At 47.5% G+C, this 65,410-nt stretch overlaps 2 protein-coding genes across 5 annotated transcripts; both read left to right on the top strand.

Moving 5' to 3' along the window:
- Positions 1–15,378: 15,378 nt before the first annotated feature.
- Positions 15,379–19,923, top strand: Aqp10 (aquaporin 10). The gene is made up of 6 exons (XM_090340892.1): positions 15,379–15,483; positions 17,034–17,160; positions 18,157–18,294; positions 18,399–18,517; positions 18,776–18,993; positions 19,687–19,923. Exons 1-6 carry the CDS (start codon positions 15,379–15,381, stop codon positions 19,862–19,864), a joined length of 885 nt encoding a protein of 294 aa, XP_090197018.1. The 3' UTR covers positions 19,865–19,923.
- Positions 19,924–20,736: 813 nt separating this feature from the next.
- On the top strand, positions 20,737–53,281 carry Atp8b2 (ATPase phospholipid transporting 8B2). 4 transcript variants are annotated; one of them, XM_090340890.1, is made up of 28 exons: positions 20,737–20,901; positions 23,074–23,141; positions 25,400–25,458; positions 25,755–25,868; positions 25,984–26,082; positions 26,367–26,428; positions 26,529–26,601; positions 27,097–27,167; positions 27,599–27,678; positions 30,173–30,331; positions 30,794–30,882; positions 33,901–34,097; positions 38,571–38,779; positions 40,122–40,165; positions 41,278–41,443; positions 41,563–41,751; positions 41,898–42,013; positions 43,754–43,918; positions 44,002–44,113; positions 44,254–44,359; positions 44,493–44,637; positions 45,177–45,360; positions 45,514–45,737; positions 46,577–46,660; positions 46,948–47,193; positions 47,338–47,476; positions 50,970–51,100; positions 51,322–53,281. In XM_090340890.1, the coding sequence occupies exons 2-28, from the start codon at positions 23,111–23,113 to the stop codon at positions 51,598–51,600; spliced, it is 3,573 nt and encodes a 1,190-aa protein (XP_090197016.1). In that variant the 5' UTR covers positions 20,737–20,901; positions 23,074–23,110; the 3' UTR covers positions 51,601–53,281. The 4 variants fall into 4 exon arrangements, with proteins under 4 accessions (XP_090197016.1, XP_090197017.1, XP_090197015.1 ...); XM_090340891.1 differs by lacking the exon at positions 20,737–20,901 and adding an exon at positions 21,845–21,978; XM_090340889.1 differs by lacking the exons at positions 20,737–20,901; positions 23,074–23,141 and adding an exon at positions 23,824–23,990 and having other exon boundaries at positions 45,517–45,737.
- Positions 53,282–65,410: the final 12,129 nt, after the last annotated feature.

The following is a 65,410-nucleotide window of genomic DNA, read 5'->3' as shown; positions in this document are numbered from 1 at the left end:
GTGCCAAGATTGTCCCATGTTCTGGGAATGACCCCCCCGCTTTGCTCAGGGCCCATGTACTAGGCATCCAAAACACATGTTCCCGGAATTAGCCAGGACTTGAACCCCAGGTGGCAACAGCCCAATGCTCGGTGGTTTGACACCTGAGCTCTGACCAATCTTGAAGCGACCAGTGGTTTGAAGTTACCAAATAGCCAATCAGGTGATTGTAACTATGGAATTCCCCTATAAAAGGTGTGTAAAATCTTTGTTTGGGGCCTCTTAGCGTTGCCGGCTACAGGTACGAGGAGGTCCGAGTTCGAACTCATAATAAACGACCCTTGCCTCTTTGCTTTGACCTCGGCATCTGGTGGTTCTTTCAGGGTCCTAGGAATTTGGGTACAACAGTAGAGTGCTTGCCTAGCATGCACGAAGACCTGAGTTTGATTCCTCAGTACCACATACATAGAAAAAAGCCGGAAGTGGTGCTGAGGCTCAAGTGGCAGAGCTCTAGCCTTGAGAAAGTCCAAGGACAGTGTTCAGTCCCTGAGCTCAAGCCCAAGACTGGCAAAATAATAATAATTATTATTATTAATTTTAAAAACTTACAATTTGTCGGGAGCGTTGGCTCATACCTGTGATCCTAGCTATTCAGGAGGCTGAGATCTGAGGATCAAGGTTCAAAACCAGCCCAGGCACTAAAGACTGAACCTCTTATCTCCAATTAATCACTAGAAAAGTGGAAGTGGGCTGTGGCTCAAAGGGTAGGGCAGTAGCCTTGAGCTGAAGAGCTCGCTCAGGAACAGCACCCAGGCCAAGTTCAAGCCCCATGACCCACAAAACAAAACAAAAACTTACAACTTTTCTACATGACTGATAGAAAGTTGTTCTGGTTGGTTTGATTGTTAAGCATGTACAGTGCATTTTGATCACCATTGCCCCCTACCGGCTGAAATGGTTTAATGCACTACTCAAACTTCAAACAGGAGAGGCAGTATTTGCCTTTTGGTTAGAGTTAGACATCTTATGAGCTAACGCTTGTTTCTTTGTTTTATTTTGGTGCTAGTCCTGGGGCTTGTCCCTAGGACACAGGACATTGTCCTTGGGCTTTCTCTCAGCTAGTGCTCTACCCTTGAGCCATTGCACCACTTCTGGTTTTTTCTGTGTATGTGGTACTGAGGAATCCAACCTAGGGCTTCGTGCATGCTATGCGAGCACTCTACCACTAAGTAGGCCATACTCCTGAGCTGCTTTTGCTCAAGGTTAGTTTCCTACTATTTAAGCCACATTGCCATTTCTAGCTTTTTTTGTTAGTTTAGTGGAGATAAAGAGTCTCACAGACTTTCCTTCCCCAGGCTAGCCTCAAACCATAATTTTCATATATAAGCATGCTGGGAAGGTAGGATTTATAGGCATGGGCCACTGTTCCTGGACAAGCTAGAGGTTTGTATTGTATTTTTCATTTTTTGCGCATCCTGGGCCCTGTCCCTAAGCTCCTTTTGCTTCAGGATTTTTCTGTGGTTAATTGGAGATAAGAGTCTCACAGACTTTCTGCCCCAGCTGGCTTCTAACAATGATACTCAGAACTGTGTCTGGAGTAGCTAGGATTACAGATGTGAGCACCTGGTACTAGAAGTTTTGAATGCAATTCCATTCTCAGATTACTGGTTGACCAGCATTGTGATGCAATTGCAGGGTGGCTCCTGGACGAAAAATAAAACTAGGAATAAAATACTGAACTGAGCCAGGTGCTGATAGCTCATGCCTGTAATCCTAGCTACTCAGGAGACTGAGATCTGAGAATTTCGGTTCAAAGCTATCCCAGGCACTAAAGAATGTGAGACTCTTAAACATTTTTTTGGGGGGGAGGGGGTCATGGTGTTTGAATTCTGGGCCTAGGTGCAGTCCCTGAGCTCTTCAGCTCAATGCTACCACCCTACCTAGGAGCCACAGCCCCACTTCCTTTTTTTAGAGATTAATTGGAGATAAGAGTTTTAATTGGAGATAAGAGTTTTCCAGAGAGTCACATCGATGGACTTAAAACTAGAGATTCTTATCTCTGTTTAATCTCAAGAAAATGAGAAGTGGGGCTGTGGCTCTAGGGATAGGGCAGTAGCCTTGAGCTGAAGAGCTCAGAGACAGTGCCCAGGCCAAGAGTTTAAGCTCCATGATGAAAAGAAGAAAGAAAGAAAGAAAGAAAGAAAGAAAGAAAGAAAGAAAGAAAGAAAGAAAGAAAGAAAGAAAGAAGCAATTCCTAGGGGCCGGGAGTATGGTCTGGTAGTGGTAGAGTGTTTGCCTAGCATGCATGAAAACCCAGTTTCGAGTCCTTGGTACCACATACACAGAAAAAGCCAGAAGTAGTGCGGTGGCTCAAATGGTAGAGTGCTAGAGCGTTAGCCTTGAGTAATGCCCAGGTACAGTGCTCAGGCCCTGAGTCCAAGTCCCAGAACTGGCAAAAAAAAAAAAAAGGAAAAAAGAAATTCCTAAAGCCTATTATCTAAATTGGGGCTGGGATGTGGCTCAGTCATAGGTGTTTGCCTGGCATGGCCAAAGCCTTTCGTTTGATTCCTAGCATTGCCAAAAACAAACAACCCACTACAAAATGAGTAGCCTTTCACTGAAAATTATGAGATATGCAAGGAAATGTAAAATTATGATTCCAGCTGAGCATAGTCAGTTAGCTCATTCCTATAATTTCAGCTACTTGAAAGGCTAAGGCAGGAGAATCAGACATTTAAAGCCAGCCTGGGTAACATAAGCCAGACTTTACCTCTATACAAAATAAAAGAGCAAACTGCTGCCCACAGATGGAAGCACATGGAGAAAGAAGGGAAGGAAAAGAGGAGACTGCAGGATTATATAGGGAAAGGCAGTAGGCAGGACCACAGTGTATGTGGAAGTGACCTCAGAGTCTTGTCTGAGGGCTGAGGGCAGTATGGCCAGGGTGGTCCGGGATGTGACCTCAGCAGATGAGGATGTGATCTCAGAGTCTGAGAGTCTAGGGTCCTTTGTTGACTCACAGTCAAGTGTCTATTGAGCTAAGGCAGATGAGGAAAGAGGAAGGGGGAGGGCTGTTTTCCAGGGCAGACCTAATACCCATCACACACAAGAAAGAAAGAAAGAAAAAAAGAGAGAGAACGGAAAGAAAGAGAAAGGAAGGAAGGAAGACAAGAAAGGAAGGGAAGGAAACGGAAAAGCAGCTCTGTGAGTGCTGCGTTTTAGCAGAAGCAGAGTATCTGGCTACAGAACATCAAGTATCCAAGCAGGCAGAACTTAACATGGTAAGCAGTGTTAGGAAACACAGCCACATAAAGAAAGAGCAACCAGGTACCAGTGGCTCACCAGTGGCCTGTACTCCTCACTACTCAGGACTCTGTGATCTGAGGATTGTGGCTCAAAGCCAGCCTGGTCACAAAAGGCTGTGAAACTCTAATCTCCAATTAACCAACAGAAAACTGGAGATGGCACTGTGACCCTACATGGTAGAGCGCTAGCCTTGAGCTGAAAAGCTTAGGGACAACACCCAGGCTCTGAATTCAAGCCCCACAACTGACAAAAGGTATTTAAATAAATAGAATAAAGAGAAGATGGCTGGGAATGTGGTTTAGTGGTAGAGTGCTTGCCTAGCATGCATAAAGGTCTGGGTTCAGTTCCTCGGTACCACATGAACACAGAAAGTCAGAAGAGGTGCTATGGCTCCAGAGGTAAAACACTATCCTTGAGCACTGAGAAGCTCAGGGACAGAGCCCAGGCCCTGAGTTCAAGCCCCAGGACTGGGCTAACTAACTAAATAAATAAATAGAAAGTTGAAGAATGATTCTATGATAGCGAAGAAGATTCAGCAGATACAAGGCAAAATGGGGGTAAAGGTGGAGGGATTTCAAATAAGGTGATGGGGGGATAAGGTCGCCGGTAGCTGGAGAGTTCCCAGAGTCTTGGGACTTGCCTAGAGAGTTTGTGGTTAAGTCCTAAAAGGGCCTGGTTCCAGGAACCTATTGTGCAAACCCACAGTGCAAATTAACCATTCAGCCCCTTGTGGTTAGCTTCCAGAACTCATCTAGGGTAGCAGAGGTAGGGGAGTGGGTTTTGACATTTAGATTAAGATTGCAGGCTGGAGAAGTTTAGGGAGATGGGGGGTGAGAAGGAGTAGGTGGGCCAAGCCTTAACAACATGGAGTTATAAGAACAAAGCAGATTCCTTTCAAGTAGTCAGGAAGGGTGGGCCCAAGAAGAAACAACAACAACAAAAAGCAAAACAAACACACAAAAAAATTAAATGTAACAATTTCTTGAATCTGTAGTGTTAGGAAATGGAGGAGAAAGGAAAAAGGAGACAGGCCAAACAGGATCTTTCACAAGTGAGGACTGTTTATTGAAGAACAATGAGAGGCAGCAACCTTCCTGTGTGACTGGACATTGTGTGAGGGGGTGGATTTGGGATTGGGTTTATGTGGATCTCAACTGAGAAGCTGAAAAGAAAAAAAAATAGGCCTTGGGGCTGGGAGTTTGGCCTAGTGATTAAAGTGCTTGCCTAGCATGCGCGAAGACCCGGGTTTGATTCCTTGGTACCACATACATACAAAAAAGCTGGAAGTGGTGCTGAGGCTCAAGTGGTAGAGCTCTAGCCTTGAGAAAGTCCAAGGACAGTGCTCAGGCCCTGAGCTCAAGCCCAGGACTGGCAAAAAAAAAATAGGCCTTGGTCTCTTGGGGGCACTGCCCTTAGATAGGCCCTGAATGGAATGCTCTGTCTGGGTAGGGAAGTTTCAGCTAAATCAAGGTTGGAATGACCACTTGCAGTCCAGCACATGAGGTCAGCACCTGGTGTTTTGCTTGACCTGGGGGAATAAGGCAGGAGTCAATCCTTCATGTAGGATTTTTTTCTCTTTTTTAGATATTTGTATCTATAAGGCCTCCAATGTATTTGCCACTTCTTGTTCTTTTGGTCTAATTAACATGATGCCATATATTTATGACCAGTATGATGTTCTTCAAAATGTCTGGGCTGGGCTTGGTGGCTCACAACTATAATTCTAGCTACTCAGGAGGCTGAGATCTGAGGATCAAGGTTCAAAGACAGCCTGGGCACAAAAGGACCTGAGACTCTTATCTCCAATTAACCTCTAAAAAAAAGGGAAATGGGGCTTGGCTCAAAGGTTGGGTGGTAGCCTTGAGCTAAAGAGCTCAGAGACAACACTCAGGCCCTGGAGAAGGGCGGGTAGCCTTGAGCTGAAGAGCTCAGATACAGTGCCCGGGCCCAGAATTCAAGCCGCATGACCCACATACACAAAAAAAATCTAGATAGAAAAAAATCTAGATAGGTCTAGGCATGGTGGTACATACCTACAAACTCAGCTGCTGTGGAGGGTAGTGTGACAAAACCTTTTTCTTTTTCTTCTCTCTCTCTCTCTCTCTCCCTTTTGGCCAGCCCTTGTGCTTGTATGCAAGGCCTGAGCATTGGCCTTGGGCTTGTTCTTCAAGGCTAGCGCTCTACCACTTGAGCCACAAAATTACATCTGGCTTTTTTTTTTTTGCCAGTCCTGGGCTTGAGCTCAGGGCCTGAACATTGTCCTTGGACTTTCTCAAGGCTAGAGCTCTACCACTTGAGCCTCAGCACCACTTCTGGCTTTTTTCTATGTATATGGTACCAAGGAATCGAACCTGGGTCTTCGTGCATGCTGGGCAAGCACTCAACCACTAGGCCAAACTCCCGGCCCTACATCTGGATTTTCTATGTAAGTGGTACAGAGGAATGGAATCCGGGTCTTCGTGCCTGCTAGGCAAGCACACTCTACAAGTAGGCCAAACTCACGGCCCCTCTTTTCTTTCTTTTCTTCTTGTTTTTGCCAGTCCTGGGGCTTGATCTGAGGGCTTGGGTGCTCTTCCTGAGCTGCTTTTGCTCAAGGCTAGCACTCTACTGCTTGAGCCACAGTACCACTTTTGGCTTTTCTGTTTATGTAGTACTGAGGAATCAAACCAGGGCCTCATGTATTCTAGGCAAGCATTCTGCCACTAAGTCATAAAGTCTGTTACTTAAAAGTTCCTGCTTTGGCCTGGAAAATGAAAGATAAGAAAGCATTTTTGAAATATAAGGTTTTGTCTTAACTGGTTTTTCCAAAATGCAGTTAAGACACACCTCAGAAGACATTCCTCAGACTGTTCAAGAAATAACCTAAAGTTGAGTGTGGTGGCTTATGCCTGTGATCCTAGCTACTCAAGTGGCTGAGATATGAAGATCTCGGTTCAAAGCCAGTATGGGCAATAAATGCTGTGAGACTCATCAACCTCTAGAAAATTGGAGGTGGGGCTGTGGCTCCAGGGGTAGGGCAGTAGCTTTGATCTGAAGAGATCAGGGAGAGCACCCCGGCCCAAAGTTCAAGCCCCACAACCTACAAAAAAGAGAGAGGGGCCGGGAGTTTGTCCTAGTGGTAGAGTGCTTGCCTGGCATGTACAAAGACCCAGGTTCAATTCCTCGGTACCACATACGTAGCAAAAAGCCAGAAGCGGGACTGTGGCTCAAGTGGTACAGCCCTAGCCTTGAGAAAAATCCAGGGACAGTGCTCAGGCCCTGAGCCCAAGCTCAGGACTGGCAAAAAAAAAAAAAGAGAGAGGGGAGGGGGAGAGAGAGAGAGAGAAAGAAATAGCCTAGAGGGTCCAGCAAGATACAGAGAAGCCACACTTTTAGGGTTGCTTTGGGATGATTCTGCAAATGGACTTGTCACAAAGACCTTCAGCTCTGTGTATACACTTAACACAGTTAGAAATGAGTCATGAGTCATGAATGAGTCATGCCGGGCACCAATGGCTCATACCTGTAATTCTAGCTACTTAAGAGGATCTGAGGATCACAGTTCAAAGCCAGCCTGGGCACAAAATTCCATGAGATTCTTCTCTCCAACTAACAACCAGAAAACTGGAAGTGACATAGTGGTTCAAAGTGGTAGAGTGCTGGCCTTGAGCTGAAAAGCTCAGGGACATTGCCAAGCCCAGAGTTCAAGTCCCATGGCTGACAAAAAAAGAAAAGACGGAAGGAAGGAAGGAAGGAAGGAAGGAAGGAAGGAAGGAAGGAAGGAAGGAAGGAAGGAAAGAAGGAAGGAAGGAAGGAAGGAAGGAGAAGAGAAGGAGGGAGGGAGGGAGGGAGGGAAGGAGGGAAAAATATGAGTCACGAGAGGAGGAGAGGAAAGGAAAATGTAGCAGAAACACAATACCATCAGATCAGTTCCAATAGAGCGCTGAAGTGAGACGGGAGCTGAAGGAGACAGGACATAGCATGAGGTATGGCATAATGGTGTTTGTGCTGCTCTGACCCTCAGGTCAGGTCCAGGACTTAGGTTCCCACAACTCTAGAGTCTCCCAAGTTCAAGGTTCAGGACTGACAGATCCAGTAACCTAGCATCAGTTCTGACTTCTGCCTCTAGGAATTCAGGCATGTCCACCACCTGGGTTGTGGACTTCCCTGGGGCTAAACAACCTAATACATTAACATATCCTCTCTGCATCTAAACTGCAAGGCACATCAGCAATTCAGAGGATGGCTTGTCTCACCTCTATCCTTGGAAGCTGGGTGGACAGCCCCCACCCCATGCTTAGGTGACAGGATGGCTGTGAAAACTAGGTGGCTTATTAGAACCTAGTCTTTTCCTTACTTCATAACTAGCCAGTCACAAGCAGATTGTGAATCTGAGTTCAACCTATCTGAACAGAAGGGCGGGCCCTCCTAGGTTGATGATAAATAGAAGAGCAACCTGTGTGCTTGCTTGGCAGATTTTTGGGTGATTGTGTATCCTTCTGCAGAAGTAAATTTTGTTTTGCTGAAACAATTGTTTATTTTCATGTCTATCATTGTGACTCCAGAGGTTCTTGGAGAGTATTTTTTTTTTTCCAGTCCTGGGGCTTGAACTCAGGGTCTGAGCCCTGTCCTTGGACTTTTTCTTGAAGGCTAGCACTCTACCACTTGAGCCACAGAACTACTTTTGACTTTTTTCTTTTTTTCTTTTTTGCCAGTCCTGGGCTTGAGTTCAGGGTCTGAGCACTGTCCTTGGACTTTCTCAAGGCTAGAGCTCTACCACTTGAGCCTCAGCACCACTTCCGGCTTTTTTGTATGTATGTGGTACCGAGGAATCGAACCCGGGTCTTAGTGCATGCTAGGCAAACACTTTAACCACTAGGCCAAACTCCAGGCCCCTTCTGACTTTTTTCTATGTATGTGGTCCTGAGGAATTGAACCTGGGTCTTCGAGCATGCTAGGCAATCACTCAACCACTAGGCCAAACTCCAGGCCCAGATTTTTTTTTTTTTTTTTTTTGCCAGTCCTGGGCCTTCAACTCAGGCCCTGAGCACTGTCCCCTGGGCTTTCTCAAGGCTAGAGCTCTACCACTTGAGCCACAGCACCACTTCCAACTTTTTTTTTTCCCCTATGTATATGGTACCAAGGAATTGAACCTGGGTCTTCGTGCATGCTAGGCAAACACTCTACCACTGGGACCAAACCCCCGGCCCTGGAGAGCATGTTTATAACAGTAAAGATAAGAGCATCTTGGTTTGAGGCCAATCTGGGTAAAAAAAAAAAAAAAAGCAAAAGCCAGAAGTGGTGCTGTGGCTCAAGGGGTAGGGTGGTATCCTTGAGCTGAAGAGCTCAGGGACAGTGCCCTGGCCCAGAATTTAAGCCCCATAACTAGAAAAAAAAAATAGCAAGACTATCTCAAAAAAAAAAAGCAACAAAATATCCAGTTACTTGGGAGGCTGAGATAGGAGGATTAGGGTCTAAGGCCAGTCTTGGCAGAAACCTAAGGGCCTATCCGAAACAAAAACAAACTAAAAGTGAAAGCGTTTATGGTATGGCTCATATGATAGAATAATTTGCGCAATAAGCCCAAAGCTCTAAGTGCAAAAAAAATGTCTAGTTTGTCAAAATCTACAAAATGACAGAAGGCTAGGGAGGTGAGTTAACATAATCTTGGGGCCAGCCTATAAATGTGCATTGCAACCTTTCCCTTGCAGATGCAGCTGCTTGGGAGTGTCCTTTCTCATCCAACTGGGATATAAAATAACATTCTCCAGATTAAGAGCTACACTTTATCAGTAAAAAGCTAGATTAAACTGTTTTACAGTAATCATTTGGAACACAAAAATTGGAATGTGAGGTTACTATTTGGTTAAATTCATAGTGGAACACTGTCCTTTGCCACAATCTAGCCTGTTGGTTTGTGTGTGTCTGTTGGTGTGTGTGTGCGCGCGCGCGTGCGCGCTCCAGTGCCAGTACTGGGGTTGAAGTCAGGGATGAACTTGATGGCTTGGCAACCTAAGATTACAGGCAGGAGCCACCGTGCCCAGCTCACTTCAGGCTTTTTGTAGGTTAACTGGAGATGAGACTCATGGACTTTCCTGCCTAAGATAGTTTCTAACCATGATCCTGTTGTACCCAAATTCCTAGAACCCCGAAAAGACCACCAGAGGCCACGGTCAAAGCTAAAAAGCAAGGGTCATTTATTATGAGTTTAAACTCAGACCTCCATGTACCCGTAGCCGGCAACGCTAAGAGGCCCTGAACAAAGCTTTTACACAGCTTTTATAGGGGAGTTCCATAGTTACAATCACCTGATTGGTTGTTTGGTAACTTCGAACCACTGGTCGCTTCAGGATTGGTCAGAGCTCAGGTGTCTAACCACTGAGCATTGGGCTGTTGCCACCTGGGTTCAAGTCCGGTCTAGTTCCGGGAACATGTGTTTTTGATTCCTAGTACATGGGCCCTGAGCAAGGGGGGGGGGTCGTTCCCAGGACATGGGACAATCTTGGCACAACATTCCCCTTTCCCATCATACTTTTAAAGCCAATCTTGGATCTATCTCTGCATAATCACACAAGGGTCCAGCTAAGGCAGAAAACAGGGTTGTCAACCAAGGGGAAAAATTCACTTTGCTCCCTTTCCTGTTTCAACACAATCAGGTAGGAATGCACAATGTGAGTATTTGCCCACACAGAGTCCCTGTCCAGACATTGCCCATACCCGTTGTTCCCACCTACACTAGGAACTATTATGGGTTTTGGCGGCGCAACTTAATTTTTGGTGGGCTGCTTTTGGTCCAATCGATCTTCCAAGTTGTATCGGCTGAGGGTTCTATGAGGTCTGGAAATGGTTCTACTGGCTTGGTGTGGGTGTAATGGATCCAAGAAGCTACTCCGTCTACCTTGAGGGCGGTGGGTGATGTCAAGGTGACATAAAAGGGTCCTTTCCATCATGGCTCCAGATTGCCAGTGGTGTTTCTTGTACAGGTCCCTCAGCTTGGGCCAGATTTCTTGGTGAGCCATTTGCAGGGCTTCGAGACAAATGCAGGTCCATTGTCCAAACCTATCATTACTGGAAAGCCATACCTGGGTAAGATATCCTCAAGTATCTTGGCCACTATCTGTGCAGTTCCCCATTTTGTGGGGAAGGCCTCGACCCATCCTGAGAAAATAGTGCTAAGTCAGTATTGACAGTGGCCCGCCTTGGGAGTTTGTCACCTTGGGTCCGCCTGGCAGGAAGTAAATCTGAGCCCCCAACTTGATTAATAAGTTTCTCAATAAGGGGTAGGGGCTTTCAGGGATGACCAAGAAGGGATGTGACACCTTACCAGCTCCCAGGTCCACTGCACTGTCCTTTGAGCTGTCCAGGGGTATTTCTTTATTCCTGTAGCCCCCTGCACCCATGATGTAGCTGTGGAGACTTTTCCTTGAGGCTCAGTAAGAACCGAATGCTGAGCTCCTGTGTCCACTAAACACTGGACAGGAGTCCCCTCCACCTGCAGAGTTACCCTAGGTTCGGGGAGGGGATCCGAGCCCTGTCTCTCCTAGTCCTCCGCGTCATGAGTGGGCCGCTGGTCCGACCTGTTACTTCAGTTTCCCGAGGCTGAGTTTACTCTGATCGGCACTCATATTTGTCTGTACTCAAAGTTGTCTTTTAAATTTAAGCTTGCATAATCTCATAATGCTGCCAGGACAGTGACAGACCTCAGCCACTTCTTCCCCAACATCTTGTTAGGTTGCTTTCACTAGCACTCTGCTGCCAAATTAGACCCCAGTCTCACAGGGACTCTGCTTTGCCAGGGCTAGCTCAAAAACTGCAGCTTTCAGATCAATGAGCCCTTTATAAGGCCACGTTACTCCAATTAGAAGCAACAAGGTGGTCATAAGGGCCAAAATTACATCTAAATAAGGACCTGCTGTTCTTTTCTGTGGGCCCGCTGGAAACTGTTACAAATTTACAAGGGCAAATTGAAATAGCAATTAAACAATTTTGTTAGTCCTGATTTTCCTTTTTCTTGAAACAAACATTTTCAAATTTTGTTCAGAAACCCATTTCTAATGTTACCGAGTGAAATGGCTCCTCCATCTGTTTTTCCACATAGCCTGAGTTCACCACATCCTCCATATGCTTTATAAGGGCTCAAGAAACTCCTTTGTCTCCAGGCCCCCTAGGGCTCAAGGTGTACTCCCTTTTCTTTTCTGCAGTTTAGATTACTGCCCAGCCAATAACAGTTTCTAAAATACATTCCATTTCAGTCCAGTAGCATAAAACTAAATCATAGGGAGATAAACCATTAAAACCCTTTTTCCCAATTTAATACATTTTAGGGGGCAGTTTAAGACTAATCACATCACCCACATTTTACCATCAGATTTCTATAGCCAAATTCCCTAATACCTCTGGGCTAAACAAGATACAATATTTACAATGTAAACAGCTCTACCCAATTGCGTTTAAAGTGCGCAAAATTAATATCAGCTGTACATTTTCTGGAAGTTTGTTTTTTGCCAATCTTACTCTTGCAGGTGAGAACCAAGTTCAAAACAAAACTTTTTACAAGGTAATTTAGTTTGTTACAACTGCAGCCATGTGGGAGCGGCCATACCAGGCCTGAGACCCAGAAATACCTCACAAAACAAGACAGAAGCAGAAACCCTTAAGTACTCCCAAATTTTGATGGCATGCCTGGCAGCAGTCATGAGGAAGACACGTGGGGCCCTGAAAACTCTCAGGGGGCGCCTCCCATGGAGACTTCCATTCTCTGGCAGCTGGCTAGCTAAGGCCATCCTACCTGCAAAAACTGCTATCAGGGGTGCAAGAGTTTTTCACTCCTGACAAGACTCAGTAACCCCTCAGTCCTGGGGGAACCAAGAATGATGCCTGTGTCTTGCCACCAATTGTCCCCAGATTGCACAGCTGAGTGGGATGAGCCATACCAGGCCTGAGACTTATTCCCCAGGAATGTCCAACTGGATAGTGGCAAAGACACAGAAAACAAGAACCCATTAGGACTGGTACAGATTTCAAGAATGACACAGGACCAGACAAATCATCTCAGGGGACCATAAAACGGGCTGAGAAGCAGAGACCTTTAAGTAAACCCCAAATTTTGTCTTTAAAATGTTGCAAGACCGGGGCCGGGAGTTTGGCCTAGTGGTTAAAGTGCTTGCCTAGCATGCATGAAGACCCGGGTTCGATTCCTCGGCACCACATGCATAGAAAAAAGCCAGAAATGGTGCTGAGGCTCAAGTGGAAGAGCTCTAGCCTTGAGAAAGTCCAAGGATAGTGCTCAGGCCCTGAGCTCAAGCCCAGGACTGGGGAAAAAAAAAAAATTAAAAAAAAAAAATGTTGCAAGACCAAGTCTAGGTTAACAGTAAGGAATTTGACCAGGGTGGCCAGATTGTCCGGGTAAGAAAATTTTCTCCCTAACCTTCCAAATTATGGGGATGCTGAAGGTGCCCTTTGGGGGCCACCCAACTTCAAGGGCTGGCCACCCTGTTTGGCAGAAGTCAATTCCCTTTCTTGGGTTCCACAATGAAGTCAGAGCCTCTGCCCTTGACATCCTTAAAATGTGCCATTAGGAGAGCAAGGGGGGTACTGAGCCTGTGCCCAAACTACAAGAGGCGCTGCTGCTGCCCGCCACACCCTCCCCCTCATGCTCCTGGTGGCAGCGGCCTCCCCGGGGGGAAGGTATGGGGGGGGGGTCTGAAAGGGTGAATAACTCCACTCAAGGGGCCCAGAGTCAGGTATGAGCGGAGTCTCTCCCTCTCGGTCCAGGATTGTTGCAATCTGAAAGTGGAACTGTTAACAGAACATGCAGACACAGACACTGACACAAACACAGATTGCGAGCGTGCTTCAGGCCAATCCCTGCCTGACCAGATGGCTATCATAAATACAGAAGATAGCCCCAGATAGGGTCTGGGGGGACGTCTCCCACCAGCCCCACAGACAGTCTTATAGTGCATCCACCAAGATTCTTTGTCGGCCCAGATACAGAACCTGCAGGCAACCCAGATTAACAGATTACACAGAGACATACAGACAGACAAAGCCGGCCTATTTACCGCGGTCTTTCCACGACCCGTTGACTAGGCATCTGGGTGGCTTGGGGGTTCCCGGCCAATGCACCAAATGTTGTACCCGAATTCCTAGAACCCCGAAAAGACCACCAGAGGCCATGGTCAAAGCTAAAAAGCAAGGGTCGTTTATTACGAGTTTAAACTCAGACCTCCATGTACCCATAGCCAGCAACGCTAAGAGGCCCTGAACAAAGATTTTACATAGCTTTTATAGGGGAATTCCATAGTTACAATCACCTGATTGGTTGTTTGGTAACTTCGAACCACTGGTCGCTTCAGGATTGGTCAGAGCTCAGGTGTCTAACCACTGAGCACTGGGCTGTTGTCACCTGGAGTTCAAGTCCAGGCTAGTTCCGGGAACATATGTTTTTGATTCCTAGTACATGGGCCCTGAGCAAGGTGGGGGGAGAGGGGGTCATTCCCAGAACATGGGACAATCTTGGCACAACAATCCTATGATCTCAGCCTCCTGAGTAGCTAGGATTACAGGCATGAGCCAAGTGTCTGGCTAAATATGGTGCTTTTTTTTTTAAGTTGTTACATTGTTTCCACATAAGCTAGGAGGGCAAAAGCTATAACAAGTATTACAGTATCCTCAGTGTTTAGAATTTGACTCACTTGAATGAATTGAAGACTTGAAAAAGAATCAAGAAATAGGATCTGGGCCAGGAGTTTAGCCTAGTGGTAGAGTGCTTGCCTAGCATGCATGAAGACCCGGGTTCAATTCCTCGGTACCACATATGTAGCAAAAAGCCAGAAGTGGTGCTGTGGCTCAAGTGGTAGAGCTCTCGCCTTGAGAAAATCCAAGGACAGTGCTCAGGCCCTGAGCTCAAAAACAGAAAAGAAATAGAATCTGTTTCTGTGTTATGCATAGTAAGAGTGGCAGGCAGCAGAGGACAGTCACGTAACATCCTCATCTCATGTCATGCAGGAGGCACCTGGCCTACTTGAAGCAAATGCAAGCATTCCACATGTAACTAGCTAGCTTGCTTTCCTCTCCTTCTCTCTCTCTTTCCTCACAGAAAGGCATCAATCACATCTCAGATGAGAAGTATTGTGGAGTCAGAAGTCCTGGATTTGAATTCACTTAGGGGAATTTTTTCTCTCTGTGTCACTCTCCCTACAGAATGTTTCTCTCTTTCTCTTTCTCCTTTTCTTTTCTTTTCTTTCTGTCATGGGGCTTGAATTTGGCCTGGGTGCTGTTCCTGAGCTTTTCAGCTCAAGGCTACCACCCTACCTTGGAGCCAAGCCCTACTTCCCATTTCTAGAGGTTAATTGGAGATAAGAGTCTCAGGTCCTTTTGTGCCCGGGCTGGCTTTGAACCTTGATCCTCAGATCTCAGCCTTCTGAGTAGCTAGGATTACAGGCGTGAGCCACCACGCCAGGAGGCTGAGATCTGACGATCCCAGTTCAAAGCCAGCCCGGGCATTAAAGCCCATGAAACTCTTATCTCCTCCTTTCTTTTGGCTAGTTCTGGGGACTGGGCCATGCCCGGGCACTGTCCCTGAACTTCTTTTGCTCAAGCCTAGCACTTCACCACTTGAGCCAGGATACCACTTCTGGCTTTTTTTCTGGTACTGAGGAATCAAACCCAGGGCTTCATGCATGATAGGCAGGCATTCTACCACTAAGCTACCTTCCCAACCCTCTTAGGGGAATTTCTAAGGTTCAGTATCTTCATTCCAGAGAGTGGGATTCATAGTAATACAGTTGTCTTAGGACAAGGAGAACCAACAGACATGAAGGAGGGCACTTCCCCTGCCTCCAAAACCATCGGTATAGGGGGAGGCTAGGGGAGGTGGGGATGAAGGACTGAAGACACAGGGCCTGGGCAAACTTCCTATGTTTGGGCTTCCACTAACATTGACAGCTATACTGTCTAGTCATCACATGTGCACAGATAGTAGCTGAGTTGTGGTAACTGGTTTTAAAGTCTCCTTTCTTATCTTCTCTTCTGGCAGATAGTAGTTATGTGGCAGCTGCTGCCAGTGCAAAGAAAAGAAGTAGTAAACAGTGGTGGTAGGGTATCCTTACCATGGCAGGTGCGCAGCCCCTGGCTCAAATTAAGGAACACCTTCGGATCCGCAACCTCTTGGTCCGACAATGCCTGGCAGAGTTCCTGGGAGTATTTGTATTGTTGGTAGGCCTGGGAACTGATGGGAAGAAAAGGGAGGTGGGCTTCCTTACTATCCTTTCTTCCTCTGGGAGCCCCCTCAGCCTCTTCTTTTTTCTTCCCTCTTGTCTCTCCTAACCTTATTTATTTATTCTGGTCCTGGGCTTGCACTCAGGGTCTGAGTGCTGTTCATGAGCTTCTTTTGCTTAAGGCTAGGGCCCTTGAGAAACAGATCCACTTCTGGCTTTTTATGCTAGTTTAGTAGCGGTAAGAAACTCACAGACTTGGGGCCAGGAGTTTGGCCTAGTGGTAGAGTGCTTGCCTAGCATGCATTAAGACCTGGGTTCGATTCCTTGGTACCATATACATAGAAAAAGCTAGAAGTGGTGCTGTAACTCAAATGGTAGAGCTCTAGCCTTGAGAAAGCCCAAGGACAGTACTCAGGCCTTGAGCTCAAGCCCAGGACTGGCAAAAAAAAGGAAGTCTCACATACTTTTCTTCTCAGGCTGGCTTGGAACAACAATCATCAGAGCTCCGTCTCTGAATAGCAAAAATTATAGGTGTGAGTCACCAGTACCTGGATCCTAATCCTTCTTTGTTCTGTTGCTTTCTCTTTTGGATTCCTGACTTTCTCTAGCTCCTACTTTTCTTCCCTTTCTTTCTTTCTCCTCCATTTTTCCCATTAAATTAAAAAAATCATTTTAATCTTTAAATAGTTGAACCAAAGGGTTTCGACTCATCATGCTGATCTAGGAGTATAATGTGTCTTGATCAGGGCCACCCCTTTTACTGTCCCTCTCTTTCCCACTTGTTTTTGTGCTGGTTCGGAGTCTCTAACTGTTCCTTTTTTTTTTTTTTTTGCCAATTCTGGGGCTTGAACTTAGAGCCTGGGAACTGTCCTTGAACTTTCTCAAGGCTAGTGCCCTAACACTTGAGCCACCGCACCTCTTTTTTTTTTTTTTTTTTTTTTTTGCCAGTCCTGGGCTTGGGCTCAGGGCTTAAGCACTGACCTTGGACTTTTTCAAGGCTAGAGCTCTACCACTTGAGCCTCAACACCGGCTTTTTTCGATGTATGTGGTACTGAGGAATAGAACCCGGTCTTTGTGCATGCCAGGCAAGCACTCTACCACTAGGCCAAACTCCCGGCCCACTTCTGACTTTTTCTGTGTATGCTATACAGAGGAATCAAACCCAGGGCTTCTTGTGTGCTAGGCAAGCACTTTGCCACTAGGCCACACTCTTGGCTTTGAATTTTCCCTTCTATGCTCTATCACTCCAACCACAGGTCCATTTCTGGCTTTTTTTTTTTTTTTTTTTTTTTGCAGGGGTGGGGGGAGGTTAATTGGAGAAAAGAGTTACACTTTCCTTCCTAGGCTGGCTTTGAACCATGATCCTCAGAACTCAGCCTCTTGAGTTCTACCATTACAGGTATGAGCCATCAGTGCCCAACTTTCCCTTTCTTTTTCCCCTTCCTGTTTTTCTCCTCTCCTTGTTGGTCTTGTGACTATTTCTGGAACCTTCTCTCTCTGTTGTTGGTGTCCTGTATTCTCAGTTCCTCATCTCCCCTTTTCCATTAGCTCCTCACTGAGGGTGCTGTAGCTCAGGCTGTCACCAGCAGAGAAACAAAGGGCAACTTCTTCACCATGTTTCTGGGTGGCTCTCTGTCCGTCACAATAGCTATCTACGTGGCTGGCAATGTCTCAGGTAAGGAGGGCAGGGTCTGGTCATTGAAAATGTACGATGTGCATGTGAATGGGACCTGGTGATAATGAAAAGTCACACCCTCTGGTGACTCATGGACATTATGTCCCTGAGCTTGTCTAGTACTCTGGACTGAGGTAGGCCTTTGGCCTCTCTATTCCTTCCCTGTCCAGTATCAGTCTATTTCCTTCATTACAATAAACATGAACTCACTTAGGCAGAAATTTATAACAGGTGTTAAGGTTACATGATATCCTTTTGTACCTCACACCTTGAAGCCTCTGGAGCTCCCTGGACTCTGTTCAGAACCTCCCCTGCTTTTACCTCAGATACACGCAGTTTCAGTAGGCCTGGCCAGAACCTTGAGATGCAGCATCCTCCAGGTCCAAATCTTGGCTTCATTGCAGGACTTTGCCAAGTCACTTAAACTTTTTGAGTCTTAATTCCTGCAGCATATGGAAGTAATACTGCCTCCCCACTCCCAAGGCTATGGTTTGAATTCAGGGTCTAGGCACTGTCCCTTAGCTTTTTCTCTCAAGGCTGACACTCTACCATTTAGGCCACAGCTCTGCTTCTGGCTTTTTGCTGGTTAACTGGAGATGAGTCTCACAGACTTGGGCTGTGAGTTTGGCCTAGTGGTAGAGTGTTTGCCTAGCATGTACAAAGACCCGTGTTCAATTCCTTGGTACCACATACATAGAAAAAGCTGGAAGTGATGCTATGGCTAGCCTTGAGAAATCCCAAGGACAGTGTTCAGGCCCTGAGTACAAGCCCCAGGACTGGCAAAAAAAAAAAAGCCTCACAGACTTTCTTGCCAGGCTGGCTTTAAAGCTTGATGCTCAGACCTCAGCCTTCTGAATAGCTAGGACTATAGGTATCCAGTAGTAATGCTGTTTTAAAATGCTGTAGGGTTGTATGTTGTATTGGTATTGTTTGGTGACAGTATTTGGCAGTGATATTTATAGATGCTGACTGGTTTTCTTTCCTTGATGCTTCAAGGAGCCCACCTGAATCCAGCCTTCTCCCTGGCCTTGTGCCTCGTGGGACGCTTCCCCTGGTCCAAGTTCCCAATTTACTGTGTTGTGCAGCTGCTGGCAGCTTTCTGTGCCTCAGGAGTCACCTATGTTCTCTACTATGGTAACAGAGGGTCTAGGGCTGGGGCCATCTATGTGTGGGCAGGGGTACCTGGGTATAGGTTTGGATGAGCAAAGATGGGAAACTTTAGGTGTTCTCTCCTGAAGATGCCCTACAGAATTATACAGGTGGGGATCTGACTGTGACTGGACCCACCGAGACAGCCTCCATCTTTGCCACCTACCCTGCACCCTATCTATCCCTGAACAATGGCTTCCTGGATCAGGTAGGTATGAGAAAAAGACTTGGAAAAGTCCTAACCTTTGCCTTTCCCTTTGGTACATTCTGGCCTACTGTGGAGGTTTGGTGTGAAAATTCAGAACTGGTTCTACACTGGCACTCCACCCCCAAACCAGCTGCCTATGTTAGATAGGACGTGTGATAATAAGGGGTGGTGGTGAGAAGTGTCTGGGTGAGGAAGGGCAGATGGAGGACTAGCTGGCAGCTAACAAGGACCCTTTTCTCATCTTCTATCTACTCTGAGGTTTTGGGCACTGGGATGCTGATTGTGGGGCTCTTAGCCATCCTGGACAGACGAAACAAGGGCGTGCCTGCTGGTCTGGAGCCTGTGGTGGTGGGGCTGCTGGTCCTGACCATTGGACTATCCATGGGTGTCAACTGTGGGTTTCCACTCAACCCTGCTCGGGATTTGGGTCCACGGCTCTTCACCTACTTGGCTGGATGGGGCCCTGAGGTCTTCAGGTGGGAGTCAGCCTTCTCTGGTTTGGTCCTGCACTTACTCCCTCTGATAAGGGCCATTTCACCAGCTCTCTTTTAGATAGTTCTCTCCACCTCTTAGGACAGTGTTCTCCAAACCTCACACTCTCCCTCCCCACCTTTTCACTGAAATAGTAAGATTTAAGGGTTGTGTTCTGAGCACATGAGTTTCTTCTTCTGGCAAAATCTGTACACTGAGATGATTCTTTATGGCCAGAGGACAGGGCAAGCTCTGCTGGGGTTCTCTCTGCTCCAACTGCTATGCATTGCTGTGAAAACATCTTGTCTGTCATTCCAGGGACTATTTGAAGGAGCTCCCAGTCCCTGGGAGGAGGGAAAGCTAAAACAGACAACTCTTGATGTCATCTCCTTTTTTTCTTTTTGGTGGGTCTGGGCCCGGGTCTGTCCCTGAGCTCTTCAGCTCAAGGTTACTGCCCTACCCCTGGACCTGGGCGTTGTCCCTGAGCTCTTCAGCTCAAGGCTATCACCCTACCCCTTGAGCCACAGCCCCATTTCCCCTTTTCTAGTGAGCAATTGGAGATAAGAGTCTCACAGTCTTTAGTGCCGAGGCTGGCTTTGAACCTTGATCTTCAGATGTCAGCCTCCTGAGTAGCTAGGATTACAGGTGTGAGCCACCTCTCACGGCCTTGATATCTCCTTTTTCTTCTTTCCTTACAGTGCTGGTAATGGCTGGTGGTGGGTGCCTGTAGTGGCTCCTCTGGTGGGGGTCACGCTTGGCACAGCCACGTACCAGCTGATGGTGGCTCTGCACCACCCTGAGGACTCAGAATCAGCTCCAGAAACGTCAGATTTGGAAACTCCTGCCTCAGCCAAGCCATTGGAGAGTAAACTGTGATTCTCACAGGCCCTGGCTTCACTCCAGGATGAGAAGGCAGCCACGCCAATGCTAGCTTACACACGCATTCCTTACCTTAATAATCTAGACCCAGAAAACAATCTCTGTTTGCACACTTCTTCCTAACCCGGGGAAGGACCACTGCTGGCACAGGTGGAGAAAGGGAGCTGCTGGCAGGATGGGATTGTTCCACCTTGACCCGCGGGACCTCTAGGGACGCAGGTGCTCAGAGCAGCCGCCAGGGGGCGCGCGCGCCGACCGTAGGCTTGCGAGGCCGTGGGAACTTGAGGGACGGAGGGAGGATGCTGGCCGCCGACTCCGAGGGCGGGAGGGGTGTCCCCGCCCAAGCTGGGCCCCCGAGGCCCGGCTCCCGCTCCGACGACCGGCCGGCCTCGGCCCTCGTAGGATCACTTCCCCTTGGACTCTGCCGCCCCCAGGTGGAAAAAAAAACCACCCCCCTCCCCCAAATCACCAAACCTGTCCCCACCCAGGGGGAGTGGAAGGAAGCAGAGAGGGGGGCGGCCGAGCGCCGCCCCTGCCGTCCCAGGAGGAGAAACTGAGGCAGCACAGCCACCCTGGGGCGGCGCCCCACTCGGGGTCGGAGCGGAGGGCCGCGGCCCGGCCGCGCAGGAGACGCCTCGCCCTCCCAGGAGATGCTCTGGGTGCGGAGAGGCCGGCCGGGCCCCCGCGCGTCCCCAGCCCCGCGTTCTCGCGCGCTCAGGGCTCCGGGCGGAAGCGCGGGGTGGGCCTCAGACCCCGACCCTCCCCCTGCCCCGCACAAAGATGGCGGCGCGCCCGCCCGCCGCCTCCCCAGAGCCCCTCCCGCCCCCCGCCTCCAGCCGCCGCCGCCGCCGTCACTTCCGCCCCGTGGTGGCCGAAACTGACACAAAGTAGCGGGCCGAGGCCCCCGGGGGGAGCGGGGCCGCAGCTGGGGGGGGCGGGAGCCCGCGGGGAGTCGAGCCCAGCGCCCCCCGCCCCAGCCCCCGGCATGGGCCGGACGGGGCGGCCGCGGCGGGCGCCGAGCGCCGAGCGCTGAGGTGAGGCGAGGCGGCGGGGGCCAGCGCGCTGGGGAGAGGCGGCCGCGGCGGGCCGAGGGGAGCGGGGCCGGGCGACTCCCCGCCGGATGGGAGGACGGGGTGCCGGCTGGGGCGCCCCACCCCGAGAGGTGTAAGGGTGAGGGGGATCCCCGGCCCCCGACTTGGGGTGCCCCGGAGAGCGGGGCTTTGTCTCGGGAAGGTGGTGGTAGCTTGGGGGGCGCAGAGCCGGGCAGGGTCCTGGCTGGGTCTCGTCCTGGGCGCCGGAAGGTGTCCTGGGGTGGCGTTGGGGGCCCGGGGCGCCCCGCCGGGCTTGCTCGGAGGGGAATCTCGGTGGAGCTGGGGCACTGCCTCCTTCCCAGGGCCGGCTAGTTTTATCCGAGATGGGGCTCTGTGGAGGGGGCTGGGGTGCGGTGGTGGGGCAGGGCGACGTGGCTGATGGGCCTGACCTGCTCAGAGAACCCAGGACGGAGCACCGGGTCCCGGCCGCCAGCTCTTCTCCCTGTCCCTGTTTTCACTCTCCCCAGGGTCTCTTAGGTAAAACAACTTTGCTGCTCAGTGTCCAGATGCCTGGCTCCCCCACGAACTCTTTCAATCTTTTGGATTGGCCCATGCTTCTTGGTACCTCTCCCCAGAGTGGGTCTAGCTAATGGATTTGCTGTATGCCCACCATGCATTTTCTCTTTCAATCTCTCCCTCCACACCCCACCCTCCCATGACTCATGCTCTAGACTGGGTGGAGACCCTGGCTGGGGCCCCTGGAGGAGGGCTTGGCATCTCTAAAATGTGCATGAGGTTTTTCCATACTGAGCCAGGCACCCTTGCCTGCCATAGCTGGGGAGCATCAGGGATGAAAAGGACTTATTACTCTGAGGACTTTAGGTCAGGGAAGGAGGCTGTGTTAGTGAATTGGTGTTGGTGACTGGGTCGTGGGCCCGGTCTCTGTAATTATATACCTTGAGCAGACAGGCAATTAGTATCTCTTGGGGCTAACAGGCTGGTGGGGTGAGCCCAGTAAGGCTGGAGAGAGGGGAACCAAGGAGGAGGTGGAGAAAGCCTTTCCACCCAAAGGAAGAAGAGGTGACCTACTGGCAGTTTCCTTTGGCCAGGCTGGGAAATAGGATACTCAGGCTTGCTTCCTAGGCCAGACTAATTAGCACTTCCCCTCCTTTTTATTTTTTTTTCTTTTTTAAAGAAAGAAGGGATATTGGGAAAGGAGGTAGAGAGAAGCAGAGCCCCCTTTGATGTGAGTGGTGTCTGATCCTATATCCAGTGCCATATTGACTTGCCTAGGCTTAATGTGGGAGAGAGAAGGGGTGCCTCCCAGGCAGAGTCAGGAAGACCCCTCTCTCCTGACTCACAAAGGGCGCCTGCCCAGATTGAGAGGAAGTGGTTTGGGGACTGCCTGTGCAGGAAGTGAAGGCCGGTACCATCTAATATGATGGGCTTCTCTGTGGAGGAGGTGATCATGGGAGCTCTAGGAAGGGGGAAGGGGAATTAGGAGCATTTTTAGACGGGTGGAGCCTGCCCACCCCATTTCCTGATGCCCTGCCAGGTGTTTCCTACATTATGTTTCCTCCACCCTGCCCGTGGGGTACTTCGCTTTCTAGTACATGCAGCAGCAGTCTTGGTCAGGAATAGCAGGAAGGCAGATGGGACAGTGGTTGTTTCTCCAATAGATACCTTGAGAGCTGTGTCCCTCTTGTCAATAGCAACTTTTTCTCTGCTGGACTTGATCTCTCTCTTTTTTTTTTGGTGGGGGGGTCAGTTGTGGGGCTTGAACTCTGGACCTGGGCCTTGTCCCTGAGCTCTTCAGCTCAAGGCTACCTACCCTACACCTTGAGCCACAGCACCTCTTCCACTTCCTGTTTTCTAGCGGTTAATTGGAGATATGAGTCTTACGGACTTTTTGTGCCCAGGCTGGCTTTGAACCTTGATCCTCAGATCTCAGCCTCCTGAATAGCTAGGATTACAGGTGTGACACACAGTGCCCGGCATCTTTTGAACTCTTAACTCCCCTCCCATGTTCTCTAAGGCAGGAGGGGAAAGAAAGCCCCTTTTCTTGGTAGGGTTCAGAGCCAGAGAAGAGAGTCTTCAGGAGGGAGTTGATGAGGAGATTGGAAGGGTTATCTACCCTTAGCCTTCTGACCACTGGCTTCTGTCGCCTTCTTGCAGGGTCTCCCATGGGATTGCTGGGACTTTGCTGGGTGAGATGGCACTGTGTGCAAAAAAGCGCCCCCCAGGTAAGAAGGGCCAGGACTGTGGGTCCTTGAGACTATGGAAAGTGGATGTCATTATGGGTTTGGGATTCAAGGGAAAAGGGGCAACAATAGGGGTCTGGTAAAAGTGTATGTACAAAACCCTTACACATCCTAGCTAGGAAACTGACTTTTTCCGCGGATTCCTTTAGTGGGTTTATCTTCAGAAATGGTGCTGCGCACCGGCGCCCCGCCGAGGCACACCTGTGATCTTGTTGGGGGCAGCCTTGCGTTTCTTAGCCCCTGCTCTCCCCTCATTTTCCCATCTTGGGACCTCCTAGTTTTCCTGCAGGTAGGGGTGGAGGTGGGAGATGAGAGTGGTTGTCCGGGACAACGCGGGCCATGAGCTCGCCCGCATAGGCCGGGGTGGGGAGCGGGAGAGGCGGGGCCCTAGTGCTGGCTTTCGCCTACGCGGCGCTGGCAGGCTGCTGCCCCTGCAGTGGGGGGAGCCGACGGAGGCGGAGCCCGGGGCGTGGGCACCGAGGCCTGGGCCACTCAGCGCACGCTGGCCCGGGAGGGGGGGGGCGCTCCGGAGCGTTGGCGGTGGCGCAGCTGAGCCGGGGACGAAGCGGTCCCGGCTCGCCGGGCGCTGTGAGGATGGCCTGGGCTGCGGGCAGTGCGCGCACTGGGTGTCCGGGGCACCCCTCCGAGCTGCCGCAGCTCTTGCACCTCCCCGGGGGGCCACCCTGTTGGCACTTCTGAAGCCAAGGACAGACAGTGCGCCTTCCCCAACTTAAACCGGGATCATGACGGTCCCCAAGGAGATGCCCGAGAAGTGGGCCCGGGCTGGGGCACCTCCGACTTGGAGCCGAAAGAAGCCCTCTTGGGGGACAGGTAATAGGAGGCAATGCCTGGTAGCTCTCCTGCACCGAGAATCTGCCCCCTTCTTCCCTGTAGTCCCCACATTCTCTTGTCCCCAGCCTCCCCCAATGTCCCCTCCCCCCTTTTCCAGACCCGAAGATCCTGCCTCTCTGCAGATGGAGTACCTACTTTTTTGTGTGTGCGTGTTCTGTAGTGATGTTGCTAAGTCTCAGCAGGAGGGGACCCCTCTGGGGGAAGCTTCTGGGAGTAGAGTGGCTCTGTTGTCTGGGGACTCCAGCTTAGAGTTTTGTTGCTGCAGTATGCTCTGCAGGCTCTGCTGGGATTTTAGGGGAAGAGGTTTGGAACCTCCCAGGCAGGTTTGAGGCTTTAGGTTTACTGCCTAACCAAGTTACTTGTTTTGTAGTCTGAAATCATATTGACCCCGGGAGATGAGATGGTAACTCTTCATGGGAACCTGCCATAGAATGGCAACTCTGCTTATTCTGAACTTGGTGCCTGCAGTCTGGAACCTGCAGAGGTTCAGGATAGGTAGAGCTAGCCAGGTGTTGCTAACCTAGTGATGATTAAGTGAGAGCATTTCAGTTGCTTCTCCTTCTCCCTTTCCCCCATGTCTGTACCAGTCTGCAAGTCCCATATCCCTGGCACCACCCCACCCCCACCTTCTACTTGAAGATAAGCTTTGCTGTAAGGTGATGTCATTGCTGGCCAGTCAGAAGCTGCTGCTGGCTACATGTGACAAGCAGAGACTCCTGTGGAGGGACTGCACGTGGGGCTGGGATGCTGCCGCAGAGCGGCTCCAGGGCACCATGACCCTGTCTTACCACTGACTCTACTCCTGCCCAGATTAGGGGGCATGCATTGGTTCCCAGGAGCAAGGGTGCTTTGTATCTTCAGCTACTATCCTGATAATGATGGATACATTGATAATAGTAGCAAAGGGTCTGGGAATTCCCATAACTGCTGTTGGCTACAGAGTGGTTGGAGAAGTCACTGAGTGTCCTGTGGAAGACCTTAACAGTTAGTAGTGGGGAAAAGAGAACATAGCCTTGTCAATGAATGTAACCTGCACAGTGGCATGTGTGTATGCTCGTGATCTCAGCACTCGAGGTTGAGGCAGGAGGCTAGCCGGGGCTATATGGTGAATTCCTGTCTTGTTAAAAAAAAAAAATGGAGAAAAGAACAAAGCATGTTTAGAGTTCTTTAGAGCCACCTGCACAGGCCATCAATGAGAGAAGGACTAGGGGGAAGAATTAATGACATCCAAGGTGACATCCAAGGTGTGGAGCTAATTCCAGGAAGCTGTATTCTGTGGAAAGAAGTAGGGGCCCTTAATGTAACTCATACAAAAGTTGGATAGTCCTAGCAAGGTGTGAATATTGGCTGGTTCTCTCCTCCTGACTACAGCATCATTTCTATTACAGAAGAAGAAAGGAGGGCACGGGCTAATGACCGAGAATATAATGAGAAATTCCAGTATGCGGTAAGTGACACTAGTGAACTGGTTTCCTCTTCCTGAATAGGAGAGGGGAAGCAGTACAGGAACTTCTGAGGCTGAGAGGGAAGGGTGTGTCTGGAGACAAAGGCAACTGCTATTGTGCTGATTTTCCAGGCCTTCCGCTGGTGAAGTGAAATGCCTCCATTTTCTCTCCTCCTCTGTCCCTGTTTCACACTTATGGTTGCTGGCTTTTGAGGCAAGGGTTTGGGAAGTAGAAAAATGGAGAGGGTAGCCTCGGTCTGGTTCTATTGTGGCTGATCACTTTTCTTCTGTGGCCACAGAGTAACTGCATCAAGACCTCCAAGTACAACATTGTCACCTTCCTGCCTGTCAACCTCTTTGAGCAGTTTCAGGAAGTTGCCAACACTTACTTCCTGTTCCTTCTCATTCTACAGGTGAGTGATCCATAGTGATCCTTTTGGGATTCATAAAGCCAAAAAAGAGGAAGGTTTCAGAGCAAAAGAAGACTGGCTGGAGCCTCTGAAGCATGTTTCTCTTTTCTCTTTTCAGTTGATCCCGCAGATCTCTTCCCTGTCCTGGTTCACCACCATTGTGCCTTTGGTTCTTGTCCTTACCATTACAGCTGTTAAAGATGCCACTGATGACTATGTAAGTTTTTATTCTCCTGCTGGTCCCCATTCACCCCCTTTCCTACCCTCTCCTGGGTCATAGGCCACCTTCGTGTAGCACAATTCCATGGAGACCTTGACCTTCCTTCTCTGATCCAGCTAGAAGTGTATCTGAGGTAGGAAGGAGGAGTCAAGGCAAGAGTTGTTGGTGAACAAATGTACAAGTATATGTAAGATTTACCCAGCATGCTCTGTGTTCCACTGATGCTCCATTCCTCTAAGAGCAAGAAAAGATACCTTACCTTTCTCATTCTTTTCCTTCAGTTCCGCCACAAGAGTGATAACCAGGTGAATAACCGTCAGTCTCAGGTGCTGATCAATGGAATGTGAGTACCAGTGGGAAATGAGGGCTCTAGGGAGGACGGAGACCTTCTGGGAACTTGTATAGCTACTGTCAGCCTCTTCACTGTCTTCTTATTGTCACAGACTCCAGCAAGAGCAGTGGATGAATGTCTGTGTTGGTGATATCATCAAGCTAGAAAATAACCAGTTTGTAGCGGTAAGGGACAAGGGCCTCTTGAGTCTGCTGGGTTTTTTCTTTTTTTGGTGGGTCATGGGGCTTGAACTCTGGGCTTGTGTGTTGTCCCTGAGCTCTTCAGCTCAAGGCTACTGCCCTACCCCTAATCCACAGCTCCACTTCCATTTTCTAGTGATTAATTGGAGGTAAGATTCTCGGGCTGGCTTTGATCCGTGATCCTCAGATCTCAGCCTCCTTCATAGCTAGGATTGTAGGCGTGAGCCACTGCGCCTGGCTTGCTGGGTTCTTTTGGGGTCTGAAATAATGAGTCCTTCCTGACTTCCTGTTGCCTCTTAAACACCTATACAAGGAGGTTTTCTTGGATGGAGAGTCTTATGTTATGTTAAAATTCCTGAGACCAACCTTCCATGTACTTGGAACTAAACAGTCTATGCTTACTGGAGGAATAGTCATTACAGAGTCCACTGAGGCTGGAGGTTTGGATATTTGTATTTCTCATTAGATTTTCTCTCTTAGGCGGATCTTCTCCTTCTTTCCAGTAGTGAGCCCCATGGGCTGTGTTACATAGAAACAGCAGAACTCGATGGGTAAGTGTCTGCCCTCTTTGCTTTCTGACAGTAAATGAAGTTTTTTGTTTTGTTTTGTTTTGTTTTTTAGAAAATTTAAGGGTAGGGGCCGGGAGTTTGGCCTAGTGGTTAAAGTGCTTGCCTAGCATGCATGAAAACCCGGGTTCGATTCCTTGGTACCACATACATAGAAAAAAGCTGGAAGTGGTGCTGAGGCTCAAGTGGTAGAGCTCTTGCCTTGAGAAAGTCCAAAGACAGTGCTCAGGTGCTGAGCTCAAGCCCAGGACTGGCAAAAAAGAAAAGGAAAATTTAAGGGTAAGAAAGGCTTTGGGTTCATGGGTTCATGGAAGTATTTGCTGGGTTAATAGTGGTGATCAGGTACCTCACCACCTCCCCAGATAGAATCTAGAGGACTGGCAAGGAGCCAGAACTCAGGAGATCTTTTCTTCCAGAGAGACCAACATGAAAGTACGCCAGGCAATTCCCATCACCTCAGAACTGGGAGATATCAGTAAGCTTGCCAAGTTTGATGGTGAGTAATCTTGGAGAAGCATGATTCAGGTAGAGGGAGGAGGTGGGTTGAGTTTTAGCATTCACATTGGACACTTGCCTTTTGACTTTTGATTGCTGTGATTATACAATTCTCTGCATTCTTTTGGGAGGGACATATTGGGAATGCCAGGGGGCTACCACTCACTTTTGAGCTGACAGTCATTCAACAGTCAGGAGCTTTGTGGCTGACAGCTCCCTGCTTGCTGGATATGTTGAGAGAAACTCAGCTTATTCTTTTTTGCTTGTTAGCAAAAAAGAATAATGATATGTTCTTTATAATAACACTATACAGAGTGTAGAAGAAAGATTAACAGTCCCCTCGGTGCTCTAATTCTACCCTCAGTATGTTAGCCACATTAAACAATTCACAGTATATTAAACAATTTACAGTATATTATTTTTCTTTTTTTTTTTTTTTTTTTTTTTGCCAGTCCTGGGCTTGAGCTCAGGGCCTGAGCACTGTCCTTGGATTTTCTCAAGGCTAGAGCTCTACCACTTGAGCCTCAGCACCACTTCCGGCTTTTTTCTATGTATGTGGTACCGAGGAATCAAACCCGGGTCTTCATGCATGCTAGGCAAGCACTTTAACCACTAGGCCAAACTCCCGGCCCCGATCTTTTCTTCTTTTTTTTTGGCCAGTCCTGGGGCTTGAACTCAGGGCCTGAGCACTGTCCTTGGCCTTCTCAAGGCTAGAACTCTACCACTTGAGCCACAATACCACTTCCAGCTTTTTCCTTTTTCTCTGTATGCAGTACTGAGCAATTGAATCCGGGTCTTAATGCATGCTAGGCAAGCACTCCACCACTAGGCCAAACTCCTGGACCCCAGCATATTCTTATGTCTGAACATAAGTAAATGTGACTCTGTTTGATCAGTGTCTCTCTAGCTTGTACCTCCCCCCGCACCCCTTTACCTATTAAATATGTCTTAAGTGCTGGGTGCAGTGGCTCTTACCTGTAATCCTAGCTACTCAGGAGGCTGAGATCTGAGGTTCACCATTCAAAGCCAGTTTGTGCACTAAAGTCTATGAGACTCTTATCTCCAAGTAATCACCAGAAAATGGTAGCTCAAGGGGTAGGATGGTAGCCTTGAACTGAAGAGCTCAGGGACAGCACCTAGGCCCAGAGTACAAGTCGCATGACCGACCAAAAAAAAAAAGTGTTCTTTTTTTTTTTCTGGTGCCAGTCCTGGAGCTTGATCTATGGGCTTGGAGGCACTGTATCTGAGCTTTTGTGCTCAAGGGTAGTGAGTGCTCTAACATTTGAGCCACAGCTCCCCTTCTCCACTTCTGGCTTTTTTTTTCTTTCTTGGCTAGTCCTAGAACTTGAACTCAGGGCCTGGGCAATGTCCTTTAGCTTTTTCAAATCTAGATCTCTATCACTTAAGCCACAGCACCACTTCTGGCTTTTTCTATGTATGTGTTACCGAGGAATTGAACTGGGTCTTTGTGCATGCTAGGCAAGTACTATACTACTAGCCCAAACTCCTGGCCCCACTTTTAGCTTTTTTTTTTCTCCAGTCCTGGGGCTTGTACTCAGGGCATGAGTAATGTCCTTGGGCTTTCTCAGAGCTACTGCTTTACCACTTGAGCCACAGCACCACTTCCAGCTTTTCTATAAGTATGTAGTACCAAGGAATTGAACCTGGGTCTTCATACATGCTAGGCAAGCACTCTACCACTAGGCAAAACCCCCAGCCCACACTTTTGGCTTTTTTTTTTTTTTTCAGAGCTGAGGACCAAACCAGGGCCTTGCACTTGCCAGGCAAGGGCTCCTTCCTCTGAGCTAAGTCCCAAACCCCACACTTTTGGCTTTTTGATGGTTAGTTGAAGATAGGAATCTCAGTGACTTTCTTCCCTGGGCTGGCTTTGAAATATGATTTTCATATCTCAGCTTCTTGAGTAGCTAAGATGATAAGTGTGAGCCATCTGGTCTGGGTTTTTTTTTTGTTTGTTTTTTGTTTTTTTTTTTGCCAGTCCTGGGGCTTGAACTCAGGGCTTGGGCACTGTCCTTGGACACTTACTTTGCGCAAGAGTAGCTCTCTGTCACTTGAGCCATAGCACCACTTCTGGCTTTTTCTGAGTATGTGGTGCTGAGGAATCAAACCCATGGCTTTGTGCATGCTGGGGGAGTACTCTGCCACTAGGCTACGCTCCTTGCCCCTGTTTAGTTTTTTGATATAAGATCTGTTTGTGTAGCCCATCCTGGCCTCAAAACCCATTATTCTCATACCTTAGCCTCTGAGTGCTGAGATTAGAGCTATGTACCTGTATACTTAGCCTACTGTTTTATCTTTTAACTGAACAGTTATCCTGCTTCCTATACACTGCTTCCACAGTGTATAGATGTGCTCATAGTCCTTATTTCCCGCCCCCCTCAGCTGCTGCTTCTGTTTTATTATCTTATGTCAGTCAACTGTTGAGCTGAAGATTAGATTTTGAGACCTTAAGCAGTGGTACTCCATTTCCCATTCAGGTGAAGTAATCTGTGAACCACCCAACAACAAGCTAGACAAATTCAGTGGAACCCTCTACTGGAAAGACAACAAATTTCCCCTGAGTAACCAGAACATGCTCCTGCGGGGTTGTGTGTTGCGAAACACCGAGTGGTGCTTCGGACTAGTCATCTTTGCAGGTGAGCTTCTGAGCATCCAGTGAAAGAAGAGTAATAGACATGTGGGGAGTTAAGAGTTCAAAAGATGCTGGGCACAGTGGCTCACTCCTGTAATCCTAACTACACAGGAGGCTGAGATCTGAGGATCATGGTTCAAAGCCAGCTAGGGCACATAAGACTGTGAGACTCTTTATCTCCAATTAATCACTAGAAAAGGAAGTGGGGCTGTGACTCTAGGGGTAGGGCGGTAGCTTTGAGCTGAAGAGCTCAGGGATGGTGCCTAGGCCCAGAGTTCAAGCCCCATGACCCACCAAAAAAAAAAAACAGTATGGGGCAAAGTTGGTTGGGCTGGTAGGCAAGGTCAGGTGAAAAATCTTCAGCCTGGAATGCAGCCTCTTGTCCACTGACTGTTTTCATTCTACACTGGGATGAGAGCAGAAGACAACAGGCAGATTTGCTATTTGACTTCCCAATCTTTTCTAGGTCCTGACACCAAGCTGATGCAGAACAGTGGCAGGACAAAGTTCAAGAGGACAAGTATTGATCGCCTGATGAATACACTGGTGCTCTGGGTAAGTTTCCCGTGTCTTTTTCCTTGGCCCTTCCCTGAGTGATTCCCTTTGCTTGCATTGCTCTCTCCTGCTCAATAATGAGGCTTCAGGTTTGTCTTTTAAACTACTGGTTATTCAAGGAAGCTTCTCAAAGGCCGCATTTATTTCAGGCTCCTTATAGACTTGGAAGATGTTATTTAAACACACATACAGACACACACCTACCTTATGAATGTGCATAAAATCAACAACTCAAAGAAAGCTGAAACAAATCATCCTTTCTCCTGGTTCCTGTTAAGATGATGACTTAGTACATCACATGACCTTCTGTTTGCCTTTGCCAGGGACAAGGAGGCCTTCATAGAGATGGAAAGGGAATTCAAAGAAAAATTTCCATTTGGAAGATAGTTAGCAGGGTCTTTCCCCCCAACTTCCAAGGATGAAGGTTCCCAAAGGAGAAGTTTCAGTTTACAGTTTGGCAGTTCCTGAATCCTTCTCTTGTTTGGCTAGAAATTGGAGCTCCTTGTTAGACTTTCCCTCCCATTTCTGCTCCCCTTCTGCCTACTGTTTGCCCCTCTACATGCCAGCTTACTAAGGCTGGGGCCAGCTACTGCTGAGACAGTTTCCGCTTTGGCTTTAAAGAATTCTCAGAAACGTAGCTTGAGGGAGCAATAGCAGTTAGGTCTGTCTTGTAAGGGCTCGTCCTGCCCCCTGGTGGTCATTGGGTATCCTGCTGGCTCCTGATTTATTTGAAGTTCAACAGCAAAGGCAACTTCATTCATTTGTTTTAATTTTATTGTTTTTTTTGTTGGACATGGGGCTTGACCTTGTTTTTTGTTTTTGTTTTTTGACAGTCCTGGGCTTGGGCTCAGGGCCTGAACACTGTCCTTGGGCTTTCTCAAGGCTCGAGCTCTACCACTTGAGCCTCAGCACCACTTTTGGCTTTTTTCTATGTATGTGGTACTGAGGAATCCAACCTGGGTCTTCATGCATGCATGCTAGGCAAGCACTCTACAAACTCCCAGCCCATGGGGCTTGACCTTGGAGCCTGGGTGCTGTTTCTGAGGTCTTTTTTTTTTGGCAGTCCTGGACTTGAGCTCAGGGCCTGAGCACTGTCCTTGGACTTTCCTAAGGCTAGAACTCTACTACTTGAGCCTCAGCACCGTTTCTGACTTTTTTTTTTTTTTCTATGTATGTGGTACTGAGGAATCGAACCGGTCTTCATGCAAGCTAGGCAAGCACTCTACCACTAGGCCAAACTCCCAGCCCTCTGAGCTCTTTTTGCTCGAGACTATCACTCTATTATTTCGAGCCACAGCGCCACTTCTCATTTTCATTTTCTCTCTCTCTCTCTCTCTCTCTCTCTCTCTCTCTCTCTCTCTCTCTCTCTCTCTCTCTCTCTCTCTCTCTCTCTCTCTGCTGTTCTGGGACTTGAACTCAGGGTCTAGACACTATCCCTGAGCTTCTTTTGCTCAAGGCTAGCACTATATCACTTGAGCCACAGTGCTACTTCATGCTTTTTCGTGTATGTGGTACTGAGGAATCGAACCTAGAACTTCATGCAAGCACTCTACCACTAGGCCACATTCCCAGCCCTCTGATGGTTAATTGGAGGGAAGAGTGTTACAGACTTCCCTGCCTAGGATGGCTTTGATCTTTAGATCTTAGCCTCCTTTGTGGCTAGGATTACAGGCATGAGCCACTGGTGCCCAGTTTAAAAGCAACTTTAGGGGGCCGGGAGTTTGGCCTAGTGGTTAAAGTGCTTGCCTAGCATGCACGAAGACCCAGGTTCGATTCCTCGGTACCACATACATAGAAAAAAGCCGGAAGTGGTGCTGAGGCTCAAGTGGTAGAGCTCTAGCCTTGAGAAAGTCCAAGGACAGTGCTCAGGCCCTGAGCTCAAGCCCAGGACTGGCAAAAAAAAAAAAAAAAAAAAAAGCAACTTTAGAATAGATGTCTGAACCTAGACAGTGGTCTCAGTTGTTTTCTTTTTCTTTGTTTTGCAGTAGAGTCTTGCTATGCTATGTCCATAGGCATTTGAGCTGGCCTATAACTTGAGCTCTGCCTGTCTCAGCCTCCTAAATTCTGAGATTACAGGCAAGTGCCACCACACCTGGCCCCCCCCCCCTTTTTTTTTTCTTGACTAACCAAGAAATTTGTATTTATAGCAAATTTCTAGGCAAACAAATATAGTAAGTTTCCCTGGTTAAAAAAAATGACAATCTGGGGGCCAGGAGTTTGGCCTAGTGGTAGAGTGCTTGCCTAGCATGCATGAAGACCTGGGTTCGATTCCTTGGTACCACATACATAGCAAAAAGCCAGAAGTGGTGCTGTGGCTCAAGTGGTAGAGCCCTAGCCTTGAGAAAATCTAGGGACAGTGCTCAGGCCCTAAGCCCAAGCCCAGGATTGGCAAAAAAAAAAGACAATCTGGCCAGGTGCCAGTGGCTCATGTCTGTAATACTCAGTAGGCTGAGATCTGAGGATCATGGTTTAAAGCCATCCTGAAAGAAGTCCCTGTGAGATGCTTACCCCCCAATTAAGTACTTAAAAAACAGAAGTAGAACCATGGCTCAAAGTGATGGAGGACTAATCTGGAACAAAAGAGCTTAAGAGACAGTGCCTATGTCTTGAGTTCAAGCCCCACAACTGACAAAAAGGCAAGCTGAATAAAGACATTCCAGTATGATGGCCTATTTTTGTTGGCTTCTAGATGCTTTGTCTATGTAAAAGCACAAGGTTTTCTGATATGTGGAAAGTAATCCCTCTCTTACCATCTTTGAAGACTGTTGAGGGTTCTAGGTTGAAAGACAGCTCTTTCAAATTCCCCATTCTACAGATGAGAAAATTAGTGAGAGTCATTGGCACATGAAGAGAAGCTGTCACCAGTTCTGATCACTTCCTAATAGAGCAAACTGCCAAGTTCATGGATGCCTGAGCTTTTAAAGATTTCTGATCCCAGTAGTACTTGCCTTCGGTGACGAGCTTGGTTTTGAAGGCTTCCTTAGCCTCTGCCTAGCTCTGCTTGTTCTTCTTCCTCAGATTTTTGGATTCCTGGTCTGTATGGGGGTGATCCTGGCCATTGGCAATGCCATTTGGGAACACGAGGTTGGGACGCGCTTCCAGGTCTACCTGCCCTGGGATGAGGCGGTGGACAGTGCCTTTTTTTCTGGCTTCCTCTCCTTCTGGTCCTATATCATCATCCTCAACACCGTCGTGCCCATTTCACTGTATGTCAGGTATGTGCTTTTTCTGTCTGGGAGTCTTCTTAGCAGATGTTTCTGTAAAGGTGAAATCCTTGAGAGGGAATGTGTAGTCTTCTTGTTATACTGTGAACTTTCTGTTTTTTTGTTTTTGTTTTTGTTTTGCTACAGTGGACTGGTACTTTGGGCCTGTATTAGAGCAAAAACCATATTGATTTACTCATCACATTTTTTTTTTTTTGCCAGTCCTGGGGCTTGAACTCAGGGTTGAGCGCTGTCCTTGGGCTTTCCTCAAGTCTAGTGCTCTACCACTGGAGCCACAGCACCACTTCCGGCTCTTTTCTGAGTATGTGGTACCGAGGAATCAAACCCAGGGCTTCATGTATGCCCTAGGCAGGCACTCTACCACTAGGCCATGCTCCTGGCCCCACTCAGCACATTTATTACATGCTTGTTCTGTGCAAAGTATTGTAGTAGGTCCTCTGGAATATAAAAGATGAATTAGGAATGGTTCTCCTTCCTATTAGGAGCGTAAGTCTAATAGAGGAAGAAAAATCTAAGCACATTATAAAGCAAAATGGGTCTGGATGGGGGGGCGAAGGGAAGGAAAGAGAGAGAAAGAAGAGAAAGAGGGAAAGAAAACAAAATGGGAACAAATACTTTAGAACTGGTTCTACCAGCTGGGTGTCTTAGTCCTGTCAGTTGAGATCTGAGAATCATGGTTTAGAGTCAGTCTGGGCAGACAAATCTTTTTTTTGTCTTTGTCAGCTATTTATTTGATAAGAAAATAATACCCATAAAATATAAACAGCTCAAAAATTAATAAATGATTAGATCAGATTAAAAATAGAACACATGAGTAGATTGTTGTCAGAAGTACAGAAGGTCAATAATTTGCAAATAAATATTCACCATCTCTAGCATTAAAGCCAAGGTACACCAAATCTTCACTGTAATTTCATTTCACCACAGTGGCCATGGCTATCACTGAGGGGAAAAGAGGAGGAAATGAAGGGGAGGGAAGAGCAGGGGAGAGAAGGAAAAGAAGGGAGGAAGAAAGAAGGAAGAGAGGGAGGGAGGGAGGAGGGAAGGATGGAAAAAAAGAAAAATATTGGCTATAAAGTTTAGGAAAACTAAAAAAAACTTATGCAGTGTTGGTGAGAATGTAAAATTAGTATAAGCACTGAGGAAATGAGTATTGAGGAAAAAATTAAGAATAGATCTATTTTTTGGGGGAGGGGTGGGTCATAGGGCTTGAACTTGGCCTGGGTGCTGTCCCTGAGATCTTCAGTTCAAGGCTATCTGGGCAGACAAATCTTAATGACTCTCTAACGAGGAGAAAAAAAAAAAAACTACACTGGCCAGCTCCTAGTGCCTCCCACCTGTAATCCTAGCTACTCCTAGGCTGAGATCTGAGAATCCATATTCAAAGCCTGCCTGGGGGGAAAAAGTCCATATGATTCCAACAAAAAGTCAGAAGTGAAGCTGTGGCTCAAGTCAGTAGATCTCCAGACGCATGCACGCACGCACGCACGCACGCACGCACGCATGCATGTGTGTGTGCGCGCGCGAAAGGCTAATGGCAATTTTAGGAAGTGTTGACTGGCAGTGGTGCATGTGCCAACAGGATATCTAGTGTGTTTGAAGTATAGACAGTGGTAACAATAAAGACATCTAGTTAGTTAGGATGAAGGGACAGGGAGGAGGAAAGTAAGGAAGGAAGAACGTAGAAGAAACTTTCATACATAGTGCCTTGCATGTGAGATAAAAGCTTGTGAAGCCAGGCGCCATGGCTCACGCCTGTAATCCTAGCTACTCAGGAGGCTGAGATCTGAGGATCAAGGTTTAAAGCCAACCTGGGCACTAAAGAATTTGAGACTCTTATCTCCAGTCAACCACTAGAAAACCAGAAGTGGTGCTGTGGCTCAAGGGTAGGATAGTAACTTTGAGCTGAAGAGCTCAGGGACAATGCCTAGGCCCAGAGTTCAAGTCCCACAATCGACCCCCTCACCAAAAAAAAAAAAAAAAAATAAGCCTGTGACTTTAAAAAATTATTATTATTTTGCCAGTCTTGGGACTTGAACTCGGGGCTTGGGCACTGTCCTTGGACACTTTTTTGCTCAAGGCTAGTGCTCTACCACTTGATCCACTGTGCTACTTCTGCCTTTTTCTATGTATGTGGTACTGAGGAATCAAATCCAGCGCTTCATGCATTCTAGGCAAGCACTCTACCATTAGGCTATGCTTGAATTCAAGCCTCACTATTCTTCCCTTAGCTTTTTTTTTTTTTTTTTTCTCCAGTCCTGGGGCTTGAAATCAGGGCCTGAGCACTGTCGTTAGGCTTTTTCCTCAAGGCTAGCATTCTGCCACTTGAGCCATATCACCATTTCTGGCTTTTTCTATGTATGTGGTACTGAGGAATCAAACCCAGGGCTTCATGCATGCTAGGCAAGCACTCTACCACTAGGCCAAACTCCCAGCCCTCCTTAGCCTTTTCACTCAAGGTTGGAACCCTTTCATTTGAGACATACTTCTACTTCTGGCTTTTTAGTAATTAATTGGAGATAAGAGTTTCATGGATTTTCTTACCCAGGCTGGCTTTGGACGTTAGAGCTCAGCTTCTTGGGAAGTTAGGATTGCAGGCAAGAACCACCCACACCTTGTTTCAACGTTTATTTTGCTTTAGTTGTTTTTCATGGGTCTTACATTATTTTGCTCATAGCCATCCTGGACCTTGATCATCTTCAGCTTTTTTTTTTTTTTGCCAGTCCTGGGGCTTGAATTCAGGGCCTGGGCACTGTCCTTGGACACTTTATGTTCCAGGCTAGTGTTCTGTCACTTGAGCCACAGCACCACTTCTGGCTTTTTCTGTGTATGTGCTTCTGAGGAATCGAACCCAAGTCTTTGTGCATGGTAGGCAAGCACTCTACCACTAGGCCAAACTCCCGGTCCTCCTTGATCTTCTTTACCTGTGATGTCCCTTGTAGCTAGGGTAGCAGATGCAAACTACCATACCTACCTTGTTAGCTGAGATAGTATCTTGATAACTTGTTCAAGCTGAATTCAGCTCATGATCTTTACCTCCTGTGTAGTCAGAATTATAGGTGTACTACAGCACACCTGCTCAACCTATAATGTTCTTCAAGAAGTGCTTTATGAATATATGAAGAAAAAACAATCACAGACATTGGGAGGTAGCAGTATTTGTAATTGGTTCAACATTATTTACATTTTTCTTGCTTACAGCTATTTTTCCCAGTTTAGGGCTTTGCTGTCCTTGTTTTGTATCTAAGTTCCTAAGTTCACTGGAAGTCTTTGGTAGCAGCCTAAGAAAGTTATCTTTGAGCCTCATCAGGTTACAGTGTGTGTGCGTGTACGTGTGCGTGTGTGTGTGTGTGTGTGTGTGTGTGTGTGTGTGTGTGTAGGAGGTTGAGAGAAGGGTTGATAAGTTGCATAGGGAAATGCCATGATGACTTTTCCAGTTGTGGTGTGTTTTGCCTCATTGTAGGATTCTGGCAAGAGCCTCAGCCCCATCAGAAGCAGGTTAGCAGATAAGGCCAATTGCTTGACTGTTCTGGACCAAATTACAGAGCCCTTACTGGGAACACTAACGTCCATATCTAAAAGGGATGATTAGCAAAGAAGCAAAGAAAGCACCATTTCCTTGCCTTTCTCCTTTTTGGAGTCAGCACCACCACTTTGCTGTAGTCAGGGTTATGAAGTCCCAGCACAGAGAGGAAGGAGTGTGCTCAGCCTGAGTTGGCATTAGGAGAGGGGATGCCAGGCATTTTTTTTTGGGGGTGGGTGGGTGGGTCATGGGGCTTGAACTCTGGCCTGGGCATTGTCCCTGAGCTCTATAGCTCAAGGCTGCTGCCCTACCCTTGAGTCAAGCCCCACTTCCCATTTTCTAGAGATTAATTGGAGATAAGAGTCTCAGGTCCTTTTTATTCCCGGGCTGGCTTTAAACCTTGATCCTCATATCTCAGCCTCCTGAGTAGCCAGGATTATAGGCGGGAGCCACAGCATCCGGCCTTCTTGATTTTATCCCACAGCATGTCCCTTTTGAGGTGGCATCTGTGTGGTTGCAGTGCACACAGCACCCTTACTATTTCTCTCTCTCTCTCTGTCTTTTTCTTTTTCCCCTCTCACTTTGTACTTTCTCTTGTTTTTCTCTGCATGGTTTCTGTATTTAGTCCTGAGGTAAGAGCTGGTTGAGTGCCTTGTCTACAGTTCCTTTTCTCCTCTGCCTGTGTTGTCTGTCCCGCCTGCCCAGGCCCTGTGCACCTTTTTGCCTGGAGAGTATTAGGTGGGTTGGGTTGGGAGTTCATTTGCTCGCTGTCCACAGCGCTGCACCTGCAGGCTCTCCTTGCTTGTACCCACCCAGGTTCCTGTGCCCAGGTGTCTTCTCCATTTTTGTTTCTCCCCAGGTGGAGGGCCTGCAGTCAAGGTCCATGTGGGTGGGGCCTATCCTCCCCTCATATCCTAAGCCTCCCCTCCTGTCCCGTGTAGTGTGGAAGTCATCCGGCTGGGCCACAGCTACTTCATCAACTGGGACAAGAAAATGTTCTGCATGAAGAAGCGGACACCCGCAGAGGCCCGTACCACCACGCTCAATGAGGAGCTGGGCCAGGTGGAGTACATCTTCTCCGACAAAACAGGCACCCTCACCCAGAACATCATGGTCTTCAACAAATGCTCCATCAATGGCCGCAGCTACGGTACAGCAGTGTCACAGGGGGCTGGGGCTCCCATCTGTCTACTGGAAGGACAGTTGTCTTGACTTTTTTTTTCTTTTCCTGGTGTCAATACTGGGGCTTGAACTTCAGGGCTATGGGCACTGTGCCTATCTTTTTTTTTTTTTTGGCTAGCCTCCTTGGCTTCTCAAGGCTAGAGCTCTACCACTTGAGACACAGCATCACTTCCTGCCTTTTCTATGTATGTGGTACCAAGGAATTGAACCTTAGTGTATGCTAGGCAAGCACTCTACTATTAGACCAAACTCCCGGCCCAGTGTGCCCATCATTTTTTTAGCTCTAGGCTACCACTCTACCACTTGAGCCATAGCTCCATTTGTGGCTTTTGGTGGTTAATTGGAGGTAAGAGTCTCAAGGACTTTCCTGCCTGGTCTGGCTTTGAACCTATATTCTCATATCTCAGCCTCATAAGTAGTTAGGAGTATAGGTGTGAGCCACCATTGCCCACCTTTTTTTTGCTCCTGCCTTTGAAGAAAGGCTTTTACTATGTAGCCCAGGTTAGCCACGAATTAACAATCTTGCCTCAGCTACCCAAATGCTGGCATTGTAGGTGTGTACCACTATGCCCAGCTTGACATTGGGTATTATTTCTTTCCTACTTAGGTCTGAGGGACCTTGAAGGGGTCTTGAGTATCCTGGGCCTGAAAGCTGTCCTCACTTTGTCCTCCCCTCATCCTCCCTCATGCCCTTGCCCTGGTCTCAGCTCCAGCACCAAGGGCACTCCTTGGCTCTTTGAAGTGAACCCCAAGACACTGGCCTCGGGCATCCTTGGCTGCCCCATGGAGTGCCAGACTCTCCTCTTGTTGCTGCTCGGGGTCTTTGTGAGTCTCTGGAATGTGCCCATGGTCTTGCCAGTGTGGCCCTGCTGCAGTGGCCTGTGGCTGAGCTGTAGGGGTAGCTCGGGGCACAGCGTGTGTGGGCTGGCTTTTGTGCAGGTGTGAGCCCCTCTCTTAACTGCTTTCTGCACTAACCTGGACGGCATGGCCATGACATGAGGCTATGTTGACAGCTAGGCCCAGAGGAAGGCTGAGAGCTCTGACAGGGAGGTAAAGGATTGGAGTTGCCCTGAGGGAGAGCTGCTGAGAGGGGGTGGGGTGGCAGTAGGGAGCAGTGGCGCCCTGACTTTTTGGTGGCTAGAGACTTGGGTTCTGGGATCTAGGGGCTGGCAGTGTGAGTGTAGGTGATGTCCAGTTGACAGGCCTCGGGGTTCTAAATGCCTGTAAGGTGTGTGTGTTGGAGGCTTTCCTCACATTCTGGAGTTATCTGACTCTGATGTTGCTTCTCCTTCTGTCTTGACTGTGTGTAGGTGACGTGTTTGATGTCTTGGGACACAAAGCTGAATTGGGAACGGTAAGATCTAGTGTTCTTAATTACTCCATGTGCCAGTCAAACATAGGGTGCCTGACCAGTAACAGTTGATGTTAGAGTTCCTACCTGGGCAGGAAATGGCAGCTGCTTGTTAGAAAGATGGATACTTGGGGCCGGGAGTTTGGCCTAGTGGTAGAGTGCTTGCCTAGCATGTACGAAGACCCGGGTTTAATTCCTTGGTACCCCACATACATAGCAAAAAGCCGGAACTGGTGCTGAGGCTCAAGTGGTAGAGTGCTAGCCTTGAGAAAGTCCAAGGACAGTGCTCAAGCCCTGAGCCTAAGCCCAGGACTGGAAAAAAAAGAAAAAAGAAAGATGGATACTTTAAGGATAAACAAAAGTGGGAAGTTTTGCAAGTTGCCAGTGGCTCTATGCCTGTAATTCTAGCTACAAAACAGGCTGAGATCTGAGGGTTGCAGTTTGAAGCCAACCTGGGCAGAAAGTTCTATGAAACTCTTACCTCCAATTAACCACCAAAGAGTAGGAAATGGAGGTGTGGCTTAAGTGGTAGAGTGCTAGCCTCGACTGACAAAGTTAAGGGACAGCATCCAGGCTCTGAGTTCAAGTCTTAAGATCAGCACTAAAAAAAAAAAAAAAAAAAAGAACTAGGAAGTTTTTTGTTGTTGTTGATGGTCATGGAGCTTAGACTCTGGGCCTGGGTGCTATCACTGAGCTCTTTAGCCACAGTGCTACTTCTGGTTTTCTGGCTGGCTTTGAGCTGGCTTTGAATCTCAATCCTCAGATCTCAGCCTCTGGAGTAGCTAAGATTATAGGCGTGAGCCACCTCACCCAGCAGAACTAGAAAGTTTTGTTGGGCTACCATGGTATTTTTTGCTGAGCATGGTAGCACATATTTGTAATCCTAGTACTTCTGAGACAGGCTAGCCTGGGCTATATAGCCATTTTCAGACTTACCTGAATTACATAACAATACCCTGTCTTCAAAAGAAAAATAAAAGAATATGATATTTTGAGGCTCACAGTTGTCAGAATCTTGGACAGGGATAGCTTCCACTGAGTGGAAGGAGGGACGGGATAACCCCTTTCCTAGGATATAGCCTGACAGCCTAACTTTTTCTTCTTACCCATTCCAGAGGCCTGAACCCGTTGACTTCTCTTTTAATCCTCTGGCTGACAAGAAGTTCTTATTTTGGGACCCAAATCTCTTGGAGGCTGTCAAGATGGGCGATCCACACACACATGAGTTCTTCCGCCTTCTTTCCCTTTGTCATACTGTCATGTCAGAAGAAAAGAACGAAGGTGAGCTGAGGAGCTAGTTTGCGCTCTGTCTCAGCCTAATTTGTGCTCTTGAGTCTGCTTAGCCGGACTTCCTGGGTGAAATGTGTGGCCACTCACACCACACGTGATCTTCCCCCCAGGAGAGCTGTATTACAAGGCCCAGTCCCCCGATGAGGGGGCCCTGGTCACTGCAGCCAGGAACTTTGGCTTTGTGTTTCGCTCTCGTACCCCCAAAACCATCACGGTCCATGAGATGGGCACAGCCATCACCTACCAGCTCCTGGCCATCCTGGACTTCAACAATATCCGCAAGCGCATGTCAGTCATAGGTGAGGCCAAGGTGGTGAGCGGAGGGGGGGGTGGGGATGCATAGGCCTGCAGGGTGAGCTATCCGAAAGCTCTTGTTGATGGGTTTCATTTTGGAATCTTCCTGCCTGAATAGTTCTGCACTTTTCTTCCCCTGTCCCATTCATAGTGCGGAATCCAGAGGGGAAGATCCGTCTCTACTGCAAAGGTGCCGACACTATCCTACTTGACCGACTCCATCACTCCACCCAGGCGCTACTCACCAGCACAACTGACCACCTTAATGTAGGTGTGGGGAAAGGAGGGCTGGCCTAGTGCTGTTGTGGCTTATAGTAGTGGGAATAAAGATAAGCTTTACTTAGTGTTTATGTGCATGTGCCAGTACCAGTCCTAGGACTTGAACTTGAACTTAGAGCCTGGGTGCTGGCCATGGGCCTTTTTTTTTTCTAATTTTATTTTTCTTTTATTTTTTATTCTTGGGATAATATATAGAGAGATTACAGTTACATTCGCCAGGTAGTAGGTGTATTACTTTTCACACATTGATACCCTTTCTCATGTTTTTGTCCCCTTATCCCTCCCCTTACCCCCTCCCAGTCATCTTGTTTTCCCTCCTTCCCTTTCCTATTTCAAATAAACAACTAACCTTGTAAACAATATACCAGGTAACAGAGTCTGATAAAGAAACAATATGAGATTAACCAAAGGGGCAAAAAAAGAGAAGAGAAATAACAGTACATTAAGAACAACAGTCACACAAGATAAAGCTCTTGTTTCCGTGTTCTAGAGATCCTTTCATTTAGTCTCATCCTAGATGACCTTATATACCTAGGTTTTTTTTGTTTGTTTGTTTTTTGCCAGTCCTGGGCTTGAGCTCAGGGCCTGAGCACTGTCCTTGGACTTTCTCAAGGCTAGAGCTCTACCACTTGAGCCTCAGCACCACTTCCAGCTTTTTCCTATGTATGTGGTACCGAGGAATCGAACCTGGGTCTTCATGCATGCTAGGCAAGCACTCTACCACTAGGCCAAACTCCTGGCCCCTATACCTAGGTTTTGAGCTATTGTAATCCTCTGCTAGGAAAGTCCTAGATGTGTAGTAATTATTATAAATGAGGGAAACCATTGAGCCTATGTTCCTTTGGGTCTGGCTTACTTCACTTAATATGATTTTTTCCAAGTCTTTCTATTTCCTTACAAATGAGGCAATGTCATTCTTTCTGATGGCTGCATAGAATTCCATTGTGTATAAGTACCACATCTTCTTGATCTACTGAGGGGTATCTGAGTTGGTTGGTTCCATATTTTTTTCTGTGGTAAATAGTGCTGCAATTAACATTGTTGTGCTAGTGGCATGAACCTCTTTTTTTTTTGTCAGTTCTGGGGACTAAACTCCGGTCCTGAGCACTGTCCTTGGGATTTCTCAAGGCTAGAGCTCTACCACTTGAGCCATAGCACCATTTCCAGCTTTTTCTATATATGTGGTACTGAGGAATCAAACTCCAGTCTTTGTGCATGCTAGGCCAGCACTTTACCACTAGGCTAAACTCTTAGCCCCATGAATGAGCCTTTTTTTTTGCTCAAGGTTGGTGCTCTGCTATTGGGGCCACTGCTCTATTTCTGGCTTTTTAGTGGTTGATTGGAGATAAAGTCTCACAGACTTCCTGCCTAGGCTGGCTTCTGTGATCCTTAGATCTCAGCCTCCTGAGTATCCCAGATTACAAGCATGAGCCACTGATATCCTGCTTTTTTTTTTTTTAAAGCAACTTAAAAGTTTTTTTTCATTTATTTTTTACTGTAATTAATAGAAGGGTTACATTATATTCACCAGATAGATGGTGCATTACTTCACATACATTGATACCTGTTCTCGTGACTTGATCCTCATTTCCCTCCCCCCACCCCAGCCCCTCATCTTTTTTTAATAACCAAATACGCATATATACAACTTTTAATTATGGTCCTCATGTTATACATCGTTAGCTCTCTGGACTTACTCATGTATGGCTTTCTCTGCTCTGCCCCCAGGAATATGCAGGTGAAGGTCTGAGGACCCTGGTGCTGGCCTATAAGGATCTAGATGAAGAGTACTATGAGGAATGGGCTGAGAGACGGCTGCAAGCCAGCCTGGCCCAGGACAGCCGGGAAGACCGGTTGGCTAGCATCTATGAGGAGGTTGAGAATGACATGATGGTGAGGGCACCGATAGGCTAAGGGTGGGCAAGAAGGGCCAGTGCCTGCCACTCTGGTTCCATGAGCATTTATGGTCGTTTCAGCTGCTGGGTGCAACAGCTATTGAGGACAAGCTTCAGCAGGGGGTTCCAGAGACCATCGCCCTGCTGACACTGGCTAATATCAAGATTTGGGTGTTAACTGGAGACAAGCAAGGTGAGCGCTTAGCAGGGCAGAGGAAATGGCATGTGTGCAGTAGTCGTGTCGGATTCTTGTGTGGAGCCATGCCACCTGGAGGGAGAGTGCACTGACCTTGTTGGATACCTGCCCGTAGCTCCTGCGTTCTCTCTTGGTAGAGACGGCTGTGAACATTGGCTATTCCTGCAAGATGTTAACAGATGACATGACAGAGGTGTTTGTAGTCACGGGCCACACTGTGCTGGAGGTGCGAGAAGAGCTCAGGTAAACGAGGGGGAGGAAGAAGCTGTTCGCTGCACCCAGAGCCTGTTCAGAGGTTTCTGGACCCTGCCAAGGCTCCAGTCTTACCTCATTGCTCCTGTTTTTGAGACCCTGACAATTTCATTCCCCTTCATAGGAAAGCCCGGGAGAAGATGGTGGACTCATCTCGCACTGTGGGCAATGGCTTTACCTATCAGGAGAAGCTTTCTTCTTCCAAGCTCACTTCTGTCCTGGAGGCTGTTGCTGGGGAGTATGCCCTGGTCATCAATGGTCACAGCCTGGTAAGGGTGCCATCCTTAACTTGGACAGTCTCCTCCCCCTCCACAGTGTTTCTTTCAGAATGGCTTTTTTTTTGGTGAGTCATGGGGCTTGAACTCAGCCTGGGCCCTGTCCCTGAGCTCTTCAACTCAAGACTACTGCCTGAGTAGCTAGGATTACAGGCATGAGCCACCGTGCCTGGCTAACTCTTCCATCTTATAGCTGTGATCCTCAAGAGAACAGAGGTAGCTGGTTGCTACTCAGGAGGCTGAGATCTGAGGATCAAGGTTCAAAGCCAGCCCAGACACAAAAGGACCTGAGATTCTTATCTCTGATTAACCTCTAAAAAAGGGAAGTGGGACTTGGCTTTAGGGTAGAGTGGTAGCCTTGACCTAAAGAGCTCAGAGATAACGCCCAGGCCTAGGGGTAGGGAAGGTAGCCTTGAGTTGAAGAGCTCAGGGACAGTGCCCAGACCTCGTTCAAGCCCCATGACCCACAAAAAACAAACAAACAAACCCCAAAAGAACAGAGGTGCCAAGTCTCTCATGTCTCTGTGTTCTAGGCCCATGCACTGGAAGCAGACATGGAGCTGGAGTTTCTAGAGACAGCGTGTGCCTGCAAAGCTGTTATCTGCTGTCGGGTGACCCCCTTGCAGAAGGCACAAGTGGTGGAACTGGTTAAGAAGTATAAAAAGGCTGTGACCCTTGCTATTGGGGATGGGGCAAATGATGTCAGCATGATCAAAAGTGAGTGTTCACTTACAGGTGTGTAGGTTGGGTAGGAGCAACAGCACTGCCACTGTAGTCTCTGGACCAGGGGAAGGGGACTGTAATTCGGAGGAGGGGCAACTCTGAAGTATGTGGACCATCTTCACCTTCTTATCATCTCTGTCTCTGCAGCAGCTCACATTGGTGTGGGCATCAGTGGGCAGGAAGGGATCCAGGCTGTCCTGGCCTCGGATTACTCCTTCTCTCAGTTCAAGTTCCTGCAGCGCCTCCTGTTGGTGCATGGTCGCTGGTCCTACCTGCGCATGTGCAAGTTCCTCTGCTATTTCTTCTATAAGAACTTCGCTTTTACCATGGTCCACTTTTGGTTTGGATTCTTCTGCGGCTTCTCAGCCCAGGTAGCAAATGTTCTTGTACCTTTGTAAGCTCTGTCTCTCTCTGTCTCTCTCTCTCTCTCTTTTTTTTTTTTTTTGGCCAGACCTTGGGCTTGAACTCAGGGCCTGAGCATTGTCCTTGGGCTTTCTCAAGGCTAGTGCTCTACCACTTCTGGCTTTTTCTGTGTCTGTGGTATCAAGGAATCAAACCCAGCTCTTCATGCAGCTAGGCAAGCATCTACCACTAGGCCAAACTCCCGGCCCCTTTATAAGCTCTTTAAGGGTGGAGGTCATACTGCCTGTTCATTACCCCGTTCTTTAGTGCATTTATTTTTAGATGTTCGTTGATAATAGAGAGGGAACTCAAGAAAATTATTTGCTGGTGTGGTGATGTAAGCCTGTCACCCCAGTTCTTGGAGAGGCTGAAGCAGGAGGAGGTTCACCGAGTCCATCCTGAGTTCTACCTCAGCCAAGGATACATAGGAGACCTTGTCTCAAAAAAAAAAAAAAAAGAAAGGAAAAAGGAAAGCCCTGAAATGCTGGGTGGCTTATGCCTCTAATTCTACCTATGCATGAGGCTAAAATTGGGATGATCAAAGTTCACAGTCAGCCTATACAGAAAAGTCTGTGAGACTGTCTCCAAAATCACCAGCAAAAAGTAGGGCTGGAGATGTGGCTCAAGTGTTTGAATGCTGGCTGAACATTAAGGCCCTGAGTTCAAACCAAAACAAACAAAACAAAAATGAAAAAAATGCTAGGACCAGAAGGGGAAAGAAATAATCCTTAGATGTTATATCTGTGTTCCCCTGTGACTAATTTGTGGTTGCACGTTCATTCTTCCCTTGTCCTCTGTTCTCTTCTAGACTGTGTATGACCAGTATTTCATCACTCTCTATAACATCGTGTATACCTCCCTCCCGGTTCTGGCCATGGGAGTCTTTGATCAGGTATGGGGGAGCTAGAAGACAAGGCAGGAAGGGGAGAACATTGTTGAAAAAGTGTGTCAGACTGATGCAGTGGGTGCATGGCACTTGTGCCAGTGCTCATGGTCCCCAACATTGTAGTTCATTTAGAGGAGGGGTGGGAAGGCTCTTATGTCAGCTGCAGAACCCATAAGTCCTGGGGTAATGAACATAGATTGACTGGGAGAAGCTGCTTTAGGCTAGTTCTCACTGTTAAAGACTTTGGGAAAGAGGATCAATTCCTAAGGCCTCTTCTGTCCTGCTCTTCACAGGATGTTCCAGAGCAGCGGAGCATGGAGTACCCTAAGCTGTATGAACCAGGCCAGCTGAACCTCCTTTTCAACAAACGAGAGTTCTTCATTTGCATTGCCCAGGGCATCTATACCTCTGTGCTCATGTTCTTCATCCCCTACGGCGTATTTGCTGAGGCCACACGGGATGATGGCACACAGCTGGCCGACTACCAGTCCTTTGCAGTTACAGTGGCCACCTCACTGGTTATTGTGGTCAGTGTGCAGGTATGAGGCTGCTAGGAGCCACCTTTTCCTCTGGAAAGAGGGAACCCTTTATCTGTAGGGCTGCCCGAAGCTTTGTAGGTCTGTTTCTGGAGGAGGGACACTGTCTCTCTGGGGTGCTTTTACTGTTGACCATTACTTTTGCAGATTGGGCTGGATACAGGCTATTGGACTGCTATCAACCACTTCTTCATCTGGGGCAGCCTTGCTGTTTATTTTGCCATCCTCTTTGCCATGCACAGCAACGGGCTCTTTGACATGTTTCCAAACCAGTTCCGGTTTGTGGGTAAGTCCCTGTGTTCTAGGGCTAGCATGGTAGTCAGCCAGCGTGCATATCACAAGCATTTATCAATATGTGCCAGGCACTCTGCAAGGTGTTGGGGGGATGTCAAGGCGTAACTGACTCAGATACTGCCACCAAAGAACTTTCACTTCCGTGAAAGGGATGAATGGTCCTGCCAGGTCTTGGGTGGTCAGGGCTGTCAGGCTTCGTGGTTATCAAGATACTGCCAGTGGGGTGGGCAGCGATAGTCTGTCGAGGAGGCTGCTGTGAATGGAGTCAGAAGTGTGGAAAGGCCATTTTCTGGGGAAATGGAGAATGCTCCATCAAGAACCACCCTGAGGAAGTGGAGAGAGGCCAGGAAGGTGAGCCTTCAAAATTTCTGCTAGGCTACCAGCTTTATTTTGCTTTGCCAGGGGTCTTCATTTATTTAGAGAAGGAAGGCTGCAAAAGATTGCTTGCTTGCTTTCTCTTCCTTCCTTCCTTCCTTCCTTCCTTCCTTCCTTCCTTCCTTTTTCCCTCCCTCCCTCCCTCCCTCTCTCCCTCTCTTTCTTTCTTCCTTCCTTCCTTCCCTTTTTTCCTTCTTTCTTCCCTTCCTTTCTTCCTTCCTTCCTTCCTTCCTTCCTCCCTCCCTCCCTCTCTCCCTCCCTCTCTCCCTCTCTTTCTTTCTCTCTTTCTCTCTCTCTCTCTTTCTTCTTTCTTGCCAGTCCTGGGCTTGAGCTCAGGGCCTGAGCACTGTCCTTGGACTTTCTCAAGGCTAGTGCTCTACCACTTGAGCCTCAGCACCACTTCTGGCTTTTTTCTATGTATGTGGTACCAAGGAATCGAACCCGGGTCTTCATGCATGCTAGGCAAGCACTTTAACCACTAGGCCAAACTCCCGGCCCCTCTTTCCTTCTTTCTTGTACCAAGGAATCAAACCCAGGTCTTCATGCATGCTAGGTAAGCACTCTACTATTAGGGCAAACTCCTGGCCTGCAAAAGATTTCTTTTTTTCTTGGTGGTCATGGGGCTTGGACTCTGTGTCTGGGCATTGTCCCTGAGCTCTTCAGTCAAGACTACTGCCCTGCCTCTGGAGCCACAGAGCCACTTCTGGTTTTCTAGTGGTTAATTGGAGATAAGAGTCTCATGGACTTTAGTGCCTGCGCTGGCTTTGAACCAATAGCCTCAGATCTCAGCCTCTTGAGTAGCTAGGACTACAGGTGTGAGCCAACATACCTGGCTGCAAAAGATTTCTTTAGGGGCTGGGATCATAGCCTAGGGGTAGCTTGCCTAGCATGCACAAAGCTCCAGGTTTGATTCCGAGGTACCACATACTCAGAAAAAGCCAGGAGTGGTGCTGTGGCTCAAGTGGCAGAGTACTGGCCTTGAGCAAAAGTGTCCAAGGACAGTGCCCAGTCTCTGAGCTCAAGCCCTATAACTGACAAAAAAAAAAGATTTCTTTAGAAAGATGAAGTGAAGCTGATAAGTAGTTAGTGAGGAAGCTATTGCAGGGATTGAGAGGCTATTCTGAACTGATCCCAGGGTGGCCGGGGCATGGAAGAGAGGGATTGATTGTAATGATCTGCCTCACAGGCCTTGGCATTTGCTTCAGATCTGCTGGTTCATTCATCCAGTGGGCATCCTCTGAGCACGTAGTGTATGTCACCCATTATTCTAGTAGCTAGGGATACAATAATTAATGTAACGGGAAAAATGCTTTCCTTCTGGATTTTATGAGAGAGACAAGGAATTTGTAAGGTCTGATGTAAAGATGAAGTTAAAATGTGTGAGATATAATAGAACTATTTGTTCTATGAAAAACATCATAGGCTGGGTGCTGGTAACTCATGTCTGTAATCTTAGCTACTTCAGAGGCTGATATTATCTGAGGATTTAAGCTCGAAGCCAGCCTGAGCAAGAAAGTCCATGAGACTTTTTACCTCCAATTCATCACCCAAAAACCAGGAGTGGAGCTATGTTTCAAGTGGTAGAACACTAACATTGAGCAAAAAAGCTAAGAAACGGGGCTGGAAAAGTAGCTTAGTGTAGAATGCTTGCTTAGCATGCATGAAGCCCTGGGTTCATTAGTACCACATAAACAGAAAAAGCTGCAAGTGTCACTGTGGTTCCACAGTGCCCAGACCCTGAGTTCAAGCCCTAGGACTGGCAAAAAGACAAAAATCAGCAAAAAGAAAACAGGGCTAGAGGCCAAGCATGTTCTGGCCACGATTATCCCCTCCCTACTCCTCTGCCAGGTTTCCTATTGGAATTTGAAATCTGTAGGAAAGGAAGCAGAAGTGTAGGGAGGGGGTAGAGTAATCAGCAAAGTTCTCTGGGAAAGAAGAATCCACCAGAAGAAAAAGCAATGCAAGGCCTTAGGCCAAGGCTTTCAGAGAGGCCTTTGTACCAGAAGCTGGTAGAAGGGGAAGGACAACAGAGGATGAAAATTTACCCTAGACTAAGCCTTTATAACTGAGATTAAGAACTTTGAATTCAGGCTGGGAGTTTGACCTAGTGGTAGACAGCACAAAGACCCCGGTTTGATTCCTTTGTACCACATACATGTCAAAAGCTGAAAGTGGTTCTGGCTTAAGTGGTAGAGCTCTAGTGTTGAGAAAGCCCAAGAATAGTGCTCAGGCCCTGAGTTCAAGCCCCAGGACCGGCAAACAAACAAACAACAAAAAAAACCCAAAACTGAATTCTACTGTTTTTTTCTTGGTTTGGGTTTGGAGATTGAACCCAGGATCTTATATATGTTTTGCACTTAAGCTCCCCTCCCCCATATTTTGAATTTCATCTAAATGTATTAGGAACTCATTGGAAAGCTTTGAGAAAGAATGTGTTCGGTCCTGGGGCTAGAACTCAGGGCCTGAGTGCTATTCCTGGGCCTGTTTGTGCCCAAGGATAGTGCTCTACCACTTGAGCCACAGTGCCACTTCTGGCTTTTTCTGAATAGTTTATTGGGGGTAAGAGTCTCACAGACTTTCCTGCCCCAGTTGGCTTCAAAACAGGATCCTCAGATCTCAACCTTCTGAGTAGCTAGGGTTACAGGTGTGAACCACTAGCACCTGGCAATTTGTTTTTGATGTATCACTTCCACTGTTTTGTGGAATAAAGTATAGGCGTCCATAGCTGTGATCAAGTGAGAATGATGGAGTTTCCCAGGTAGACTGAAAGTGAGCCAACAGAGGAGGAAAGAGGAGTGGAGAATGACGTCAGAGCAACTTGGTGTGGTAGCACTCCTGAGCTGGGAAAGTCACAGCAGATTTGAGGTGGAGATGTGAAGTGCATGTTGGATGTTGAGCAGAGATGTCACCTAAGGAGTGTGGGGGACTATTTAGGGCCAGGGCTGAGTTTGAAGATAGACATTTGGGGAAGGGGTGGGCGGAGAAAATAAGGAAGGCAGAAATGACTTAGGTTTTGAGGTTGGGGAGGTGGAATTGTCAGAAGTAGGAATGGGGAAGTCAGGGGCTAGCCTCCAGTCACTTCATGACTCCTGCTACATCCTCCCCGCCAGGGAATGCCCAGAACACCTTGGCCCAGCCCACCGTCTGGCTCACCATCATGCTCACCACTGTGGTCTGCATCATGCCTGTGGTTGCTTTTCGGTTCCTCAGGCTCAACTTGAAGCCGGACCTCTCTGACACGGTAAGAAGCTTGGCTGTTCCTCTTGGGACAGTGACTGTCAAGCAAGCCTGTCTGGCTTGAACACTGAGCGGCTGTTTCTGGGTTGTGTTATAACTGCTCAGGGTGTTGATGTTCTTCCGAGGCATGCCATGCCTTGGGGCTGCCTGTCCTGGTGCTCAGGGTCCCTTCTCCACGGTGATGTCTGACACTGCCATGCTGACAAAGCTCCCCCCATTCCCCAGGTTCGATACACTCAGCTGGTGAAGAAGAAGCAGAAAGCACAGCACCGCTGCATGCGGAGGGTGGGCCGTACTGGCTCCCGGCGCTCGGGCTACGCCTTCTCGCACCAGGAGGGCTTCGGGGAGCTCATTATGTCGGGCAAGAACATGCGGCTCAGTTCCCTGGCTCTCTCCAGCTTCACCACCCGCTCCAGCAGCAGCTGGATCGAGAGCCTGCGAAGAAAGAAAAGTGACAGTGCGAGCAGCCCCAGTGGTGGGGCTGACAAGCCCCTCAAAGGGTGAAGACGTGCACTGGGTGCCCTGTGCCCATGACCAGAGCACAGGGCCCTGGCAGGTTGCCAAGGGAACAGCACTTTGGGACTGCTGGTCCTCATTCCTTGCCGCCTGTCTCCCTGGTGGACTCTGTCCCGCTGGTCCCACCAGCCTGGGGAAGTGGGGAGTGCACCTCAGGGGCCCGGCAGGGGCTCAGGCAGTGGGCAGTAGCCCCAGTGGGGGATCAGATGTGGAACCAAAACCAAAAACAACCTGAAGTTGGGTCTGCCCCTGCCCTGTCCTGTTGGTAGCCCACAGGGAGATGATGATAATCTCTATATTTTTTTACTCTTGTTCCCTAGAGGGGATTTAGTGCCCCTTTCCCGAATTCTGAAAGAATGTATCATGCCAGGAAGCCAGAGACCTGCTGGGGCCTCTGAGCCCCTCACCTTGTGTGCGTCTCCTTGTGTTTGTGTCCAGTTCGGTTTTGTCCTTTTTTTTTTTTTTTTCTTTTTTAAATTTGGCAAGTGGAGGAGGCATGTATGTGACTTTTATGTTGTGATTGGTGTCTTAACTCTCCTGGGTAGAGGAGAGCACACACTGGGATGCCCCTTCCTGCTGGAGTGGTTTGGGAGGAGCTACTTCCCTCCAGCCACTAGTGCCCCCTTGGGACTGACCAGAGGGGGAGGAATGGTCAGCTAGAGGGATTTGGAGAATACAGAGGTCTTAATGCCTTTCTCACCTTGAGAGTAGAGCGGGGCCCCTCCCCAAGGTACACAGAGCAATTCTCAGACTCCAGAAGCTCTGCTTGTATTGGCTGGAAAAGTATCCACATCATTCTCAGTGAGCTAAGCTGAGTCTGAAATTAAGTTCTACTTGAGCAAAAAAAAAAAGAAGTCGTTTTCTTACATTTTAGTCCTAAATTCATTAGCAGACTTCCTCCCTACTACTTCCCTTCCCCTTCCTTATCTGGTACCTTCATGCACCTATACCCCAGGACCCTGAGATGGGAACTGAAGGGGAAGGAAACACTGGCCTCTGCTCCTTTTCCCAGTGATCAGGGCCCTGTACCCCTTCTCCCCTGGGCCCAGCCCCTGGGAGGAAGGCAAAACCAGGCTTAGGTCAAGAGTGCCCAGCTTGATCTGCACAGGACTCCACTGGAGCCTGGGCACAGCTTGTCCTTTTTCTCCATCTGCCACACTGCTGTGGAGCTGTCTGTGCCCTGCGTCAGGCACTTCTCAAGTTACCTAATTAGCCTTTGGAAGAGTCCTTTTCTGGTATTTGGGGTGGAGTAGGAGAGGAGTGGAAGCTGGAGCCAGGCTGCAGTGGGGTGGGTGTGGAGTGGGGGATGAGGGTGTAGTCAGGGAAATCCCTTTTGGCCACACAGTTTACAAACCCAATATCATGTATGTTTGTGTGTCTCTCAAGGTGAGAGTCTGATTTTTATACCAAAGAGGAAATGATTTTTTTTCATATTTGGTTTGTCTATATTATATAAATATATAAATATATATATACAGCTATATATATATATATTATTTTTTTGGTTCTCTCTCATTTTTTAGGGAGGGAAGAAAGTACCAAGTTGCATTGAGCTGTAATTAAGGAACATTCTGTATAATTTATGACACATTTCTATACTTGCAAAAATTATATCATTTTATGGATATAAAAGAAAAATGCCTTTTTATAAAATTCCAATTTCTGAGAAGTGTGTAAAGTGTCTCTTTTCTGATGTTTAGCCTAGACTAATGTTAAAGGTTGACAGAAACGAGCTCATGATGGGATTGAATGGGTGGGTGTGGGAGAGGTGGAGGGAGTCTGGAGGGGCTGCACGTCCTCCTTTGGCATACCTGCGTCCCGTCTGTCAGGCTGTGTATGTCAGCCATACTGATTTTGGGTGCTTAGGATTTTGAACCAGCTCATCTTCCAAACACAGATCTACTCGTGCTGGGAAACATGGGAATATGAAGGGAAAATACCAAATGAGTGTTTTAGGGTGTTTTTCCTCAAATCTTCCTTTTCTTTTGTTGCCAGTACTAGGGTTTGAACTCAGGGCCTTGTGCTCTCTTGTTGTGCTCTCTTGTTGGGATTTTTGTCCTCAAGGATGTCACACACTTGAGCCACAGCTCTATTTCTGCCTTGTTTACGCTTAGTTGGTGATAAAAGTCTCAAAAGATTTTTCTTCCTGGGCTGGCTTCAAACCTTGACCTTCAGATCTTATCCTCCCGAGTAGCTAGAATTCCAGGTCTGACTCATCAGCTCTTTGCCCCACTTCCCTTTTGATGACAGCAGCCTCCTGGCGTCAAAGCTTCCTGCAGACTGCAGAAGGTTGAAGTAGACCAGGGGATGGAAGACCCTAGTCTCAGAGCTGGGCCCCGCCGTGGTGATGGACGGGAGAAGAAGCACAGCTGTGGCAATAACATCAACCTACCCCAGGCTGGTTTCTTACTCAGTCCCTACCTACCTGTTCTGACATGGGATAAGCCTGCCTTTTTTCTTTTTTTTCTCAGAAATAGAAGATTACAAGCAGATGATAAACTCTGGGGTAAGGCCAAAGGATAAGATCAGTGGTGTGTGTGTGTGTGTGTGTGTGTTTCGGCTCAAACTGTGATCCTCAGATCTCAGCCTCCTGAGTAACTAGAGTTACGGGCATGAGCCACCAATGTCAGAACGTTCTCAGCTGGAGCCATCTGATCCTATTATAGATACTGAGAAGCAGGGCCAGCATTATGTTTGCTGTCACGGCTACTTCCAGCAATGGTTTCTTTCCTCTTTGGATAAACATTCCTCCTGAGTCATCTTCTAGTCAGCTCACTTTTCCCCTCCTTGCCACAGGTATTCCCTCGACCTGATTCCTTCCCTGTATGAACTCAAGGTAGACCGATGGGCCTTGTTCTGAGCATCTTCTTCATCTTAGTATCTTAATATGCGTAGGTCCCGCCACAGTCCCGGTGTCTCTTCTCTAACTGTGGGTTCCAAGTTCATCTGAGGTCCTTGCTTTCTTCCTCTGCTGCCTTGATTCTTGGGGTATTCACCTTCAATGAGGGATGAGGGAATGCCTGTCCATGGTACCACCATGGAGTAGCTCTGTCTCTGACATTGTGTCATCCAAGATCTGACTGTTCAGTCCTTCTATTCTCCTACCTTTTGTGCTCCCAGCACACTAGCCTCCTCCTTTTTCCTTCTTCCTTCCTTTCCTTCCTTTCCTTCCTTCCTTCCTTCCTTCCTTCCTTCCTTCCTTCCTTCCTTCCTTTCTCCTTCCTTCCCTCCCTCCCTCTTTCTTTCTTTGCGTGCTTGCTTGCTTGCGTGCTTGCTTTTTGTAGGTCATGGGGCTTGAATTCTGGGCCTGGCACTATCTCTGAGCTCTTCAGCTCAAGGCCTCCCCCTGGGCCAGGCATTGTCCCTGAGCTCTTCAGTGCAAAACTACCATCTTACCCCTTGAGACACAATGCCACTTCTGGTTTTATAGTGGTTAATTGGAGATAAGAGTCTCACAGTCTCTAGTACTAGGCTGGCTTTGAACCGTTATCCTCAGATCTCAGCATCCTGAGTAGCTAGGATCTGAAGTGTGAGCCACCATGTCTGGCCTCCTCCCTTTTCTCTATGCCACTTCCTGCCCTTTCTTTTTCAGATGGGGAGTCTCATGATGTTTCCTTTAATTCATGAGCTTAAATGATCTTCCTGTATCTACCTCCATCTAGAGTGCTGGGACTACAGGTATACTACACAGTCTACAGCTCACCCCTTCCTCCGAGCCCTTATTCTCCAGTTCGACTGAAAGTCTATGGCTTGATATTTTCACTTTGCTCAGAAACGCTCCAGTACTGGACCAGACTACCCACCTGCTCTCACCAACTCATGGAAGGTAGATTCTGTGTGTTTCTGGTCTCCCCTCTCATAGGTAGTCAGCACAGCAAGGCTCTACTTTTATTTTCTTAGGAGTAAAAGTCTTAAACTCCAGTCCTCAAGCTCAGTAGATGCTTTACCACTTGGTTCTTACCTCCACTGCAGTTGTTTTTTTTTTCTGGAGACCAGTGGATTTTCTACCTGGGCTAACTTTGAACCTAGATCTTCCTGGCCTCAGCCTTCTGTGGCCATGTCAGCCACTGTACCCAGAGTACATTTTTTTACTCTCCTCTTCCCTTACTTTTTCCTCTTCTTCCTCTTTCTCCTGCTCCTTTTTCTTCTGTAGTACTAGGGACTTGCAAGGTTTACAAGATAGGGAGCTTTCCCCCTTGAACCACACTTTTAGCCTTCTTTTATTCTTTTCCTCTTCTTTCCTCAACCCCTTCCTAATATCTTCCATAGTACCCAGAAATGATTAAAGAGCTTTGTCTGGCACAATTGTTTCACAGTGACTGAAACCCAGGCAGGGGCACAAAAGTCCTACTTCTGGTCCCAAAGAGGGGCCATTATTTAGGCTGAGACTCCCATTCTCCAAACAACAAGACATAGTACAGGACTTGGGAGGCGGCTCTGTGGTAGAACACTGGCCATCACTACAAACCAAACAAACAAAATTAGTCCCCCTAAACTTTGTTTCCACCCGCACTGGTCTTGTGATAGAGAGCAGAGTGCTCCGACGAGTGAGGCAGGCCCCAGTCCGTCTCACTATAGTCATCTCCTAGGACACAAGGAGAGTTGTTGATAAAGCCTAGGACTATGGTCGACACTCTAGGGGGCAGGGGCAGCCATTAGGAGATTCCTGGCAAAAACCACTGAGGCTTCTGAGCTGAGGGAGGAGCTGCATCCACCCTCTTATCTCTGTTCTGAGGGCAAAGTCGGGAAGGCTGCACCCAGGATTTTACCATTGTGTGGGAGATTTTTTGCCAATTGTTGATTTGGCTCTATCTGATGTGGGAGCAGCCCTAGTGTGGCCAGCAGGATTAAAGGCGGTTTGTAGTGGGTTTTCAGGTGAGTGATTTTAATGGCCTATTTTCTAGAACTTTGCTCTGATCCCAGAGGGTAACATTGGCCTGCTGATCAAACTTTGCAGTTTTCAATGAGTTGTCAGGAGCTGCCCATCCCACAGAGCTGGAGAGCTGGCAGGCAGCCATTCTCTCCCTGCACTCAGAGAGAGCCTAGCCGTCCTCAGAAAACAGATTCCAGCTGGGTGCTGGTGACTCATGCCTCTAGTCTTAACTACTAAACATCTAAAGATCAAGATGCCAGGTCAGCTTGGGCAGATAAATCCATGAGATTCTTATCACCATATAGCCAGCTAAAAGCCAAAAGTGGAGGCATGGTTCAAGTGATAGCACTAGCCTTAAATGAAAAAAAAAGGGCTAAGGTACAATACTTGGGTCCTGAGTTCAGGCCTTAGTATACACACACACACACACACACACACACACACACTCACACCACACCACATGCAAACTTTTTAGACAGACAACAAGAGTCCTTGTCAAGCTCAGCCCGCCTGATCTGATGTTTGCCTGTGAGCTGGAGTTTCTCTACTAAAACGTCCCTGTCTGCTACTGCAGCAGGCCTGCAGACTTCCATGTACTGGGACAAGGACCTGTGGGAGGTGAGGAAGGGTGACAGGTGGAAGGAAAGCACCATATCTCTTACGTATAAGTCATCCTGCTCATGGCCTGCCATATGCCACAAAGAGCCAAGATCTCTCTTCTTGGTCCTCTGTTGCTTACTGTGCACATGGAACTTCTGCTCCAGACTCTGGACCACTGGGCACCAACTTGAGGTCGGGCACCCACTCTTGGCACTAGGTCACCTGTGGGGGTACAAGGTTGGTTGGCTTTACAGGGTACCTGGGTCTGGGGTGGGTTTAGGCACTGGAGAACATTAAACAGCTTCCACTGAACATTCAGAGCTGACCCAGTGGAGAAAAGTGGCAGAGGTTGGGTTTGGGGGATTGGGTCTTCATTTGAGAAGGAGGAAGACCAAAGAAAGAGGAAAAGATGACTTTTTTTTTTGGTCATGGGACTTGAACTCTGGGCCTGGGAGTTGTTCCTGAGTTCTTTAGCTCAAGACTATCACCCTTCCCCTTGAGTCACAGGGACACTTGTGGTAAATTACAGATAAGAGTCTCACAGACTTTTTAGTGCCTGGGCTGGCTTTGATCCGTAATCCTCAGATCTCAGCCTCCGGAGTAGCTAGCATTACAGGGATGAGCCACTGTACCCAGCCCAGAAGAGATGACCTTTTAGACTAGTGCGGTGAAGTGGGGCAGTACATCTCTGAGGCAGTGGTTATTGACTGCTCTGGCTCTTGGTTTTCCTTTGAAAAACTAGAGAATGCTGTGCAATAAAATATGCTTGGGTTTATATATATATATTTTTTGAGGGGGGCAGTCCTGGGGCATCAACTCAGGGTCTGAGCACTGTCTTTGGGCTTTCCTCAAGACTAGAGCTCTACCACTTGAGCCCCAGCACCTCTTCCGGCTTTTTCTGTGACACTGAGGAATGGAACCTGGGTCTTTGTGTATGCCAGGTAAGCACTGTTACCACTAGGCCAAATTCCCTGCCCTGCCTGTGTATTATAGAGGTCACAGTTTAATAGGCTTCTGTTCTGGGATGCCAGATAGATAGATCTGTCTAGAATGTTCCTGGGCCTCTGGGCAAGTAATTTAAAAAGTCCCACACATCCAATGGCTAGGCATAGAGGAAGTATGACTAAGTATGTCAGGCTAACAGTTTAGATTTCTTTTGACTCCTACCATCACAGATCTGTCTTCATAAGAACTTGGAAGTCCAGCTTTGGAGCCATGCGCCAGTGTTTCACACTTGTAATCCTAACTACTCAGGAGACTGAGATCTGAGGATGCTGGTTCAAAACCAGTCAGGGCAGAAAAGTCTACGAGACTCTTATTTCTAATCAACAATCAAAAAGCTAGAATGGAGCTGTGACTCAAGTAGTAGACTGCTAATTTGAGCAAAATAGTGGAAGGTGTGTGTGTGTGTGTATGTGTGTGTGTGTGAGAGAGAGAGAGAGAGAGAGAGAGAGAGAGAGAGAGAGACATGAGAATAAAATTTCTAATCTATGATGGACTTAATGGACATCCTGCCTAAAAAGTATAAACTAGAGTTCAAATCCAGGACAACACATACACACACACACACACACACACACACACACACACACACACACACACACTCACACACACACTCACTGAAGTCTACATAGGTAGACATACCTATTGGGAAGAAAAAGACATTGTAGGTGGAGAGAGAAGCTAACAGACATGAACGTTATTTCCCAAAGAAAGCCATTTTCACCTCCAGAAATAACAGAAAGACTTCTGAATTGGCTTTGAATTGTGATCCTCAGATCTCAGCCTCCTGAGTAGCTAGGATTACAGTCACCAGTACAGGTGAGAAGCTTCTGTTTTGATTTATAGGAACTAGTAAGCACTTCCGTGAATCCAAAAATAGTAGAACTCAAGAAATCCTAAAACATTTTTTTTTTTTCCAGTCCTGGGGCTTGAACTCAGGGCCCAGGGCACTGTCCTTGGGCTTTCCTAACACTCTGCCACTTGAGCCACAGCACCACTTCCGGGTTTTCTGTGTATGTGGTACTAAGGAATTGAACCCAGGGCTTCATGTGTGCTAGGAAGCACTCCACCACTAGGCCATGCTCCTGGCCCCAACAAATAATTTTTTTTTTTTTTTTGTCAGTCATGGGGCTTGAACTCTGGGCCTGGGCATTGTTCCTGAGCTCTTCAGCACAAGGCTACCACCCTATTCCTCGAAACACAGCACACTTCTGGTTTTCTAGTGGTTAACTGGAGTAAGAGTCTCATGAACTTTAGTACCCAGGCTGGCTTTGAACCTCAATCATCAGATCTCAGCCTCCTTAGTAGGTAATATTACAGACATGAGCCACCATGCCCAGCTAACAATTTTTTTAAACATGTGTTGGCCTCAGGAATATTTTAGATGTTTGTTGAAAGGAAAATGGTTTAGGTGGGTTTTTCTTTGTGTCAGTTGTGGGGCTTGAATGCTGGGCCTGTGTACTGTCTGATTTCAGTCTCCTGTGTAGCTAGGATTACTGCGTGAGCCACTGACACCTGGTTGGTTTAGTTTTTTGTTTGTTTGCTTAGTTTTGAATCAGTGACTGGCTAGCTTGTTGCTAGATGCTAAGAAGTAAAAAAAAAAAAAAATCAGATTGATGCCAGGTTAGCAGATAGCAGGGAAAATACAAGAAAACTTCATCACTAAAACCTTTATATATATTGCTTTCACTTTTCACTTTTGAAGTTGAATTCAAGTGAGATGTGTCAAAGTAAACCCTTAGTAACCCATTGTTCACATATTTTAAGCCCTGAACGCCCCCCCCCCCTCCAACCCACTGTGTGCTGAAGGAAGCAAATAGAGGCTAAGATCACATGTGTAGATCCTGATCTGAAAGGATTTGTGTCTTTTTTTTTTGGTTGATTGTGAAGCTTGAACTTAAGGCCCTGAGTGTTTTTTTTGTTTTTGTTTTTGTTTTTTTTTTTCCAGTCCTGGGCTTAAGTTCAGAGCCTGAGCACTGTCCTTGGACTTTCTCAAGGCTAGAGCTCTACCACTTGAGCCTCAGCACCACTTCTGGCTTTTTCTAAGTATGTGGTACCAAGGAATCGAACCCGGGTCTTCGTGCATGCTAGGCAAGCACTCTACCACTAGGCCAAACTCCCAGCCTGTTAATTATTTATTTATTTATTTATTTATTTATTTTTGCCAGTCCTGGGCTTGAGCTCAGGGCTTGAGGACTGTCCTTGGGTTTTCTCAAGGCTAGAGCTCTACCACTTGAGCCTCAGCACCATTTCCAGCTTTTTTCTATATATGTGGTACCAAGGAATCGAACCCTAGTCTTCGTGCATGCTAGGCAAGCACTCTACCACTAGGTCAAACTCCCGGCCCTTGCTTTGTTTTTTGCTCAAGGCTAGTGCTATACCACTTTGAGCCCAAGTGCTACTTTCAGCTTTCGGATAGTTCATTGGAGAAAAGGCTCTCACAGACTTTCCTGTCTAGGTTGGTTTTGAATGGTGATCCTCAGATCTCAGCCTCTTGAGTAGTTAGGATTATAGGAGACTTTGTGTCCTTTTAAGAAGAGACACCAGAGATCTTTCTCTCCTCATGTGCCTAGGGGAGAGGGCCATTCAAGGACAAAGTAAATGTCTGCAGACTGGAAAGTGGACTGTGCCTAGAACTGGGGCTGAGTCCTGCAGCCCTGCAGCCTCAGAATGGAGAAGTACATGTCTGTAGTGTTTAAGCCACTCAACTTATGGTATGGCTGCTGGAGCAAAAGAATAGTTTTAGTTTGCCTTCCAAAACAGTGCTATCATCTCCTAATTTTATTATACCATGGAAAATATTATTAACATAATATCATTTATCTAAAACCTTGGGTTCATTTTCTCAAAGAAAACCTAATTAATCTGAGCTTCCCAAATTTCCCTTACTGGCTTTCAGCTCAGATAATCTACTTTACTAAATCTACTTTACTAAATGTTTAGGAGGATGGGTAAACAATTGCATTTACCTAAATTGGATGACAAGAACAAATACATGTCTCTATTATAAGACATTATAACATTGCCAGACAGCATAATCTACCAGTCTAAATGATTTGGAATGGTCCTGATAGAACTTGCTTCTGTCCAGTCATGCAAGTCTGAGAGCCCTTGTAGAAAGCAAAGGGCTAATGGGTCTGTGTATGTTGTGTGTGTGTGTGTGTGTGTGTGTGTGTGGTGTGTGCTCAACTATGCATACACACCAGTCTGGGGCTTGATCTCAGGGCTTGAGCACTGTCTCATAGCTTTTTTTTCCCCAAGGCTCTACCACTAGAACCACAGCTCCATTTCCAGCTTTTTGCTGTTTTTTGTTGTTGTTGTTGTTGTTGATGTTGTTTGGTTTGTCAGTTGGTTGTGGGGCTTGAACTGTGGAGCTGGGCGCTGTCCCTGAGCTCTTCAGCTCGAGGCTACCACCCTACCCCTTGAGCCATAGCCCCACTTCCTGTTTTATTTTTAAGAGATTAATTAGAGATAAGAGCCTCTTTAGTGCCCAGGCTGGCTTTGAATCGCACTCCTCAGATCCCAGTCTCCTGAGTAGCTAGGATTACAGGTGTGAACCACTGAGCTCAGCTTAGGCTATTCTTAAATATGTGATCCTTCTGTCTCAGACTCCCAAATGCTAGAATTACAGACAGGTGCTACCACAACCGACCTTTATTTCTGATTTGAATTTTTCTTTTTTAAAATTTTTTATTGTAATTAATAAAAGGGTTACATGATATTTGCCAGATAAAAGGTGCATTAATTCACATACATTGATACCCTTTCACATATCTTGGTACCCGTTACCCTCTCCCCCACCCCCCACCCATCTGATTTGAATTTTTCTTTTGGAAGTAGTGGGATTTGAACTCGAGGCCTAAGAACTGTCCCTGAGCAATTTTGTTCAAGACTAGTGCTTTGCCACTTTGACCTTCAGCACTTGAGCTACTTTAGGTTTTCTGGTGGTTAATTGGAGATGAGTCTTATGGACTTCCCTGCCTGGGCTGGTTTTGAGCCACAATCCTTAGATCTCAGTGTCCTGGGTAGCTAGGATTATGGGTATGAACCACTAGTGCCTGTCTTCATTTTTTTTTTTTTTTTAGTGGATCAGGGCAGGTGTTCTGGCACACACTGAAAATCTCAGTACATTGGAGATCGAGGCAGGAAGACCACTAATTTGAGGCCAACTTAGGCTATCTGTAAGAAAAAGCAATCTTTTCTGTCAACTAAAAATGTCTATCTTGTATCTAGTCAGTATTCTGTACTGATATTTCCTGGTATTGAACTTTCCTGGAATTATTAGCTTCTTGACTTCAACTATAACTATCATCTGTGTTGTTTGTAATAAGCCGTCCATAATAAGAGTATGAGTCCTTACCAATGGAATAAAAAATAGACCCCCCAACATTTTGAGTGGAACTTCCCACTGACTTTACCAACCCCCTCCAACCGTAACCTTTCCCAGCCAGCTTTGAGGAGAAGAATGTGCACCTCTGTCTCCAAAACAACAGTCCCCCATCCCTCATCAGAAGGGGCCTTTCACGGACAAAGTGCTTTCTAACTTCCTGGTATTACGCCATCATCCTGGTAGCCAGTTGTAAAGAAATTAGGAGCCTGACTCCTTAGCAACAAGAAGGAACGTCACCCCTTGAATTAGGATAGAAACTGAGGAGCCCACCCTACCCAGTGTGCCTGCCCAGCTCTAAGAGAGTAAGACAGTGCACCCGTCTGTACAGAAGTACAATGCCTTGACAAAGTCCCCTAGAGCCCTGAGTGTCTTTCCATTTTCTGGCACTGGAGGTTATGTGTTTCTAACCTACGTAATGGGACTTGCCTCAAAACAAAAATTGAGGAGCTGGGAATGTGGCTTAGTGGTAAAGTGCTTGCCTAGCATGCACAAAGCCCTGTGTTTGATTCCTCAGTATCACATACACAGAAAAAGCTGAAGGTGGCCCTTTGGCTCAAGTGGTAGAGTGCTGGTCTTGAACAAAAGAAGCTCAGGGACAGTGATCATGCCCTGAGTTCAAGCCCCAGGGCTGGGAAGAAAGAGAAAGAAAGAAAAAAAAAGAAAAAGAAAGAAATAAAGCAAGGAAGGAAGGAAGGAAGGAAGGAAGGAAGGAAGAAAGAAAGAAAGAAAAAGAAAGAAAGAAAGAAAAAGAAAGAAAGAAAGAAAGAAAGAAAGAAAGAAAGAAAGAAAGAAAGAAAGAAAAAGAAAGAGAGAAGGAAGCTGGGTGGGGTGGCTCATGCCTGTAGCTACTAAGGAGGCTGAGATCTAAGGATCATGGTTCAAAGCCAGCCCAGGCACTAAAGTCCATGAGACTCTTATCTCCAATTAACCACCAGAAAACCAGAAGAGGACCTGTGACTCAAGGGATAGGGTGGTAGCCTTGAGCTGAAGAGCTCAGAGACAACTCCCAGGTCCAGAGTTCAAATCCCATGTCCCCTCCAAAAAAAGAGTCTCAGGGACTTTTTTGCTTAGGCTGGCTTTGAACCATGTTCTTCAGATCTCAGCCTTCTGAAGAGCTGGGATTACAGGTGTGAACCACTGGTGACTAAGATTTTGAAATTGTGCTAAAATAGGTATCCTAGCTGGGGGTGGACATTAGCAGGAGAGCATGTGTCTAGCATGCGCACAGCCTGAGGGGACTGATGATGCCGCCAGTGGAGGTGCTTGCCTTTTGTGCACAAGACTTAGTCCCCAGTACACCATCAATGATAATAAAAGGAAAAAAAAGGTTAAACGTAACGGGAAGCACAGGGCAAAGAGTAGCTCATGCTTGTAATCCTAGCTCCTCAGGAGGCTGAGATCTGAGGATCATAGCTCCAAACCAGCCCAGGCAGGCACACTTTGAGTCTCTTATCTCCAATGAAGTACCAGAAAACTGGAAGTGGCACTGTGCCTCATGTGGTAGACCACTAGCCTTGAGCACAAAGTGGTTCAGGGACAGCGCTCAGACCCCCCCCCCCCCAAAAAAAAAAAAAAAGACCTGGGAGCATGACCTAGTGGTAGAGTGCTCATCTAGCATGCACGAAGACCCGTGTCCCATTCCTCAGTACCACATACATAGAAAAAGCTGGAAGTGGTGCTGTGGCTCAGGGACAGTGATCATGCCTGACTTCAAGTCCCCAGGGCTGGCAAGAGAGAGAGAGAGAGAGAGAGAGAGAGAGAGAGAGAGAGAGAGAGAGAGAGAGAGAGAGAGAGAGAGAGAGAGGGAGGGAGGGAGGGAAGGAGGGAGGGGAAGAAGAAGAAGAAGAAGAAGAAGAAGAAGAAGAAGAAGAAGAAGAAGAAGAAGAAGAAGAAGAAGAAGAAGAAGAAGAAGAAGGCCGGGAGTTTGGCCTAGTGGTTAAAGTGCTTGCCTAGCATGCACAAAGACCAGGTTCGATTCCTCGGTACCACATACATAGAAAAAAGCTGGAAGTGGTGCTGAGGCTCAAGTGGTAGAGCTCTAGCCTTGAGAAAGTCCAAGGACAGTGCTCAGGCCCTGAGCTCAAGCCCAGGACTGGCAAAAAAAAAAAAAAAAAAAAAAAAAAAAAAAAAGAAGAAGAAGAAGAAGAGGAGGAGGAGGCAGAGCTATAAAAGTTTCAATGGCTGGGGCCGGGAGTTTGGCCTAGTGGTTAAAGTGCTTGCCTAGCATGCATGAAGACCCGGGTTTGATTCCTCGGTACCACATACATAGAAAAAAGCCGGAAGTGGTGCTGAGGCTCAAGTGGTAGAGCTCTAGCCTTGAGAAAGTCCAAGGACAGTGATCAGGCCCTGAGCCCAAGCCCAGGACTGGCAAAAAAAAAAGTTTCAATGGCATCAAGTACCTAACTGTAACAGATAGACAGGATCTGCTTCTGCTGAAAACACTTTTCTTGGGGCCCATGAGTTAACTAAAACCAGAAAGCAAAACTTGACATCCCTGTCTTCATTTTCACATTTTTCTGCCAGTTGCTCTGCAATCATCCTTAGAATCCTGGAAGGGCTGCTTGATCGATAGATATCTTCATGAGGAGGAATGACACAGGAAACTGCTTCAAAAACAAAGACCAGCACAGCCTCCACTGTCCAGGTAGCAATGATTTGCTTAAGGAGAGCAACTTCTCCAGAGCCCCCAAATGATCAATAGGCTATGCTTTAACCAGGATTGTATGCATGCATGCACGTATGTATGCTTGTATGTATGCTTGTGTGTATGCATGTATGCATGTATGCATGCATGTATGCACACACGTATGTACGCACACATGCATGTACGCATGCATGTACGCATGCATGTACACATATATGTACGCATGCATGTATGTATACATGCGTGTGTATGTATGTATGTACGCATGCGTGTATGCATGCATGTGTGT

The sequence above is a fragment of the Megascapheus bottae genome, chromosome 10 (genome assembly GCF_031878675.1).
Source record: "Megascapheus bottae isolate mThoBot1 chromosome 10, mThoBot2.hap1, whole genome shotgun sequence".
NCBI lineage: Eukaryota > Metazoa > Chordata > Mammalia > Rodentia > Geomyidae > Megascapheus > Megascapheus bottae.
The sequence above is the reverse complement of the archived record's forward strand: the minus strand, read 5'-3'. Positions and strand labels throughout refer to the sequence as shown.

Excerpts from the sequence above, each read along its gene's own strand:
- Atp8b2 (XM_090340888.1), top strand. The coding sequence starts at position 23,903 with ATGACGGTCCCCAAGGAGATGCCCGAGAAGTGGGCCCGGGCTGGGGCA. Across the intron at positions 45,361-45,513 it reads TGATGTCAGCATGATCAAAA|CAGCTCACATTGGTGTGGGC; the intron begins GTGAGTGTTCAC and ends CTGTCTCTGCAG. Across the intron at positions 47,477-50,969 it reads AAACCAGTTCCGGTTTGTGG|GGAATGCCCAGAACACCTTG; the intron begins GTAAGTCCCTGT and ends CCTCCCCGCCAG.
- Aqp10 (XM_090340892.1), top strand. The coding sequence starts at position 15,379 with ATGGCAGGTGCGCAGCCCCTGGCTCAAATTAAGGAACACCTTCGGATC. Across the intron at positions 17,161-18,156 it reads CGTGGCTGGCAATGTCTCAG|GAGCCCACCTGAATCCAGCC; the intron begins GTAAGGAGGGCA and ends TGATGCTTCAAG. Across the intron at positions 18,994-19,686 it reads TGGGGCCCTGAGGTCTTCAG|TGCTGGTAATGGCTGGTGGT; the intron begins GTGGGAGTCAGC and ends CTTTCCTTACAG.